General features: G+C 49.2%; 2 protein-coding genes across 13 annotated transcripts; both read right to left on the bottom strand.

The window, feature by feature from the left end:
• Positions 1 to 27,069: 27,069 nt before the first annotated feature.
• On the bottom strand, positions 27,070 to 65,261 carry LOC123351422 (uncharacterized PPE family protein PPE40-like). Of its 12 annotated transcripts, none has more exons than XM_044990752.1 (25): positions 65,211 to 65,261; positions 50,402 to 50,511; positions 50,058 to 50,178; positions 49,597 to 49,617; positions 47,938 to 47,994; positions 46,879 to 46,902; positions 46,369 to 46,425; positions 45,436 to 45,459; positions 44,519 to 44,575; positions 43,174 to 43,197; positions 42,680 to 42,736; positions 41,741 to 41,764; positions 41,232 to 41,288; positions 40,292 to 40,315; positions 37,909 to 37,965; positions 37,006 to 37,029; positions 36,349 to 36,405; positions 35,252 to 35,275; positions 34,305 to 34,361; positions 32,429 to 32,452; positions 31,485 to 31,541; positions 30,368 to 30,391; positions 29,865 to 29,921; positions 29,173 to 29,196; positions 27,070 to 27,280 (listed from the first exon to the last, which is right to left on the bottom strand). In XM_044990752.1, exons 2-24 carry the CDS (start codon positions 50,407 to 50,409, stop codon positions 29,179 to 29,181), a joined length of 954 nt encoding a protein of 317 aa, XP_044846687.1. In that variant the 5' UTR covers positions 50,410 to 50,511; positions 65,211 to 65,261; the 3' UTR covers positions 27,070 to 27,280; positions 29,173 to 29,178. The 12 variants fall into 12 exon arrangements, with proteins under 12 accessions (XP_044846687.1, XP_044846688.1, XP_044846695.1 ...); XM_044990753.1 differs by lacking the exon at positions 65,211 to 65,261 and adding an exon at positions 56,467 to 56,590; XM_044990760.1 differs by lacking the exons at positions 29,865 to 29,921; positions 30,368 to 30,391.
• Positions 65,262 to 66,852: 1,591 nt separating this feature from the next.
• Positions 66,853 to 68,723, bottom strand: LOC123352215 (hepcidin-2-like). Its single transcript, XM_044992049.1, has 3 exons — positions 68,471 to 68,723; positions 67,933 to 67,998; positions 66,853 to 67,068 (listed from the first exon to the last, which is right to left on the bottom strand). The coding sequence occupies exons 1-3, from the start codon at positions 68,552 to 68,554 to the stop codon at positions 66,994 to 66,996; spliced, it is 225 nt and encodes a 74-aa protein (XP_044847984.1). The 5' UTR covers positions 68,555 to 68,723; the 3' UTR covers positions 66,853 to 66,993.
• Positions 68,724 to 70,674: the final 1,951 nt, after the last annotated feature.

The following is a 70,674-nucleotide window of genomic DNA, read 5'->3' as shown; positions in this document are numbered from 1 at the left end:
GGTTAACTCTGACACCCCCCACAGCCCATTGCTCTGTCTTTTGCCTTAATCCTTTCACATCTGTCTGGGCTTTTCTGGCTGACCACTGGGCTCAGCACCAGGGCTTGTGAAGAGGTTCTGTGATAATATAAGACAGCCTGACAACAAAGCAACTTTGAATACTCACCCCTGGAACTCTTCCAGAGACGCTCCCAGAAGCCTGCAAGGAAATTGCTGGGAGTTACTTGATTCTGCACTTTCTCCAATACCATCAACATGTAACGGATTCCCTCACATTCTCCATAGCTCAACCAGATCATGGCTACGCTAGGAGCACCTTGTCACTATCGCTAGCCCAGTGCACTTTTATCACTGTAGTTTATACTAGTCTTCCCTGAGCAAAATTATCTATGCAAGCAAAAGCACAGTTTTGCTGTTATAACTGTGTCTTACATGAGGGGCTTTTGCCATGTCAGCCAGGGACTAAACATCTTCCTACCCCAGACCAACACCGCTATGCCAGGGGAAGTCTGTCGTGTAGACATGTCTCCAGACAGCTCTGTGATGGGGAACATTCCCACTGCCCTTCTTTCTCGGTGCTGGGATTAACTTCCTGAGTTTGGCAGTTTCCTGGCTCCTCAGGATAAGAATTCGAGCTGGTTGGAATTTTTCCAAGTGAAAAAAGCTGTTGATTGTTTTTCAAATTTTCCACCCTCCCTCCCACTGAAATATCTTGTAGTTGCCCCCACTCACATGCTTCATTGTCTGCCATGTGCAGAAACTCTTTTTCAAGTAGGCCCAATTCTATTCTGGTGTAAACTGCCACTACTCTGTTGATGTCGGGGGAGAGAGGTTGACTTCCACATGCTGGGGATCTGCTCCATTGTATAGTTAACAGTGTGTTTGTGATTGTCCATGGCAATACTATTAGCCAGCACATCCATGTCGGTCAGAGTTCAAATATCTTCAGCCCCCAGACCGACGCCACTATGTCAGCAGAAGGCTGTAGTATAGACATGTCTCCAGACAGCTCTGTGATGGGCAACGTTCTCACTGCCCTGCTGGGATTAACCTACCTAGTATGGCTGCTACGAATTTGAGCTGGTTAGAATTATTACAGAGGAATTTTTTTTCTAGATTGACGTTGTCAGAGTCTACCCTCACTTGAAACTGGGCGGTTTCAAAGTGAGGACCCGCATGTCTTCCCCCCACCCCAAAATCCTAGGGTAGGTCTCCCCTTCGGCTGCCACCACCCGGTCAATTCCGTGGGCCGGGACACCCCTGTTTCCCCCCTTGGGAACACAGATCAATTCACAGAGGAGGAACCTCCCCCCTCCTCCCTCTCTCCAGCCTGCTCTGGAGACAGAGTTGCCTGGATTCAAACGCCTTGAATCTCTACACACAGGGAAGCAGCCCACTTCCCCCTCCCCTTCCCCTGAATTTCCCCAAGGGAAGGAATTAACCAAGTCCAAAGAAAAGAAAAGAATTTATTAAGAGAACAAAAGAAAATACAGAATCTCTATGAATCCAAGCTGGGCACTCATAGGGTATAACCTTGCTAAGTTCTGGAGAGAATCCTCTCTCTTTCTCAGTACAACCAGTACAAGCAGAATTAAGAATAATCAATAACAAACACACAGAATTGCAAACATAGGATTATTAGATAAGGACACAAGGTATCTTTCTAATACTCACTATCTTGACTAGAAGAAATTAGTTCAGAAAGGTGGAACTTGTAGGGACTTGATTAACTCGTCTGGTCTCTTGAATTCCAAACGGCCAAAGACAAAGACCCCCCCAAACAGAGGGAAAAGTTCCCTCCTAGGAGTTTCAAATTCTCTTCCCTGATTGGTCCTCAGGTCAGATGCCCACCAGGTACTATGCTTTAACCCTTTACTAACTATTCATGACACGCCCCCCAAATCGTCACAGTGGGATCCACTGGCGGCGATTTCCTCCTAGAACAGTAAAACAACCAGAGAAATAAAACACATGCACTATTACATCGACTACTAAGCATGAAAACATATTAAGAACAGTTTTTAGCCACTTGATTCTGGGAAACTTTCACGAGAGAGTGCATCAGCAACTTTGTTGGAAGCTCCTGAAATGTGTTGAATGTCAAAGTCAAAGTCTTGGAGAGCTAAGCTCCAGCGGAGAAGTTTCTTGTTGTTTCCCTTGTTGGTGTGAAGCCACTTTAGCGCAGCATGGTCAGTTTGTAGCTGGAACTGCCGGCCCCAAACGTATGGGCGTAGCTTTTCCAAGGCATACACAATGGCGTAACATTCTTTTTCACTGATGGACCAGTGGCTTTCCCTCTCAGACAGTTTCTTGCTGAGAAACACGACAGGATGGAAGTTGTGATGCGGTCCTTCCTGCATTAGTACCGCTCCTACCCCACGTTTAGATGCATAGGTGGTAACTAGGAAGGGTTTGTCAAAGTCTGGGGCCCTTAATACAGGGTCCGACATGAGCATCGCCTTAAGCTGGGTAAAGGCTTTCTGACACTCATCAGTCCACTTAACTGCATTTGGCTGGGTTTTCCTGGTCAGATGAGTTAGTGGGGCAGCGATTTGGCTGTAGCGTGGTACAAATCGCCTGTAATATCCGGCCAAACCTAAGAAGGATTGGACCTGTTTCTTTGAGCCCAGCTGAAAAAAACTGCTTGTAACAATGGGTTCGAAACTCCGCTGCCACCATGTCAGAGTCTACCCTCACTTGAAACTGGGCGGTTTCAAAGTGAGGACCCGCATGTCTTCCCCCCACCCCAAAATCCTAGGGTAGGTCTCCCCTTCGGCTGCCACCACCCGGTCAATTCCGTGGGCCGGGACACCCCTGTTTCCCCCCTTGGGAACACAGATCAATTCACAGAGGAGGAACCTCCCCCGCCCCCCCTCTTCCCTCTCTCCAGTCTGCTCTGGAGACAGAGTTGCCTGGATTCAAACGCCTTGAATCTCTACACACAGGGAAGCAGCCCACTTCCCCCTCCCCTTCCCCTGAATTTCCCCAAGGGAAGGAATTAACCAAGTCCAAAGAAAAGAAAAGAATTTATTAAGAGAACAAAAGAAAATACAGAATCTCTATGAATCCAAGCTGGGCACTCATAGGGTATAACCTTGCTAAGTTCTGGAGAGAATCCTCTCTCTTTCTCAGTACAACCAGTACAAGCAGAATTAAGAATAATCAATAACAAACACACAGAATTGCAAACATAGGATTATTAGATAAGGACACAAAGTATCTTTCTAATACTCACTATCTTGACTAGAAGAAATTAGTTCAGAAAGGTGGAACTTGTAGGGACTTGATTAACTCGTCTGGTCTCTTGAATTCCAAACGGCCAAAGACAAAGACCCCCCCAAACAGAGGGAAAAGTTCCCTCCTAGGAGTTTCAAATTCTCTTCCCTGATTGGTCCTCAGGTCAGATGCCCACCAGGTACTATGCTTTAACCCTTTACTAACTATTCATGACAGACGTCCTGAATGACACAGGGCACAGAATCTCACCCAATGATTCCTGCATCTAGCCCATAACTTCTGTTCTATTTCAAGCATAACTTTTCTGAACATATCCCATCGAGATTTAAAGACTTTCAGTGATTAAGGCCATATCTACACTGCCATTTACGTCGGCAAAACTTATGTCGCTCAGGGGTGTGAAAAATATACCCCTGTGAGTGACATACGTTTCTCCAGCATACACAGCAGTGTGCAGAGCGCTAGGTTGGTGGGAGAGCTTGGACTCCCAGGGCTCCCTCGGATAACCTGACCTCTGAGCCCACCTCTGCAGGCCAATGGGCTTCCTATGTTTAACCTGATTTAAGGCTAATGTGAAAGCTCCAAAGGAGAGTAAATTCTGAATACTCACAGCCACGTGCCGTCCATATCATCCATTAACCTACAGGAAAAAAGCAGGTTACTAAAACATTAATTCCTTGTTGCTGCTCTTTCTCTGGGAGCAGTGAAATGAAAATGATGCCCTGAAAGGAACTGGACTCAAACGGCTGCCGTTGGGAAATGGGAGCCAGTGTGGTCTGGTAAAAAGGGAGCTGGGCTGGGAGACAAGAGCTCGGGGATCTGTTCTGGGCTCTGCTGCTGACTTTCCTGGTGACTTTAGGTGAGTCACTGCCCCTTTCTGGGCCGTTCTTTCCTCTCTTTGCCTTCCTTCATTTCGTCTGATCGTTCGCAGCTAAATGCACCAGAATCACTTTACAGACTCTCAGAGTCAACTGCCTCTGGAGTATCTATGGGCAGAGCAGCACCAGCAGGGCTCAACATGCCCCCAAACCGCTAGGCAGACAAAGGCAGGAGTGATTTAGAGCTGCTCTTTCTCCGATATCATAGAAATGATGCTGGTTTGTGTCAGTGGCTGAGCTGGGCAGCTTCTGGGGTGGGAAATTTCCCAGCTCCCTGGTTGATTTCCAGCCTCCCTTCTATAAAAATATTTCCTAGATCCCCACTTGCTGCACTGGTTTCTATGTGAGGAAACCCCCTTTTTTCAAATGGGCTAAATTCTATACTGGTGTAAATGGGCATTTCTCTATTGACTTCAGTGGCACGAGGCCGATTTACATCTGCTGGGGAGCTGCTCCCTGCTGCAGTTGAGACCATGGATACGATTGTCCCTGGTGATGCTATTATCCCCACTCCAGATGTGCAGAATGAGAGGGGTCCCAGTGAATAGCAGCTGCCAGTGTGTCTGACTCCACTGGGAAGTGGTTCTTATCATGGTTGTAAAGAGCAGAGCCCACAGAGGCCCAACAAACTGTCTATTGGGATAATGGGAGAACTGACACTGCAAAGAACACCTGGATTAACTCTGACACCCCCCTCTGGGATATCCCCCTCTGACACCCTGTACTGAAATATCTCGTAGATGCCCCCCTTGGATGCTTCATTGTCTGCCATGGTAGGAAACTCTTTTTCAAGTGGTCCCAGTTCTATTCTGGTGTAAACTGCCACTACCCTGTTGACATCAGGGGAGAGAGGCTGACTTCCACATGCTGGGGACCTGCTCCAGTGTATAGTTAAGAGTGTGTTTCTGATTGTCCATGGGGATACTATTATCCCACGGCCCTATGGAGCTGAATGCCATGGAGGCAGGGAATATCATGTTCCTGCCGGGGCTGGGGTCGGGTGGAGGGAGGGAGGCAGCGAGATCCTCCCGGGGCAGGGTGGGTGAGGGAGGAGAGTGAGCTTCTGTGCCCCCCACACCCAAAAAGGGTCACATTTAAATTCCTGCACACGTCCCTGCAAAGTGGCAAGTGATTCTTCAGATGGTTCTAAAGAACAGGCCCACAGAGATGGAACAAACTGGCTACTAGTATTAGAGGGGAAATGAAACTGGAAAAAACTCCTGGATTAACCCCGTTGGGATTTAGAAGCCCATTGCTCTGTTTTTTGTCCCAGTCCTTGCACATCTGCCCAGGCTATTCCAACTGATACTTCCGCAGGGTTTGGGCTTGCTAAGAGGTGCTGGGATAATCTAAAACAGCCTGACAACAAAGCAAATGTGATTACTCACCCTGGGAAGGCTTCTAGCTAGTCTCCCAGAAGCCTGCAAGGAAATTGCTGGGAGTTAATTGCTGCTGCTCTTTCTCCAATGCCATCAAAATTCCCTCTCATTGTCCATAGCTTAACCACACCACGGCTACACTAGCAGCGCCGTGTTAGTATGGCGATCCCAGCGTACTACTGCACTTTTGTCGGTGTAGCTTATTCTAGCTGCCTCCGAGCGAAATAATCTATATGGCAAATGCACGGTTATGCTGCTATGAATGTGTCTCCACTAGGGCCATTTGCCAGCACAGGCATGTCGGTCAGAGGTCAAATATCAACACACCCCAGACCAGCACACCTTTGCCAGGGGAAGTCTGTGGTGTAGAGATGTCTCCAGACAGCTCTGTGATGGGCAACGTTCCCACTGCCCTTCTTTCTCTGTGCTGGGATTAACCTCCAGAGTTTGGCAGTTTCCTTACTGCTCGGGATAAGAATTTGAGCTGGTTGAAATTTTTACCAATGATTTTTTTTCTAGACTGACTTCCTGAATGACACACAACACAGAATCTCACCCAATGATTCCTGCATCTAGCCCATAACTTCTGTCCTATTTCGAGCATAACTTTTCTGAACATATCCCATCTAGATTTAAAGACTTTCAGTGATTAAGGTCGTATCTCCGTTACCATTTTTCTTGGCAAAATTTATGTGGCCTAGGGGTGTGAAAAAACACCCCCCCTACATGATATCAGTTTTCCCAGCATAAGTGGTAGTGTGCACAGCGCTCGGTTGGTGGGACAGCTTCTCCCACTGCTCACTGTGGGTGGTTTAATTACATCGATGGGAGAGCTCTCTCCCGTTTGCATAGAGCGGCTACACGAGATGTTACAGTGGTACAGCTGCATCGATACAGCTGTGCCGCTGTAAGCTCTGGCGTAGACACAGCCAGAGACTCCACCACATTCAAGGTTAATCGTGCCAGTGATTAATGAATACTATTAAAAATTAGCAGCTTTTTTCTTGATTCATTTGGTCTAGCTTTGGTTTTAGATTACTGGATCTTGTCTTTCTTTTGTGATTAAAGAGCCATCTCCCATCAGAAGTTCCTTCCCCCTGCAGGTATGTGTATACCAGGATCGAGTCACCTCTTTTCTGTCTTTGTGGTCAATTAAATAGATTGCGCTTCTTGTCTTTGGACTCTCCCGGCTCTGTCAGCTAGCCTGACCTCTGAACCCACCTCTGGAGGCCAATGGCCTTCCTATGCTTAATCTGATTTAAAGGCTAATGTAAAAGCTCCAAAGGAGAGTAAATTCTGAATACTCACAGACAAATCACCTTCATGGCTTAAATCAGCCTGGAAGAAGAAAACAACTATTACTAAAACATTAATTACTTGCTGCTGCTCTTTCTCTGGGCGCAGGGAAATGAAAATGATGCCCTGAAAGGAACTGGACTCAAACGGCTGCTGGTTGGGAAACGGGAGCCAGTGTGGTCTGGTAAAAAGGGAGCTGGGCTGGGAGACAAGAGCTCAGGGATCTGTTCTGGGCTCTGCTGCTGAACTTCCCAGTGACTTTAGATAAGTTGCTTCCCCTCTCTGTGCCTTTCTTTCTTCTCTTTGCCTTCCTTCATTTCATCTGATCGGTCGCAGCTAAATGCACCAGAATCACTGTTCAGACACTCACAGTCAAGTGTCTTTGGAGAGCACCAGCAGCAGGGCTCAATGTGAATTTTTTTCTAGACTGACCTCCTGAATGACACAGGGCAGAGAATCTCACCCAGTGATTCCTGTGTCTAGCCCATAACTTCTGTTCTATTTCGAGCATAACTTTCCTAAAGATATCCCATCGAGATTTAAAGACTTTCGGTCATTAAGGCCATATCTACATTACCATTTACGTCGGCAAAACTTATGTCGCTCAGGGCTGTGAACAAAATACCCCCGTGAGTGGCTTACGTTTTGCCAGCATAAACAGCAGTGTGCACAGCGCTATGTTGGGGGGAGAGCTTGCACTCCCCCGGCTCTCTCAGCTAACCTGGCCTCTGAGCCCACCTCTGGAGGCCAATGGTCTTCCTATGCTTAATCTGATTTAAAGGCTAATGTAAAAGCTCCAAAGGAGAGTAAATTCTGAATACTCACAGACAAATCACCTTCATGGCTTAAATCAGCCTAGAAGAAGAAAACAACTATTACTAAAACATTAATTACTTGTTGCTGCTCTTTCTCTGGGAGCAGGGAAATGAAAATGATGCCCTCAAAGGAACTGGACTCAAACGGCTGCTGGTTGGGAAACGGGAGCCAGTGTGGTCTGGTGAAAAGGGAGCCGGGCTGGGAGACAAGAGCTCCGGGATCTGTTCTGGGCTCTGCTGCTGAACTTCCCAGTGACTTTAGATAAGTTGCTTCCCCTCTCTGTGCCTTTCTTTCTTCTCTTTGCCTTCCTTCATTTCGTCTGATCGGTCACTGTTAAATGCACCAGAATCACTTTACAGACTCTCAGAGTCAACTGCCTCTGGAGAATCTATGGACAGAGCAGTTGAAAAATAAAGAAATCCGTCATGGGCTATTTTTAAAACTAGAAGAAAAAGAAGAATCTCGAAGCTCTTTTATTTAATCTTCTCTCTCTTCCTGAGAAGAGCTGAGAGTCTTTCCTGGACTCTTACTCAGGTTAGGAGATTTCCAAAAGCTCAGTGAGCAGTTCTGCACTATCGGACACAGAGTCTTTGAGGTGACACGTCATTGGATAAGGAGGCAGGAGAGCTTGGTTCTAGTTCCAGCTATGCCACTGACAACGGCAATGAAAACTAGCAGTGTTTGGATGCTTACCCACAGGGTCCATTGTGCGCTGCTTTCCTCTGGGCAAAGGATGGAGAGGAGGAGAGCGGCAGCCATGATCTGGAGCTTCATCTTGGATTCTGTCTGGTTCTTCCAGGTCCTGCCGGCTGCCGGGTTTAGCAGCTGTATTTATACAGTGTGTCGTATCTGACCTTACAAGCTTGATTGCCCAAACTTAATGCCGGCATTATCGAGGAGACCAATCGCCTTTATCAATCAGGAAAGGTCAGAGATTTCATTTATCACTAAACTCCACCATACGGAATCAACTCCCTGCTTCCAAAGGCTGGGAGCCAACTTCAGGCTGAAGAATGAATTGTATTATTCCCCTCTATGACGGGTCTTGAGATGACTCCTCTTAGTGTCAGAGTACAGGCCACTTTGTGCTTTAGCTGCACCTTTTATTCCCACCCCTACTCCTGAAGGCTGGTAACAGGCAGGGAACATGGTTCATAATAAGCTTCATTTGTCTTATGCCCTTTACCAGATTGTAACATCGAGAAAGGCACCAGGGGCCGAGTCTCCAGTTAGTGTGAATTGGTTGAGAACCACTCCCCCAACCTCCCCCCAGACCCCAATGCCCAGTGCCCCCCACCCAGAGACTCCTCCACAGAGCGGGGTCAGGAGCGGAGCCCTGGGTGCGGGGCTGGAGAACTGGGACCCCAGATCTCACCGCATGGCAGGGCAGCTGGGTCCCCGGACCCTGCTGTGCAGGGCTGGGCGGCCTTTAGCACACAGCTGGGCCACAACTGTGTGCTAATTGGGCCGCCTGCAGGTTGAGAACCACTGAAACAGAGTTTGGGTGACCGGATGTCCTGATTTTATAGGGACAATTCTGATTTTTGGGTTTTTTTCTTATATAGGCTCCTATTACCCCCCCCCCCCCCACACACACACACACACACCCGTCCCGATTTTTCACATTAGCTGTCTGGTCACCCTAAACAAAGTCAGACAAAATCTGTGGCCACCTTGGGAATGTATTGGCCCTTTAGCTTCCAAGCGAGAGGGCTGGACTCTGGAAGAGGGTATGGCTGGAGAGTCTTGCCCGCATGCTCGGGGTTCAGCTGACTGCCATATTTGGGGTCGGGAAGGAATTTTCCTCCAGGGTAGATTGGCAATGTCCCTGGAGGTTTTTCGCCTTCCTCCGAAGCATGGGGCAGGGGTCGCTTGCTTAGGGAGTGGGTGGATCGGCTTATGTGGCCTGCATCTTGCAGGAGGTCAGACTAGATGATCATAATGGTCCCTTCTGATCTTGAATTCTATGATTCTATGATTCTATGATAAGAGTCACCAAGGCTATTAAAGGGGACAGGAGTCAGGATTCCTGAGTTCTCTCAACCCTACCATAATTATGCTACGCATGTTATAGGCTACATTCAGGTGGGTTGGTAGCACCAATCTAGTTAATACTGAGATGTGAATTGGGTTCGGTAGGGATGGCTGACATGGACTCTCTCTGACACAACACCCTCTCTGAAGAGCCAGCACCCGCTCCCTGCCCCACATAAGTTCTGGAAGGCGCCGTGTCCCTTGTGCTCTGTGTGCCCGAGTTGGCGTGAAGAGCATGTTCTGTCATTCAGGGATCTGAACAGGTGCGTATTGTTCCTCAGCTGGACGCTGACTTGTTCTGAAGCTCAAGAAGAACAATCCAAAGCCCTTATCTGCTCTTATCAGCAGGCGATGTACGGCTGCCAGAGATGAACAAGGGGAGAGGTTCTTGATGGGTGGTTTCTGGGAAGAATTCTTGCATCAGAGGAGATGGCAGGGAGATGTCGCCTCACAGAGGGATTTGGCTCCGGTGACAAGTTAAATGTCCCGTGAGGCAAAGTCAAAGAGGAGCCTCACAAGCGCTTTGTTGCTCTAAGGTTGTTTCCTGATTGTGACAAGTGAGCCGAGATGGACCCAACAGGAAGAGTCTTTGTCTTTCCAGGTAGGTGTGTGAGGTCATGCAGCGTGAGGTGCTCTGCATTTGTGACCCTATCAGGGCCAGATCCCCAGCTGGTGTGAATCAGCCACAGCTCCATTGGAGTCATTGGGGCCCGATCCCCAGCTCATCTACATGGGCTGTCACACTGGTGGAATCAATGGGGCCCGATCCCCAGTTCATGTAAATTGCCCCTTGCTCCACTGGACTCAGCGGGACAGAGCCCGCCTGGGTACATGGCCATACCTCTTGTGAAGTCAGCAGAGCTACGCTGATCTTTGCCAGCCTATGATCTAGCCCTGAGCCTGTTGTTACTATCTGAATGGCAGTAATCTAGAGGACCAGCCAAGTTCATGGAGGCAGGAGAGCTGGGTTTAATTTCTAGCTCAGGTTCTGATCCGCTGGATGATCTGGGGCCAGTCAGCTTCTGTCTTTCCCCTTCTGCCCTCTGTCTGTTTTGCCGTATCAGATGACAAGTTTTTGTGGCAGGGACAATCTCTTGCTATGTGTTTGTGTAACCCAGACACCTCCTAGGTGTGGTGCTTTGTCCCCTCTAGTGACACCGGGAACCAGTTAGAGATTAATGAGTCTGCTCTACAGCCTTAGCTAACAGCCATGCGGCGTAGAGGCTCATGCATTTATCTCCGAGGTCCCGGGTTTGGCATGTTTGGTGACAAGGTGAAGCAACACCCTGGTGTGTCTCCTGCGAGTGAGTCATGGAATTGTAACTCCCTTGCTGGACAATGGCTGGTGATGTCTGTTCACACCCAACCGGGCATTGGCTACCTCCCTTGTTGCTGTTTCTGTGTAGCTAGTATCCGGGCGCTTCCCAAACCCACAGCATATTTTGGTGAAAACCGTACAACACAATTCTTATTGTTTCATATGCATTGGTGATATACATATTTAGATAGAACAGTGGGTTGCACCACATCATAACCTGATACCTCACATGGGATGATTTCTATGCAATATCACAATTATATATAAATGAGGAACATGGGGGTTACAGGGCGCTCCCCCGAGCTATAGAGTGTCAGAGACACAATGGGGCCCTGATCTCAGCTGGGGCCTCTAGGTGCTAGGTGATCTCAGGTGTCTCTCGCTGTGTGTCTGTGCAGCACCCGGCACAATGGGGCATCAATCGCAGTTGGGGTCTCTAGGTGCTAGGTTAACATTGATTAGACTCTTCCTGTTGGTATGCATACTTCCACCTTTTCATGTTCTCTGTATGTATAAATATCGCCTGTCTGTGTGTTCCATTCTATGCATCCGAAGAAGTGAGCTGCAGCTCACGAAAGCTCATGCTAAAATAAATTTGTTAGTCTTTAAGGTGCCACAAGTACTCCTGTTCTTTTAACAAATGCTACATCACTGAAGTCAGTGAGAGAGCAGTACCTGTGAAATCCTGGCCTAAGTTGGGACAATTACAAACCGAGTCAGACAAAATCAGTGGCCAACTTGGCAAAGCGTTAGCCTGTATCTTCCGTGCCAGACGGATGGACTTTGGAACAGTCTGAACGGCTATTAAGGAGGATGGGAATCAGGACTCCGCAGTTCTGTCAACTCTGCCATAATTATGCTGGGCACTGCACAAACACTGAGTGAGAGACAACCCCTGCCGCCAAAGGGTTTACAGTGTACGTGGCCAAGGGAAGGATTATTATCCCCACTTTGCAGACTAGGGGAAACTGAGGCTCAGAGCAAAGCAGTGACTTGCCAAGGTCACACAGGGAGTCTGTGGGAGAGATGGGAATTAAACCCAAATCTCCAGTGTGGTGATCCTGCCTTATCTACAGCCTCCTAATGTCAGGGCCCAGAGAGGTTGATTCTCAGTGACACGAACCACTGACAGTGATTGCATTTTACAGTCACTTTAAATGTCCCTGTGGGGGGTGGTCACCCTGCTCAGGTCCAGAGGGATTATAAACAGCCCTGGGACGGGGGCTGTGGCTGGAGAAAGCAGCTCTAAAAGCTGGGCTGATTGGGGAAACAGCCGCAGCTGGGCCACGCCCCGATCAGGCCCCAGCTGGCCTGGATAAAAAGGCTGGGAGTCAGGAGCCCAAACAGCCTCTCTCTGCCTGTAGAGGGAGATGGGCCTGGCTGCAGGGAGCTGGACACAGGGTACCTGAGTGGAGCAGGGCTGGGGAAAGGCAGAGGAGTTGGGGAGCTCCAGCCTGGAAAGCCCCAGGCTGCGGCCTAGCATTGGGCTAACAGGTACTGGGGGTTGCAGAGGGCAGCCCAGGGTAGGCCAAGGCAGCAGGTCCAAACCCTCCTTGCCAGTGCTGAGTGGCTGATACTGCAGCCTGCCCCAGGGCGTGGGGGCTAGACAATGACTGGCAGTAGCCATATACTGAGGCAAGGTGGGGATAGAGGGTGGGGGTTCCCTGGGGAGGGGAGACCCTGAGAGAAAGGGGTTACTGCCGGGGGGGGCAGCACCCCGTATAAAAGGTGTTGGTGTCACTAGGCCTAAGTAAACCAAAGTTGTGACTACAGGCCTGAGTGAACCAGAGGTCTTCCATGCTGTGAACTTTAACCAGCCTAAGATGCTAACAGACTGCAAGCAAAATGTGTAACTGTCAGCTGTCTCAGCTTGCAGATGCAGGAGTTTGAAACAGCAAAAGCGGCGGGGAGGAGGGGGAGAGGGGGGAGGAAAATCTGTATGCGTTTGTGCTGTGAAGGCCATAGATAAGCTTGCGAATGGGAACTTTTCTAACACGCTGAGATGTAATGTTTAAAGTAACTGCTGTTGGGAAGGGAGGGGTGAGGGGGAAAACCGAACAAAAGGCTTACACAAACAAGTGGGGTATAAATGCTGGGACCCCGCCTGCGCGCGGGTGTGCAGGATCTGAGAATGCTTTTTCTCCCTGGCACCTTATTTGGGCTCAAATAAACGTGGTTTTGCTTCTCCACCCTGGTGTGATAATTAGTGCGACGCACACCGGGCAACGAACCTGCTGTTGCTCCGCCTCGGGCTCTTTGAGCCGGCAACAGTTTTGGCATCCCTGGGTGGGCTCGAGGCAAAATTGTGTCTTGCCCGGACTCCTCCAATGGCCGGTGGACGATGGTCACAGCCGACGCCCAGCGCGCACCGGTGCCTTTACCGGGGGCCTCGGCAGAGACGCGTCAGGCTGACCTTGGAGAACACAACGGTGCAACGCACTCAGATAGTGGAGAAGCTGTTGCGGGCGACGGTGAGGATCCGGTCCTGTGGACAAGGTAGGAACAGTCCAGTGGTGTGGACTTTTGCCCGAGGCTCGGGACGCCCAGCCGTTGTAATTCCCACTAGACGAGAGAGCGTCCTATAGTGGGTCAAGGGCAAGCCCATGGTATGGGGCAAGGACAGGGTAAGGTTAGTAGGGCAAGGTGTACGCCCCTAGAATGCATTCTAGCAAATTGGAAGGTATTTGGTTTGGATCCAATGACTAAGAGTAAATTGAAAAGATTTTGTACAGTAGACTGGCCTCAGTATCAGTTAGAGGACCAGGAAAGGTGGCCACCAGAAGGATCACTTAATTACAACATGATCCTTCAATTACTTCTGTTTTGTCAGCGAATGGGTAGCTTCTGAAGCTGTTTGTATAGAGAGCTCTTGTAAAAATCCCTCATCATATGCCCCAGAGCTGCACTGGGAGGAGGACTGTCCGTGGGAATGTCTGTCTCTGTTGGGCTCATGCCATCTGAACTTATTGACTGTGCAGCAAGATAAGATGCATCGTGGTAATAGGAAATAATGGCCTTGGGGTGTGTGTGTGTGTGTGTGTGTGTGTGTGTGTATACCAGTGTGAGTGTCCGTTACCGGAAGACGCCCAGATTACCCTGTGAAGCAAATGCTAATGATCAGGAGTATTCTAACGCAAGCCCGGTAACTAGTGGATCTTTAGGAGATCCGACCCACGGTGGGCTGACTCGGCCTGGCATCGTCCGGCGAGGAAGCTGCCTGGGTCTAGGAATGTGTGAACCCATCTTCCCTCCCCCCCCCTTCCTTTCCGTGTGGGCTACTGACAGTCTGATCATCTCACTGGATGCAATCAGAGTACGCGGCGCCGTGTCTCCCAGAGACTAGCCAACGCTCTTTGCTGAAGGGAGGTGTAGGAGAGTCATGGTCATCCCCGTTAGTCTCTCCTGTGTGAGTGCCCTGTAGGGAGAGATCCTTAGTTTATGAGCCGCTAGCGCGGACAGGGCACCCTCTCTGTGTATGTGAGTGGAAAATGGGTAAGGGACAGTCTAAAAATTCTACCTCACCACCTAAGGGTACCCCAGCATATTACATGTACGTACATTATGGTCCTAAAACCTGCAGGTATTTAGAGAATTGGAATCTTCACACGCGTGAAAATCCATCTAAACAGTGCCCATTAGAAGGTATCTTCAATCTAGATAAGATCATATATCTCAGAGGAGCTTTTAATCACAAAGAAAAGCCTCTGACACAGTGTGAGCAATTTGTCTAGGAACGGGTTAATTTGAAACTCGGCTAACCCCAGAGATAAAGAGAGAGCTGCTCTGCGTACAAGGTCAAGAATCAGCACAGACTATGTTAAGTACAAAAAAAAACTGCTTTCAGCCCCAGCTGGTTGTGGAAAAATAGAGACAGAGGCAAACCAAAGGCAATACAAGTTACAGAACTGAGATTGCATTTGTAAAGCTTAACGGTTCAGTGAGATCCAACAGTTTTTGCAACCCCGAAGCCGGACAGGCAGCTGACCTGAACTGGAATCTCTGAAAGAGACACCGCAGGAGACTCCAGGGTGTAAAAGAACAGCCATCCCAAGAGCGGAAGCATGTTGAAAATTCTGGACAAGCTGTATACAGGATAATCTCCCGTCCACCTATTTCCCTTCTCTGAATATTATACACAAACATGGCCAGTTTGGATATGTGTAAGTATTAAAGTGGCTTACGGCTTGGGGCATTCATATTTTTCCTGAGTGATGTGGGAGTGTTCCCAACACTCTCCATTGTTTTATTATTTTTAATGAAGCTTTAAAATTTGGTTATATGGTGTGCTTTCTCTATCCACCCCCCCACCGTCCTGCAGTGTCAGTTTGATCACCTGACATGAGGAATAAATTGGTAACAGAAATTTGTCACAGTTTGGTGAGCAATTAAGAATGGGGGAGCCCTGCAGAATTTACACCATCTATCTGTTTTATCTTTACTTTATGTTTGCTTTGTTTGGTATTGTTGGTGTTATATGATAAGGATTGCATGATTAAAGATGAGCCCTAATAGAATAAGGAAACACTATCTGGTTTTGGTTCTGTTCTGTTTAACCGGTTACTGTTGTTTTTCTGCTCTGTTCATTTGGGCGTTAGGTGTGTGGGCGGAACTGAACTTCTCGTTAGTAATTCCTCAGGGTGGAAGCCATGTGTGCGATGAAGCTCTGAGGTTGTATTGAGATCCTACTGTCCCTTCCCCTGTAACGGACAATGTAATAGAAGTGGAAAAATCTGGCTTAGACTGTAATTTTCTCTGCTCTCTGTGTAATTTTCTTTTCTGTTTAAGTGTCAGCAGACAAATGGGTGGGTCTCTGGGTAGACCCCCAAAGGGGTTTGGATTATGATTATGTGTTAAGTAAATGGCCTTTACCCAATGGCCATGTATTTTTGCCTAGGTGGCAAGCCTTACTAGGGAGGACTCGGGTAGTCTTGTAAGTAAAAATGTTTTAGGGAAAAGACCAGAAGGGTGGGGGCTAGTTGTGAAGCCCACCCTCCTAGCTAAACTGGTAGTGGAACAAGTTTGTGTCCAGGATAGGGACGATTCAGCGAGAAAAGCAGGATCGGGCCCAGGCGGGCAGGCAACAGACAGAGAGATGGGAAAACAGGTTGGAAACTTTTGAGGGTGTAGTGGAAAGAAGGAGTAAGTGAGTATAAGCATGGAAATTTCAAATACTCAGAAGGATATTTGGAATGGTGATTTGAATTGGTAAGTGGCTGTTGAAAGGCAAGCAAGTGATTTAAGGGAAAGTGAAAAGTTAACTCTGTAGTTGCTGGAGGGAACAGCAGTTGAACTTTGTAAAATGCTAAAGAGAAAAGTTTTTGGTGTCTTTGAAATGTTTGTAAATAAATTCAGGCAAAGAAAATATGGGGTAATTCTCCTGTTTTGCCTAAAATCAACAAGAGTATTTGTATATTTTAAGTAATGATTGACTGCCCAGAAGGGGTAGATCTGTTTTTTGTCTTTCAGATAATCAAAGAAAACTAATGCCAGCTGAACAGCATTCAACATATCATGCATTTACTGACAGAGTAACAATTATGTTTTGTGTTCTATGTTCTGTCTTGTGGTGTTTGTCTCGTGGCCAGAATTGTTGAGTTTAATATTTTTATGGGATGGTCTGATTTAAAATCAAGTGGCAGTGTTAAATTGAAATGCAGATACTTGTTTTGTTCCACTTAGAATACACAGTGTTTGGATATATCAGAAAAATGTGATATACTAAAGTCTAATACATTTTCTTAAGTAAGAGAAAGAAATTTCATTGGCCAAATCTTTTAATTGAAAATTGTTATTAAAATTTGCATACTAACAGTCTTTAAAAGCAAGGACATGGAAAGTTAACCCACTCCCCATATTGTACATGGGATCCTTCTGGCTACCTCAGACTTCTAGCCAGAGGGCTGGGGATGGTGGAAAGCTATTGGACTAGAGGTTATATTGAATGAACTCATCAAAGTGGGTGTGCTTGTCCTGGCTTGTTTTAAAGCTCTGTAATAAGGTTATTTTAGTGAAAAGGTATATGTGACATATATTAGATAAGACTAATGTACTATATAACAGCAATGTGTATATGTTCATTGTTAACAAAAGGTGTATAAGTAAAAGTTTCCTTTATAGGTTAAAGAAGCCAAAAATGGGAAAAGAAAAAAAAACAAGTTAACTGAGAAAAAGAATAGCTAACATGCTAAAAATAAACTGACCAAGATTTGTGCTGAGACAAACTTAAAGTGGCCAGATGCCCTTCCTTTGGCACTGATAAGTATAAGAGCCATTACTTGGCTAAAAACCAGAAAAAGGGGGGGGACTTAAATTTGCCCATGCAGCTATAAAATTTGTAAAATCTGCAAAGACACTAATGCAATGTGTTAGGTTTCTTTTCTCACAGGTAAAGAAGAAACAACCCAAAGATCCTAGCAGCCCTGCCACTCCTTGGAACCAGGAGACTGGGTCTACATAAAGATCCATCAACAAAAGACTGCCTTGGCTCCATGCTGAAAAGGCCCTTTCCAAGTCCTGCTGTCTACCAACACTGCTGTGAAGTGCCAAAGACTGACTGCTTGGACCCAGGATTCTCACTGCAAAAAGACCCCTCCACATCGGAAGAATTCTCCTACTAATGATTAGCCTATTTCTTCTTCTAGCTCTACTGTGCTTCTGGACAGCAGGGAAAAAGGACAAGGTGACGTGCTTGTAACCTCTCTCTTGTCCACTGACAGACCAACTGTGCCTTTAGACTTTTCTAGAAAAAGCAAAGCCATTACAGGGTGATATGTGCTGGCAACCTCTCCCCTGTAGGATGCTAAACCACAATTGTTTTGGGAAAGAAGAAGAAACACTCACTCCACTGACATTGCCAAAGTCCAGGAATTCCTGACTAGAAAGGACATTGAGAACTGACCCTGGTGAAGAAACAAAGAATTGTACACTGGCAGGAAGAAATTTATGGGACCCATGCTTGGGAATGTGGTATTAATTGGATTTTGGGGTTTATTCTACAGTCATAACACATTTATCCCTGTGTTTTGGATAAATCCTTCAGTATGTATTGCCCTCCCTAATTGGATTTTAAATGACATTGCCCTTATCCAGTTTTCAAATCACTTCTACATACCCAGATTGCTCACAAGGGGCTGCCATTAGATTAGCACGACAGAGAGCCTGGGTTATTTCCTCTGGAAAGGAAGAGAATTGAGCAGATCCCTGTGGGCTAGGGCCAATATCTTAAAAGCCAAGAATGTGATAAGAAATTGGGCCAACTAGAAAAGGCTACTAGCCTTATTCTTGAAACTCAGCTATCTTAAGTACAGGCTGGAGTTGGTGAGTTACATGTAATTTCCACCCTTAGTTCTATGACCCAGAAGTTACTAACAGAGATGGTATTGCATATCACTGAGGTTGGGAAGGCATTGCAGTGGGATCTAGTATGTTTAGAAATTCAGGATTTCGAGTGATCCCTGACTTGGCCCACTGCCCTTACAGACGCATCAGGAGTACCATCTGATCTGTGGTCATGGAGACATACTTGGACACTTTCTGGATGGAAGTGTGGACATTCACAGTGCTCCTTCCAAGCATATGGACCGGTTAGGATGGGTGTGGGCTCCCACATACCGAATCCTGCTGGGTCCATGGGGAGCATGCATATGGGACTAAATTATTCACCGAGACATCTGGGAAATTAAACCACTTGGTATACCTACCTGATTTATAGTCAGTGCCCCAATCCCTTAGTTGTTAAATGAACATTCCACTCTTTTGTCCATGCATTCATTCCTGGGTTGGGGGTGACTAAGCTCAAAAGAGCAGTTGTACATATATCTGCAAAGCTTCATTGCTTTTTGTCTTTAAAGTTTGAGAAAACTCGCCAAAAGTTTGTTGAGTATTCTCAAAGGGGGGAATTGTTGGTGTCACTAGGCTTAAGTAAACCAAAGTTGTGACTACAGGCCTGAGTGAACCAGAGGTCTTCCATGCTGTGAACTTTAACCAGCCTAAGATGCTAACAGACAGCAAGCAAAATGTGTAACTGTCAGCTGTCTCAGCTTGCAGATGCAGGAGTTTGAAACAGCAAAAGCGGCGGGGAGGAGGGGGAGAGGGGGGAGGAAAATCTGTATGCGTTTGTGCTGTGAAAGCCATAGATAAGCTTGCGAATGGGAACTTTTCTAACATGCTGAGATGTAATGTTTAAAGTAACTGCTGTTGGGAAGGGAGGGGTGAGGGGGAAAACCAAACAAAAGGCTTACACAAACAAGTGGGGTATAAATGCTGGGACCCCGCCTGCGCGCGGGTGTGCAGGATCTGAGAATGCTTTTTCTCCCTGGCACCTTATTTGGGCTCAAATAAACGTGGTTTTGCTTCTCCACCCTGGTGTGATAATTAGTGCGACGCATACCGGGCAACGAACCTGTTGTTGCTCCGCCTCGGGCTCTTTGAGCCGGCAACAAAGGGGCACCGAGTCCAGGGACGGACACGGGTGGCCAACAGCAAGCGGTAAGGTGGATCACTGGCCGTGCTCCGGGCTGGAAAATGAGCCAATTCCCTGAGAGACCAGCAGGAGGCGCCCCAGGGATGAGTCCACACATCTATGGTTCCCCTTTACACTGGCAGAGAGGTAAGTGGGCCTTAGTACATCTGAGGCTCCGCTACGTAACAGTGGGTTGGTAGCACCACTCTAGTTAAGACTGAGCTGTGAATTGGGTTCGGTAGGGATGGCTGACATGGACGCTCTCTGACACAACCCCGTCTCTGAAAAAACAAGGAGTCCGGTGGCACCTTAACAGATTTATTTGGGCATAAGCTTTTGAGGGTAAAAAAACCCCTCACCTCTTCTAAAGAGCCAGCACCCACCCTCCGCCCCACACAAACTCTGGAAGGCGACACGTCCCTTGTCCTCTGTGTGCCCGAGTTGGCCTGAGGAGCATGTTCTGTCATCCAGGGATCTGAACAGGTGCGTATTGTTCCTCAGCTGGGCTGCTGACTTGTCCTTATCTGCCCTTAATCAGCACGAGGCGGATGGCTGCCAGAGATGAACAAGAGGAGGTGTTCTCGCTGGCTAGTTTCTAGGAAGAGTTCTTGCATCGGGTGATGGAAAAGAGATGTCCCATCACAGTGGGATTTGCCTCTGGTGACAAGTTAAATGTGCCGTGAGGCAAAGTCAAAGAGGAACCTCACAAGCGCTTTGTTTTTCTGTGGTTGTGACATGTGGGTAGTGACAGACACACTAGGTAGTTGTGCGAGGTTATTCAGGGTGAAATGCTAAGCTGCTCTGTCAGGGCCAGACCCCCAGCTGGTGTGAATGGGCCATAGCTGCATTGGAGTCAATGGGGCCAGACCCTCAGCTCATTCACACCAGTGTAGCTCCATTGAGTCTGAGGGCGCTGTTGCAGGGGAGTCTGCAGTCTGTGTTAATCTCCCTTACTAGAATCTGTACTTGGGGCAGAGCTGCTCCCTGGGAACTGGGCACTTGTGTTTGAGCTGAGATTACTGATAGAGGGGTTTGTCCGTGTGCTGTTTGTGGCCATCTCTGTTCCAGTGCTGGTGTATAGTGTGTAATATACAAATGGCACTAGGAAGATACCCAGACTCTGGACCACTGATTTCTTCCCCAATGAGAAGCTGACCTGTGAGGCCCCAACATCTGCTTTTTCTTGGCCGAATTCCCGATGACTTTGGGCAGCTCATTTCTCCTCTTTGTCCATCTGGGTGTGTCCACACTGCAGTCGGGAGGTGTGATTGGAGCACAGGGAAGCATACCTTTGCTAGCTTCAATCTATAATAGCACAGATGTGGTAGCGTGGGCTAGCAACCCAAGTGAGTACCCAGGCTTGCTGGTGACCTTCAAGCTGCCAGAGTCCTCCAAGAAGAAGATGGAGGGTGGGTATTTATGATGGAATTCTGGGAGGCAGGAGGGACAGTTTCGTAGCTGGCCCTGTCAGCAAAGGAGTGGGCAGTTAGTGCAGCGATGCACGAAACCATTGAGGCAGTGCTTGGTAGTGGAAAGATAACTGCTGATACTCACCGATCCTGCCCCGTTTGGGTATTTCTGCAACAGCGGAAAGAAAAGACGGGTGCTAATAACATTCGTTTTCAGCAGTCCACGAAGGTATCAGAACTTCTGTCACTTATAGAATTGTAGGAAAGGGACCCCCAGAGGTCATCCAGTCCCCTGCACTCGTGGCAGGACTAAGTATTATCTGGACTATTCCTGACAGTGTTTGTCTAAACTGCTCTTAAAAATCTCCAATGATGGCGATTCCACCACCTCCCTAGCCAATTTATTCCAGAGCTTAACTATCCTGACAGGAAATTTTTCCTAATGTCCAACCTAAACTGTCCTTGCTGCAATTTAAGCCCATTGCTTCTTGTCCTAAGGAACTTAGGAACATAAGAATTGCCTCACCGGATCAGACCTACGGGCCAATCTGCCCTGGTATCCCTACCGCCTCTCACATCACACAGCAATGGGGGCATATTCTGGTATCCTGCCTCCTGCAGTGGCCAGCAGCAGCAGTTCTAGGAGAAGGGGCACAAAGCTCCCCCTAGTGGAAAATGTTGGAACATCATGGGGGGAGGTTTTCTCCTAACTCCCTTTAGTTAAGTATCAGAGGGGTAGCCGTGTTAGTCTGGTTCTGTAGAAGCAGCAAAGAATCCTGTGGCACCTTATAGACTAACAGACGTTTTGCAGCATGAGCTTTCGTGGGTGAATACCCACTTCTTCGGGTCACCTACTTCTTGCATCCGAAGAAGTGGGTATTCACCCACGAAAGCTCATGCTGCAAAACGTCTGTTAGTCTATAAGGTGCCACAGGATTCTTTGCTGCTTCCCTTTAGTTAGAGGTTGACCTTACCCCTGAGCAGAAGGGTTTAGATCCCTTCCCAAACTCTTAGTTATTTTTCAGATGTCTTCATTATCCTAAGGCTGGATGTTCTCATTATCCATATCAATGACTAGGGCACCTCTCTGCAGCCTGCGGCAGTGAGTCTCCCAGCTAGGGTTGCCAGCCCTCCAGGAATTAAAGATTCATCCCTAATTAACGATGATGTGATGAAACCTCCAGGATTACGTCCCACCAAAACTGGCTGCTCTGCTCCCGGCCCGGGTCGACAGATGTGGGCTTGCGGCCTCGCACTGCTCTTCTAGGAATAGCTGTGTGCGGATCAGGCGGGAGCTCGGGGTCTGCACCCACCCATCTCGCCGGCCCTCGGAGCTCAGTCTCCAGCTGGCGCTGCAGTTTCAGAGCTTCGTTTACACGGCTGTTTTCAGAGTGCCGGCCCTGCAACCCCAAGTCTGCTGACCCTGGCTGGGAGCCTCGCTTCCACGGGCTGTGCAGAGGAGTGACTTAGGGCCCAGATCCTCAAAGGTAGCTAGGTCTGGGTGGAGCCAAAGGGCATTAGGCTCCTAAAGGGGCAGAAGGGCCAGCTACCCCATGACAGAAGGTGGCTGTATATGAGCTTCCTAAAATGCAGGTACCCAAAAATCACTCATCTCTCTGGAAATTTCTGACCTGTTTCTTAGTTGTACAAAGGCCACTGGAAACACCCTGGCCATGTAAATAGACCTTGATGTGGGTGTAAATCACAGGTATGTGGAGCGTCACTGACCATCAGTGCCGCAGGCTGCGCTCTTCATTGCCGTCCCACAAAATCTCATGTAAACAGTTTAAATTGTAACACTGCCACCCAACGCTGTCTGTCACGTGCGCTCAGCACATGCCTTCAAAGGAATGTAAGGCTGAATTTGTCCCACAGCATCCAATGCTACATCGTTAGTGCCAGGCCCGCCGATAGCAATTCCAGGCCCCGGGGCAGAACAGTCAATGGGCGTCTTCCGGCTCGGCCAGGGCTTCCACATGCCGTCCCAGCTGTCTTCGCTGCCACCAGTACCACCTCGCGTGCGCCTAGGAGCCCTGTGGCCCACCCGGGCGATTTAAAAGGCCTGGGGCTCCCGGCCAGTGCCGTGGCAGCGACAGTGGCTGGGAGACCCCAGGCCCTTTTAAATCCCCTGGGCACTTGCCCCTCTTGTCCGCCCCCTTTGTCTGGGCCTGGTTAGAGCAGAAAACTGAATCAACAACCCTGAGCCTTGCGGATGAATATTGCCTCCTAACGGGCGCTGTCTCTGTAGATAGGCACAACCACAAGGAAGATTTCTGCTAGGAAGCGTTCACTAGACTGCCTCTAAATCCAGTGGCTCTGACCCTTTCCAGAACACTGTACCCCTTCCAGGAGTCGGATTTGTCCTGTGTACCCCCAAGTTTCACCTCCCTCAGAAACGACTTGCAGACAAATCAGACGTAAAAATACAAAAGTGTCACAGCCACTAGTACTGAAAAATTGCTACTTTCTCATGTTTACCATATAATTATAAACTAAATCATTTGGAATATAACTATTGTACTTACACTTCAGTGTACAGTATATAGAGCAATATAAACAAGTCATTGCCTGTAAGACATTTTAGTTTGTACTGACTTTGCTAGTGCTTTTTGTGTAGCCTGTTGGAAAACCAGGCAAATATCCAGATGGGTTGATGTACCCCCTGGAAGATCTCTACGTACCCTGGTTGAGAATCACTGCTCCATCACCATTCACACAGCATGGCTCTCTGACTCCCGCTGGTGGCTGGACCACATAGCGGTTTATGAGTCTGCTTTGAGCTAAGGGTATGTCTATACTACCTGCCGGATCGGCGGGTAGTGCTCTAGCTATTGGGGATCGATTTATCACGTGTAGTGTAGACGCGATAAATTGATCCCCGATCGCTCTCTCATAGACTGCTGAACTGCAGCTCGGAGGAAGCAAAGTTGACGGGGGAGTGGCAGCCGTAAATCCCACGCCGCGAGGATGTGAACTAACTTATTTTAAGTCGATCTCAGATATGTCAACTTCAGCTACGCTCTTCTCATACCTGAAATTGCATATCTTAGATCGATTTCCCCAGGCCAAAGAGAGTTGCTGGGTTCTTTACCCCAAGCAGTAGAGACTCATGCTTTTATATGCTCGGGTACCTTGTAATGGACATCCTTGGACGGGTCATTACCAGTGGGGATTAGATTTTAACAAAATACATTGTATCAGTCTGAAATGGAAACACATTTAAATGGAATTCAAGTTGAATTCATCAGGCAGCTAATGACAATCCCCTGAAGACCGTTGGTGGCTGTAAGGTATATACTGCCTTAGCGAAAAGAGTCATAGCGGTTAAATAAAAGTCAGTAACCAACTAATAAATGTGTATGTTGCCCCGCCTCTTGAAGGCACAAATTCACACCTCATAAGTGTGACTAGGGTGACCAGACAGGAAGTGTGAAAAATCAGGTCATAGTGTGGGAGGTAATAGGCACCTATATCAGAAAAAGCCCTGAATATTGGGACTGTCCCTAAAAAATTGGGATATCTGGTCACCCTAAGTGTCAATCACATCTGCATTTTCTTTAGATTTTATGGTGGACCCCAGCTTTTCTGGCAAAATGTTGTTGTGGCTACCTAAAAAGTAGTATGGGAGCACTGCTTCTGCAGTCACTGTCATCTGGCATCCTAAGTTTCAGGAAAGGGGTTCGGGAAGCAGCTACCACATGTATTTCTGATAGGGTTTGATATTGCTCCTGCTAAAAGAATCCAAAAGAGCCCTGCACTCATCTGGTTTGCAAAACACATCGTTCTATTGCAGTGATTTTTCAAAGGGGCCTGTGAAGTTACGTGTCCAGATCCACTAACTCCTTTTAGAGATTGCAGCCTTAATGTCTTTTGGGGAAAAGATTTGGTGTCTCATAGGAAGGATAGATGGTGATAGTCAGAGGTAGGCCAGAGGGTGGATGAGGGGGTAAACTAGTGGAACGGGCTGGAGCCCAATCTAGCTTAGAATAAATTAAGCCCTCTCATAAATGTGTCCCTTAACCTGTGTCCTTTGGAGAAGTCAGACTGAGGTGCCGTTTATGGGTGGTTCGGATGGGAGCAAATGCCTGTGTGATGTTCAGGTCAAAAGCATGTCAGTATTCTGGAAAGGATTCATTTTATAGAGACACCTGCAGATTTCTAGGGATTATGTGCTGGAACTTCCTTTAAATTATTGTTTTTTGTAAAGCACTTTGAGATCCTCTGAGAGAAAGCGCTAGAGAACGACCGAGTAACAAGCAAAAAATTTCCTTTTGGGGAAGGATTGGATCTAAACAGGGTTAATGAAAACCTCCCCAGACCCTGTCACGTTTGCACTGCTACCTAGGGGCCGTAGCCTTGTGGGTAGGTGGATCATAACAGCAGAGACAAGCACTGTCATTGCCAATGGCTTCAGGGTGCACTGATTAGGGATCATTTCTCAGTCAGTGCTGGAATTGAGCAATGAGGCAAACCCCTCGCCCTGTGAGATACCAATGTGAAAGAGCCTTAGAGGCAAGAGAACATCTGATATTTACCACAGCTCTTTTGTCTTTAAACCATGATTGAGGTCTTCAAACCACGATTTGAGGAGTTCAATAACTCAGACATAGGTTAGGGGTTTGTTCCAGGAGTGGGTGGGTGAGATTCTGTGGCCTGCGTTGTGCAGGAGGTCAGACTAGATGTCAGAAGGGACCATTATGATCCTTAAAGTCTATGAGTCCAGCACTTTATTCACTACCCCTTTTGCAGGTTTCTGCAAAATCCAACCCGGAGTTCTTTGTTTCTGCTCTATCACCCATATCATAGCAATAAAGTTGAATTAATTGGCAGAAGCATAGTGGGAGGCCCTGGGTAATAGCGGGAAGTATTTATTCCTCCTGGAAACTTCCACGTTTGGCACAAACATCTCAACCAGAGAGTGCTGCCTTTGGGCAACACTGATGGTGCCAGGGATATCTTCTGTGGCCAGTGTCGTGGTGTTAGGTGTATTAGGAAGCGCCATGGAAGGGGCTCCAGGCACAGCTATAAAGACCAGAGAAAACCAGGCCACAACGATATGGACTATACACTAGGAACCAAAGCTGCAACCTGCTCAAGGTTACACCAACTTTTTCCACAACCCGTTTGTTAATATTTTCTATCAAAATGCTATCTCTGCAGGGAGGACTGTTCTGATCACTAGCTACTCTGTCCAAGGAACGTTATTGCGAGGAATTGGCATAGCAATCAAGTCAGAAAAAAGAAGGGGAATAGAAAAGGCATTTGAGGAAGGTGGGACTAATTCAATACTCCTGGTTGAGAGAAGGATTAAATGTTCTATTTCTCCAAATTAATCTCAACCATCACCGCTTCCTACCTGAATCATTCCTGTGAAGGTCAGACACAGGAACTAAAACTACAGGGTGCATAGGGACAAAGTGTTATTTTCTGAGATTTACTTCATCTCTTAAGAGGTACCTGGGTTTCTCCTTCATCTGCTGATTGTCCTTCAGTAGCCGGGGATGATTCCATTGATTTACTGTCGGGGGAGATCACAGTGCGTGGAAGCACCTGGGGAGGTCCAGTAATTACAGTTGTGGGGACCCGACTTCACTGAGACTCAGTGACCCCCCCCAGGTTATAAAGCAAGAGTTTACGGGAGTTTCCACTCACAACAGACTCGCCATGGAGTAGATACTGATATCTCCCCAGTTGGGGCTTTTCTGGGAACAACTCTCCCCGACTGGTGTCATTGCCTTGGGAAGGAGAATTGTTGATGGGTCTGGCGCAAGGACACCTAGGGGGCATGGAGATGGCACAGTGTACAATTAAAAGTCAAATAAGAGACAGAAGATTCTGAAAGTCCAGAAGGGACGATTGTCATCATCTCGTCTGACTACCTGCATAACACGGGCCAGAGAACCTCACTGAGTCATTTCTGCCAGACAGCCTGCACAAGGCTCAGCTCTCACTTGGGGCAGGGATTGTTCCTCACCGTGTGTCTGTGCAGCACTCGGCACAGCCTCCCATGGACTAGGGGGCCGTCTCTCTCTCTCCATGACGGTGCTGGGCCAGGTGCAGCGGGGCCCTGATCTTGGTTGGGGCTACTACCATGAATAATCGTTTATTCTGAGTGAGTGTGAGGCTGTGGTCACAGAGTGGGGCAATTTTCCTTGTGCTGCCGTGGTGGTGGTGGGGGGGTCCCTTTTCAAAAGCTTGGGAAACCGCTGCTCAAAAGCAGTTAGGACACTAGATGAGGATCTGAGTGGAAACGGGTTTATTTGCATTAGTGCAGAGGCATTTGAGGGGCAACGGAAGGGTAAGAACTGCACCCTACAGTCAAATCATCGAACAGGGCAAAAGCAAATTCCACCGGAGCGTGCTGTGTTTTTCATGTTCAGGCTGAGATGGGTGAGAGCACGGGACAGAAAGCGTCAGGGCAGTTGTCGTGGTGGGTTTCTGGGAGCCTAGTACTGGGAGATAAGAAAAAAAGAAACATCCATCAGGACCAAAATACAGTGGGACCCCAATAAATTATCATAGATTTGAAGACTAAAAGAGACCAATATGAACATCTACTCCGAGCTCCTGCATTACACAAGCGAGAGAACCTCACCCAATAATTTCTGCATTAAGCCCGTAACTTCTGTTTGAGCTAGAGCATATATTTTAGAAAGATATCCAGTCTTGACTTAAAGACGTCAATCCACCACTTACCTAAGGAACTTGTTCAAATCGCTAATTCCCCTCCCTGTTAAAAAATGCACCTTATTTCTAGTCTGAATTTATCTTGCTTTAGCTTCCATCCATTAGGACTTTTTATGCCTCTGCTAGATTAGACTACTACCAGAAGTCTCTTCCCCGATATAGGTAATTATATGCCAGGATCAAGTAATCTTTTAACCTTCTCTTGGATAAGCTAAATAGATGAAACACCCTGAGATGCTTTTTTCCAGGCTTTGAATCCATCCCAGGGCTCTTCTCCAAAACCCTCTCCAATTATCTCAACATCCTTTCTAAAGTATGAACAGCAGAATTAGACATAGTGGGGCCAATTCTCTGCTGATGTAACTTCATTTAAAGTTAATGGAAAGTTTGGTCCCATATTCCATTGCTGGCCTCATCAACTTCAGCTCCCTGCCACTATAACATTGCAGTTGCTAGGCTCTGGTGAGAGAACCTCAGAGCAAAGGTAGTTTCTGATTCATAGATATCTAGGGCTCCTTTGTTATTGTGGAAGGAAAAAACAATGTGTTATTCCCATTCAGATGACCTGATGCACATTTAATGTAATAGCAAAGGACTCAGCCAAAGCATCCTTCATAGGAAACAATTTACCCTGTGTGCATTCTGAGTGATTTTAGAGGACCCTCTGAAAGAGATTTCATGGGTACCCAAAATAAATTATGGGACACTTTCATGCCTCTCTAGTGGACTTGTGAGAGAAGAGGTCATCCTCCGATAAGGCCGTGGGAAATTGTCATGAGGTCCCTGCTGCCAGCTCATTGTATATTCTAGAATTTCTGGAACATCTCCCAGCTGCAATAAATTCCAGGTGATTTCAGAGGAACTTCTTGCGAAATGTTCCATGAGTACTGAAGGGAACTGCAGAGATGTCAACATCCCATCACCCCAGCAATCTCCCATAACCTCCCTGGAGCTACTGTGGGCTCACTAGGAGACTGTTTGAGGTAACGCCCAGCAGCAATGACTTCTGGGTGCTGCAGAAAGCTTTTTGTGTTCTGCGTCGTGGATACTGGGGGGTGGGGTGGGAGAGGAGGTCAACCTCCCGTAAGCCCTCTGGAGCAGTTGGTGTTTCCAAAGCGCCTTTGCAACATTGGAAAACACAGTCAATGCTCCTTACCTGGCAAATGTTACCAGACAGCAAACCAGTGAAAACATGGTTGATTCACTGGATCTGTGTGAAGACAAATGACATGGAGAGGTAATCGCTGCCACTTCCACTGTTGCCTTTAAAGCTGTTGTCACTTATGGTATTGCTGTTGAAACTACCGAAGCCCAGCAAGCTGCGGAATATTTATGATGTGTATTTATAATTATGTATCATTGAGTCATTTGGTTATCAGATGACTCAGGGAAGCTATGGACTATTTAAACCAGCTGGGGATCTGGCCCCAACATTATTCTCATCTACTGCAGGAAAGGAATATAATCCTTGCAAAAGTTCATACTTCCAAAGGCTGCATAAATTATTTCAACACACCGAATTGATGAGATACAGGGCAACAGAAGTTGCCTAGAGCATTTTGCAAGCAAATGGTTAGGCTGATAGTGAGCAGCGATGCAGGATACTCTTGAGGCAAAATATGATAGTCAGAAAGCAAAGATACCTGTTGATACTCACCGCTGACTAGAATTGGTTGTTTTGCTACAACAGAGAGAAAAATTAGGAATGCACACTGTTCAACTCCCCACCAGGGTAGCAGAGGTTGTAGCATCTAGTAACTTAAGAATAGGCCAAAGGAACTGAGGGACACTTCATGCCTGTCCAGTGGACTTGCAGGAGAAGAGGTCATCCTCCCAGGAGGCCATGGGAAATTCTCATGAGGCCCCCAGTGGGGATGGGGATGTATCCCAAAACTCTTGGGATATCTGCCAGGTGCAATGCATTGTGGGTGTTTGTCAAAGACCCTCTTGCAAGATATTTCATGGGTGGCCAAAGGAATTGTGGAGAGGATAATGTCCCATCAACCCTGGGAATCTCATATAAGCCGACCAATTATGTGCTCACCTGGGGACCCCCTGATTAACTCCCAGTAGAAGTGCTTTCTGAGTGATGCCAAAAGGCCTCCTCTGGCCTGTCTCATTCCTACCCCGGGGACTGTGGAAGAGGAGGTCAACCTGCTATAAGCCTCTGGCGATTTTTATAAGCCCTGTGGAGTGGGAGGACTTTCCATGCTGCCTTTGCAACATGGGCAAACGCAGACAATGCTCCTGGCAGGCAAATGTAACCAGACATCCAACTGGCTGAAACGGGGTCCATTCGCTGATGTGTGTGGAGCTACAAGGCATGGGGAGGTAATGTCTGCTACTTACGCTGTTGTCATCAAAGCTGCCATCGCCTACGTTGCCAGTGTCTACGCTACCGCAGCCCTGCAAAATGGGGAATATTTATTATGTGTAATGTGGTAACACCTGTAGGAATCCAACGGCTATTCCATCAGTGGGGCGATGGACAATTTATAGGATGTGGGGATGTGGCATACTGATTCCAGTGCTTCTCTGGACAATTTACACCAGTGGGAACCTGACATTGTTGATTTTTCTGAAGCTACAGTAAATTTTTTCAACTGGGGATCTGCCCCAACATCATTCTCATCCACTGGTGGAAACCAAGAGATAATCCTTGGTAAAGCTCCAACATCCCAAACCTGTAAATATGTTATACCAAGTCCACCTGATGAGATAAAAGGGGTCAGGACGGCAGTAGCTTAGAGGGTTTTGCTAACAAAGGGTTGGGCTGTTAGTGAGCAGCGATGCAGAATACTATTGAGGCAAAGCATAACATTCCGATAGGAAAGATAACTGCTGATACTCACCGCTGACCCAAATTGGTTGTTTTGCTACAAGAGAAAGAAGAGTTAGGAATGCACACTGTTCAACTCCCCACCAGGGTAGCAGAGGTTGTACCATGTAGTACTTTCAGAATAGCCACATCAGATCAGACCAATCAGCCAATCTACCCATATTTCCCTCCCAGGGGAGGAGCAGAGGAATGGGTGCCCCTAGTCGTCTCTCCCAAAAAGGCCCAGTATTCCAGTGCTGGCCTCATCAATGCCATAGACATAGGAAATATCTCCTTGTTGCTACTCTAACATTTTAGCTCTTATGCTATGCTGAGATCCCCTCACAGCTAAGTAGGTTTCTTATTCACAGATATCTGGGTCCCCTTTATTATTCTGCAAGAAACAAGCCACATGTTACTCCCACTCAGATGACATGATGCAAATTTAATCTAATAGCAAAGCAGTTGGCCAACGTACCCTGGATAGGACACAATTTACCCTCAGTTCCTAGGACGGTTCCCAAAAGCAGTGCATTTCGGAAGGATCTCTTGTGAAATATTTAGTGGGTGCCCAAAGGAATTGTGGGACACTTTGTGCCTCTCCAGTGGACTTGTAGGAGAAGAGATCATCCTCCCATGAGGCCATGGGAAATTCTCATGTGGCCCCCCAGTTGGGATGGGGATGTATCCCAAAACTCTTCGGATATCTCCCACATGCAATGCCTTGTGGGTGATGTCAAAGACCCTTTTGCAACATAATTCATGGGTGCCCAAAGGAATTGTGGAGAGAACAACCTCCCATCAACCCTGGCAATCTCATTTAAGCCTCCCAAATATGTGTTCACCTGGAGAACCTCTGAGGTAGCTCCCAGTAGAAGTGCCTTCTGAGTGATATCAAAAAGCTTCTTCTGGCCTGTCTTATTGCTACCCTGTGGACTGTAGGATAGGAGGTCAAACTGCTATAAATCTCTGGAGATTTTCAAAGGCCCTGTGGAGTGGGAGGACTTTCCATGCTGCCTTCGCAATATGGGCAAATGCAGCCAATGCTTGTCGCAGGCAAACACTACCAAACATCAAGCTAGCTGAAACAGGGTCCATTCCCTGATGTGTGTGAAGCTACATGGCATGGAGAGGGAATCTCTGCTACTTACGCTGTTGTCATCAAAGCTGCCGTCGCCCACGTTGCCGGTGTTTACGCTACCGGATTCCTGCAAGATGGGGAATGTTTATTATGTGTATTGTGGTAACACCTGTAGGGCTCCAACAGATATTCCATCTACCTGGTGGGGCCACGGAGAATTTAATGCATTTGTAGATGTGGCATATTGATTCCAGTGCTTCTTTAGACAATTTACACCAGTGGGACTCTGGCCCCATTGGCCGGGCCGTCCTTAGGAATTCTGCGGCCCTAGGCAGTCCCCCCATGGGGGGGCGGGATGTTGGGACCCCAATCCTCCGTGGGGGGGAGTGGGTCCCAGGCCTTTAATGGGGGGGCTGGCTTGGGGGGCAGAGGGGAACCCCACTCCAGCACTCACCAGTGGTGCAGCTGGGACCGGATCGCTGCATTCCTGCTGCTGGTGAGTGCAGGCCCAGCCCGGCTTCAAAACTCAGGGGAGTGGGGGCAGGGCTGGTCAGGAGAGAGAAGAGGAGGGGCTGGGGCAGAGCAGGGGCAGGGACCCTGGGGAAGAGCCAGAGCAGGGGCTGGAGCAGCGTGCAGCTGCATAGAGAACCAGGAAATTTGTTGCCCCACATTTCCTGGTGCCCTACGCAGCTGCGTACTTTGCGTATGGGTAAGGACGGCGCTGCCCGTTGATTCCAGTGCAGCTATGGGAAATTTACATCAACTGGGGATCTGGCCACAAAAATCATTCTCATCCGCTGGTGGAAACCAAGAGATAATCCTTGGTAAAGTACCGACATCCGAAGCCTGCAAATTTGTAATACCAAGCCTGACCTCTGGGATAAAAGGGGTCAGGATGGCTGTAGCCTAGAGAGTTTTGCTAACAAAGGGTTGGGCTGTTAATGAGCAGTGATACAGAATACTATTGAGGCAAAGCATGATAGTCCGATAGGAGAGATTACTGCTAATACTCACCACTGACCAGAATTGGTTGTTTAGCTACAACAGAAAGAGAGGTTAGGAATGCACACTGTTCAACTCCCCACAAGGGTAGCAGAGGTTGTACCATGTAGTACTTTCAGAATAGGCACACCAGATCTGACCAATGTTACCCAGGGTTCTTGCAACCCAAAGCTCTTGATAACTTTTACTCTGTGCGAAGTGGTGTCAGGAAATAAATCAGGGGAGACACAGCCGTCCGACCGATAGATGGCTGGCACAAACAGAACCACACGAGAGTGCTTTCACTTAAAGCTAAACTTTACTTAGTCTCAAGTACTTACACACATCCGCAAGGGGTTAGTAACACACCCCCAACCCTCGATAATTACCAACACTGAGTGTCTCTTGAGTGGCACAGTGGCAGCCCGTTTGCCCGTGAGGAACACAAGCGGCATCCAGAGGGAGGGACCAGTCCTGAAGAGTTCCCCCCCCCTCCATCTCAAGCTTTTCCCCCTTCTTAATACATTAGTAATAGAATGACAGGTTAAAGAAACTTTGTTAATAAGCAGTTTCAATGATCAAGCAAGAGGTTCCTTCTGATTATTGATTAACCAGGTGTGGGTTTTTCCAGAGTTTGCAGCCTTGAGATGCCAATAGACATTCCGGGAGCATATCCTACTCTTTTGAAATGCATGTATCAGGAATTTTAACACAATTCTGATCAGGAAGGACGCGGGGTCAAGTTGCCCTTGCTGTAGCACCCAAAACTCTCCCCCCCGCACCGCCTTGGTCAAGCTGAGACTGCTGAATGGCCAATTTACAGCTTGCTGACTAGGTCGCCTTTAACAATAAGCCAGAGTGGTTTCAGGCACTTTACTGATTTGCCAAAGTCTCCCCATACATCCAATAGGCCAATCTACCCTGATGATCCTCTCAAGGGTGGAGCGACACTAGTCCTCTCTCCTAAAAGGCCCAGTATTCCAGTGCTGGCGCATTAATGACATAGACATGGGTACTATCTCCTGGTTGCTATTCTGAAAGTACTACATTGTACTCATGGTAACATTTTAACACTTATCCTATGCTGAGATGCCCTCCCATCTAAGGAGGTTTCTTATTCACAGATATCTGGGTCTCCGCTATTATTCCGCACGAAACAAGCCACATATTATTACCTCTCAGATGTCATGAGGCAAATTTAATAGCAAAGGAGACAGCCAAGATACAGTTGATAGAACACAATTCACCCTCCCTTCCTAGGACTGTTGCCAAGAGCAGTACATTCCGTGTGATTTCGGAAGGATCTCTTGTGAGAGATTTAGTGGGTGCTCAAAGGAGCTGTGGGATACTTCATGCCTGTCCAATGGACTTGTAGGAGAAGAAATCATCCTCCCGTGAGGCCATGGGAAATTCTCATGAGGCCGCCAGTTGGGATGGGGATGTATCCAAAAACTCTTAGGATATCTCCAAGGTGCAATGCCTTGTGGGTGATGTCAAAGACCCTCTTGCAAGATAATTCATGGGGGCCCAAAGAAATTGTGGAGATGACAACCTCCCATCAACCTAGGGAATCTCATTTAAGCCTCCCAAATATGTGTTCACCTGGAGACCCTCTGAGGCAGCTGCCAGTAGAAATGCCTTCTGAGTGATATCATAAAACCTCTTCTGGCCTGTCTCATTGCTACCCCGGGGACTGTGGGAGAGGGAGGTCAACCTGCTATAAGCCTCTGGAGATGTTCATAAGCGCTGTGGAGTGGGAGGACTTTCCATGCTGCCTTCGCAACATGGGCAAACGCAGCCAGTGCTCCTCGCAGGCAAATGTTACCAGACATCAAACTAGCTGAAACGAGGTCCATTCGCAGATGTGTGTGAAGCTACATAGCATGGAGAGGTAATCTCTGCTACTTACGCTGTTGTCGTCAAAGCTGCCATCGCCCACGTTGCCGGTGTTTACGCTACCGGAGTCCTGCAAGATGGGGAATATTTATTATGTGTATTGTGGTTGCACCTATAGGGCTCGAACACATATTCTATAGACCAGTGGGGCTATGGATAATTTATAACATCTTGGGATGTGGTGTATTGATTCCAGTGCTTCTCTAAACAACTTACACCATTGGGAACCAGGCCCCGTTGGCAGGGCCCGTCCCTAGCAATTCTGCAGCACTACGCAGCCCCCCCATGGGGGAGGGGGGCGTTGTGGAACTCTAGTCCTCCAGGGGAGGGAGCGGGACCCAGGCCTCCAAGGGGAGGGGGAGTTGCTTAGAGGGCAGGGAAGAACCACACCCCAGCACTCACCAGCATCACGGCTGGGACCGGATTCCTGCATTCCCACCGTTGTTGAGTGCAGACCCAGCCTGGCTGCAAAACTCAGGGGAGTGGGGGCAGGGCTGGTCATGGGAGAGAAGAGGGGATGGCTGGGGTGTGGGGGGCAGGGACCCTGGGGAAGAGCCAGAGCAGGGCCTGGAGCAGCGTGCAGCTGCGTAGAGCACCAGGAAATTTGTTGCCCTACATTTCCTGGTGCCCTACGCAGCTGTGTACTTTGCGTATGGGTAAGGACGGCCCTGCCCATTGATTCCAGTGAAGCTACGGGAAATTTACGTCAACTGGGGATCTGGCCACAAAATCATTCTCATCCACTGGTGGAAACCTAGAGATAATCCTTGGTAAAGCACTGCCATCCAAAGGCTGCACGTTTGTAATACCAAGCCTGACCTCTGGGATAAAAGGGGTCAGGACGGCAGTAGCCTAAAGGGTTTTGCAAACAAAGGGTTGGGCTGTTAGTGAGCAGTGATACACAACACTCTTGAGGCAAAGCATGATAGTCTGATAGCAAAGGTAACTGCTGATACTCACCACTGACCAGAATTGGTTGTTTAGCTACAACAGAAAGAGGAGTTAGGAATGCACACTGTTCCACTCCCCACTAGGGTAGCAGAGGTCGTAGCGTCTAGTAACTTCAGAATAGCCACACCAGATCTGACCAATAGGCCAATCTACCCTGATGTCCCTCCCAGGGGAGGAGCAGAGGGGTGAGCGACACTAGTCCTCTCTCCTAAAAGGCCCAGTATTACAGTGCTGGCCTCATTATTGCCATAGATATAGGGGTAAAAGCTCTCTATTGTGTTTCTGAAAGTCCTACTAAGGGCTCATGGTAACATTTTAGCTCTTATGCTATGCTGAGATCCCCTCACATGTCAGTTGGTTTCTTATTCACAGATCTCTGGGTGTCTTTTATTATTCCACAAGAAACAAGTCACATGTAATTCCCACTCACATAACACAATTGACCCTCCCTTCCTAGGACTGTTGCCAAGAGCAGTGCATTCAGTGTGATTTCGGAAGGATCTCTTGTGAGAGATTTAGTGGGCAACCAAAGGCACTGTGGGATACTTCATGCCTGTCCAGTGGACTTGCAGGAGAAGAGATCATCCTCCCATGAGGCCATGGGAAATTCTCATGTGGCCCCCCAGTTGGGATGGGGATGTATCTCAAAACTCTTGGGATATCTGCCACGTGCAATGCCTTGTGGGTGATGTCAAAGACCTTCTTGCAACATAATTCATGGGTGCCCAAAGGAATTGAGAAGAGGACAACCTCCCATCAACCCTGGGAATCTCATTTAAGCCTCCCAAATATGTGTTCACCTGGAGACCCTCTGAGGTAGCTCCCAGCAGAAGTGCCTTCTGAGTGATATCATAAAACCTCTTCTGGCCTGTCTCATTGCTACCCCGGGGGCTGTGGGAGAGGAGGTCAACCTGCTGTAAGCCTCTGGAGATGTTCATAAGCCCTGTGAAGTGGGAGGACTTTCCATGCTGCCTTTGCAACATGGGCAAACTCAGCCAATGCTCCTCGCAGGCAAACGTTACCAGACATCAAACTAGCTGAAACGGGGTCCATTCGCTGATGTGTGTGAAGCTACATAGCATGGAGAGGTAATCTCTGCTACTTACGCTGTTGTCGTCAAAGCTGCCGTCGCCCACGTTGCCGGTGTTTACGCTACCGGAGTCCTGCAAGATGGGGATTGTTTATTATGTGTATTGTGGAAACACCTGTGGGGCTCCAGCAGATATTCCATCTACCCGGTGTGGCCACGGAGAAATTAATGCATTTGGGGATATGGTGTATTGATTCCAGTGCTTCTCTAGACAATTTACACCAGTGGGAACCTGGCCCATTGGCAGGGCCGTCCCTAGCAATTCTGCGGCCCTACGCAACCCCCCCACGGGGGAGTGGGGTTGTGGGGCCCCAGGCCTCCATGAGGGGGAGCGAGTCCCAGGCCTCCGTGAGCGGGGCCGGTTTGGAGAGCAGAGGGGAACCACACCCCTGCATTCACCAGTGGGGCGGCTGGGACCAGATCATTGCACTCCTGCTACTCGTAAATTCAGACCCAACCGGCTGCAAAACTCAGGGGAGTGGGGAGGTGGGGCTGGGGCAGAGCAGGGGCGGGGACTCTGGGGAAGAGCCAGAGCAGGGCCTGGAGCAGCGTGCAGCTGCATAGCCCCAAATTTCCTAGTGCCCTACACAGCTGTGTACTTTGCGTATGGATAAGGATGGCCCTGCCCGTTGATTCCAGTGAAGTTATGGGAAATTTGACTGCTGATACTCACCACTGACCAGAACTGGTTGTTTTGCTACAACAGAAAGAGAGATTAGGAATGCACACTGTTCAACTCCCCACCAGGGTAGCAGAGGTTGTACCATGTAGTACTTTCAGAATAACCACAGCCGATCTGACCAATAGGCCGATCTACCCTGATGATCCTCCCAGGGATGGAGCAGAGGGATGAATGACACTAGTCCTCTCTCCTAAAAGGCCCAGTATTCCAGCGCTAGCCTCATCAATGCCGTAGACATAGGTCATAGCTTCCTTGTTGCTATTCTGAAAGTACTACATGGTGCGCATGGTAACATTTTAACTCTTCTACTTTGCTGAAATCCCCACACAGTTGAGTAGGTTTCTTATTCACAAATATATGGGTGTCCTTTATTATTGTGCAAGAAACAACCCACATGTTGCTCTCATTCGGTTGTCAAGGTGCATATTTAATCTAATAGCTAAGGAGTTGGCCAAAGTACTGTGGATAGGACACAATTTACCCTCAGTTCTTAGGACTATTGCCAAAAGCAGTGCATTTTGGAAGGATCTCTTGTTAGGGATTTACAGAGTGCCCAAGGGAATTGTGGGACACTTCATGCCTGTCCAAGGGACTTGTAGAAGAAGAGATCATCCTCCCATAAGGCCATGGAAAATTCTCATAAGGCCCTGAGTTCGGATGGAGATTTATCACAAAACTCTTGGGATATCTCCCAGGTGCAATGCCCTGTGGATGATGTGAAAGACCTTTTGCAAGATAATTCATAGGTGCCCAAAGGAATTGTGCAGAGGACAACCTCCCATCAACCCTGGCAATCTCATATAACCTCCCAAATATGGGTTCACCTGGACACGGGGTCCATTCACTGATGTGTGTGAAACTACATAGCATGGAGAGGTAATCTCTGCTACTTACGCTGTTGTCGTCAAAGCTGCCGTCTCCCACGTTGCCGGTGTTTACGCTACCGGATTCCTGCAAGATGGCGAATGTTTATTATGTGTATTGTGGTAACACCTGTAAGGAATGTCTACACTACAGGATTATTCCAATTTTACAGAAACCGGTTTTTGGAAACAGATTGTATAAAGTCGAGTGCACGCAGCCACACTAAGCACATTAATTTGGTAGTGTGCGTCCACATACCAAGGCTAATGTCGATTTCCGGAGCATTGCACTGTGGGAAGCTATCCCATAGCTATCCAATAGTTCCTGCAGTCTCCCCCATGCATTGGAATTCTGGGTTGAGATCACAATGCATGATGGGGCAAAAATAGTGTTGCAGGTGATTCTGGATAAATGTTGTCAGTCAATCCTCCTGCCGTGAAAGCAAAGGCAGACAATCATTTTGCACCCTTTTCCCTGGATTGCCCTGGCAGACGCCATAGCACGGCAACCATGGAGGCCGTTTTGCCTTTTTTCACTGTCACCGTATGTCTACTGGATGCTGCTGACAGACGCGGTACTGCAGTGCTACACAGCAGCATCCCCTGGCCGTTGCAAGTTAGCAGAGATGATTACCAGTCATACTGTACCGTCTGCTGCTGTCATGGGTGCTCCTGGCAGGTCTCGGTGAGGTTGGCTGGGGGCGCATGGACAAAAATGGGAATGACTCCCCAGGTCATTCCCTTCTTTAAGTTTTGTCTAATGGAGAGTCAGTCCTGCCTAGAATATCAGGCAAGCCTACTAAAGAGCCCCAGAGATCCCGCAGAAATGATGAGCTGCATGCCATTCTAGGGGGTGCCCCTGCAACAACCCCACACGTTGCTTCCCTCCTGGGCTACCGTGGCAGTGTCCCCCCATTTGTGTGATGAAGTAATAAAGAATGCATGAAGAAACAGCACTGACTTTATTGCCTCTGCAAGCAGAGATAAAAGGAGGGAGGGGAGGCAGCCTCCAGCTGCTATGATATTCCAGGCAGGACTGAATCTCCAGGAGACAAAGCTTAAAGAAGGGAATGACTGGGAGTCACTCCCATTTTTGCCCAGGTGCCCCTGGCCGACCTCACCGAGGCCTGCCAGGAGCATCCATGACAGCAGCAGACGGTACAATATGACTGGTAACCGTCTCTGCTAACTTGCAACGGCCAGGGGATGCTGCTCTGTAGCACTGCAGTACCGCGTCTGCCAGCAGCAGCCAGTAGCCATACGGTGACATTGAAAAAAAATGAGAAACTATTTTTTTCCCTTTTCTTTCACGGGGGTCGGGGGGAGGGGGCTGACGACATATATCCTAAACTGCCCGCGACAATGTTTTTGACCCTTCAGGCTTTGGGAGCTCAGCCAAGAATGCAAATGGTTTTCGGAGAGTGCAGGAACTGTGGCATAGCTACAGTTGTCAGTCACTCCTCCCTCCGTGAGGGTCCATTTGATTCTTTGGCTTTCCATTATGCTTGTCTCAGCTCCTTAAGTTTCACGCAGCACTGTGTTGAGTCCCTATTGTGGCCTCTGTCTATCATAGCCATAGATATTTTTTCAAATGCTTTGGCATTTCGTCTTTTGGAATGGAGTTCTGATAGAACAGATTCATCTCCCCATACAGAGCTCAGCTTCAGTATCTCCCGTACGGTCCCTGCTGGAGCTCTTTGTGCATTCTGGGACTGCAAGGACCTCCTTGCTGATCAGCGCTCCATGCTGGGCCAACAGGAAATGAAATTCAAAAGTTCGCAGGGCTTTTCCTGTCTACCTGGCCAGTGCATCCAAGTTCAGATTGCTGTCCAGAGCAGTCACAATGGTGCACAGAGGGGAACCCCACCCCAGCACTCATCAGCATCACAGCTGGGACTGGATCCTTGCACTCCTCCTGCTGGTGAATACAGGCCCAGCTGGCGGCAAAACTCAGGGGAGTGGGGGCAGGGCTGGTCAGGGGAGAGAAGAGGTGGGGCTGGGGCAGAGAAGGGGCAGGGGCCCTGGGGAAGAGCCAGAGCAGGGCCTGGAGCAGCATGCAGCTGCATAGCCTCAAATTTCCTGGTGCCCTACACAGCTGCGTACTTTGCGTATGGGTAAGGACGGCCCTGCCCATTGATTCCAGTGCAGCTACGGGAAATTTACATCAACTGGGGATCCGGCCACAAAATCATTCTCATCCACTGGTGGAAACCAAGAGATAATCCTTGGTAAAGCACCGACAGCTGAAGGCTGCAAATTCGTAATACCAAGCCTGACCTCTGGGATAAAACGGGTCAGGACGGCTGTAGCCGAGAGAGTTTTGCTAAGGGTTGGGCTGTTAGTGAGCAGCGATGCAGAATACTATTGAGTCAAAGCATGATAGTCTGATAGCAAAGATAACTGCTGATACTCACCACTGACCAGAATTGGTTGTTTTGCTACAACAGAAAGAGAAGTTAGGAATGCACACTGTTCAACTCCCCACCAGGGTAGCAGAGGTCGTAGCGTCTAGTAACTTCAGAATAGCCACACCAGATCTGACCAATAGGCCAATCTACCCTGATGTCCCGCCCAGGGGAGGAGCAGAGGAATGAGTGACACTAGTCCTCTCTCCTAAAAGGCCCAGTATTCCAGTGCTGGCCTCATCAATGCCCTAGACATAGTAATAGCTCCTTGTTGCTACTCTAACATTTTAGCTCTTATGCTATGTGAGATCTTCTCACAGCTAAGTAGGTTCCTTATTCACAGATATCTGGGTCGCCTTTATTATTCTGTAAGAAAAAACCCACATGTTGCACCACTTGGATGACATGACGCAAATTTAATATAAAGCAAAGGAGTTTGCCAAGGTACCCTGGATAGGAAACAATTTACCGTCAGTTCCTAGGACTGTTGCCAAAAGCAGTGCATTTTGGAAGGATCACTTGTTAGGGATTTAGTGGGTGCCCAAAGGAGTTGTGGGATACTTCATGCCAGTCCAGGGAACTTGTAGGAGAAGAGATCCTCCTCCAATGGAGCCATGGAAAATTCTCAGTTGGGATGGGGCTGTATCCTAAAACCCTTGGGTCATCATCCCATAAGGCCATGGGAAATTCTCAGGAGGCTCCCAGTTGGGATGAGGATGTAACCTAAAACCCTTGGGATATCTCCCAGGTGCAATGCCCTGTGGATGATGTGAAAGACCTTCTTGCAAGATAATGCATAGGTTCCCAAAGGAAATGTGGAGAGGACAACCTCCCATCAACCCTGGCAATCTCATAAAAGCCTCTGAAATATGGGCTCACCTGGAAACGGGATCCATTCTCTGATATGTGTGAAGCTACATAGCATGGAGAGGTAATCTCTGCTACTTACGCTGTTGTCGTCAAAGCTGCCATCTCCCACGTTGCCGGTGTTTACACTACCGGAATTCTGCAAGATGGGGAATGTTTATTATGTCTATTATGGTAACACCTGTAACTCTCCAACGGATATTCCATCAAGCCTGTGGGGCCTTAGATAATTTATAGCATCTGGGGATGTGGTATATTGATTCTAGTGCTTCTCTAGACAAATTACACCAGTGGGAATCTGGCCCCATTGATTCCACTGAAGCTACGTCAAATTTACATGAACTGGGGATCTGGCCACAATATCACTGTCATCGACTCGTGGAAACCAAGGAATAATCCTTGTAAAGCGCCTACATTCCAAGGCTGCAAATTTTTAATACCAAGCTTAAACTCTGGGATAAAAGGGTTCAGGACAGCTGTAGCCTAGATGGTTTTGCTAACAAAGGGTTGGGCTGTTAGCGAGCAGCGATGCAGAATACTATTGAATCAAAGCATGATAGTCTGATAGCAAAGATAACTGCTGATACTCACCACTGACCAGAATTGGTTGTTTTGCTACAACAGAAAGAGAAGTTAGGAATGCACACTGTTCAACTCCCCACCAGGGTAGCAGAGGTCGTAGCGTCTAGTAACTTCAGAATAGCCACACCAGATCTGATCAATAGGCCAATCTACCCTGATGTCCCGCCCAGGGGAGGAGCAGAGGAATGAGTGACACTAGTCCTCTCTCCTAAAAGGCCCAGTATTCCAGTGCTGGCTTCATCAATGCCCTAGACATAGTAATATCTCCTTGTTGCTACTCTAACATTTTAGCTCTTATGCTATGTGAGATCTTCTCACAGCTAAGTAGGTTCCTTATTCACAGATATCTGGGTTGCCTTTATTATTCTGTAAGAAAAAACCCACATGTTGCACCACTTGGATGACATGATGCAAATTTAATATAAAGCAAAGGAGTTTGCCAAGGTACCCTGGATGGGTCACAATTTACCGTCAGTTCCTAGGACTGTTGCCAAAAGCAGTGCATTTTGGAAGGATCACTTGTTAGGGATTTAGTGGGTGCCCAAAGGAATTGTGGGACACTTCATGCCAGTCCAGGGAACTTGTAGGAGAAGAGATCCTCCTCCCATGGAGCCATGGAAAATTCTCAGTTGGGATGGGGCTGTCTCCTAAAACCCTTGGGTCATCATCCCATAAGGCCATGGGAAATTCTCATGAGGCTCCCAGTTGGGATGGGGCTGTATCCTAAAACCCTTGGGATATCTCCCAGGTGCAATGCCCTGTGGATGATGTGAAAGACCTTTTGCAAGATAATTCATAGGTGTCCAAAGGAATTGTGCAGAGGACAACCTCCCATCGACCCTGGCAATCTCATATAACCCTCCCAGATATGGGTTCAGCTGGGCATGGGGTCCATTCGCTGATGTGTGTGAAGCTACATAGCATGGAGAGGTAATCTCTGCAACTTACGCTGTTGTCGTCAAAGCTGCCGTCTCCCACGTTGCCGGTGTTTACACTACCAGAGTCCTGTAAGATGGGGAATGTTTATTATGTGAATTATGGTAACACCTGTAAATCTCCAATGGATATTCCATCGACCCTGTGAGGCCTTAGATAATTTATAGCATCTGGGGATGTGGCTACTGATTCCAGTCCTTCTCTAGAAAATTTACACCTGTGAGAACCCCATTGATTCCACTGAAGCTATGGCAAATCTATGTCAACTGGGGATCTGGCCACAACATCATTCTCATCCACTCGTGGAACCCAAGGAATAATCCTTGGTAAAGCGCCGACATGCCAAGGCTGCAAATTTGTTGTATCTCTGGGATAAAAGGGTTCAAAACAGCTGTAGCCTAGAGAGTTTTGCCAGCAAAGGGTTGGGCTGTTAGCGAGCAGCGATACAGAATACTCTTGAGGCAAAGCATAACATTCCGATAGGAAAGATAACTGCTGATACTCACCACTGACCAGAATTGGTTGTTTTGCTACAACAAAAAGAGAAGTTAGGTGTTGTGTATTTAGTTGTCATGGTTTTTGTTCCTATGGCAACTGAGTTAGATTATTAGGGGATAGCCCGGCCGGCTTCAGCCAGTTGGGTGAGCTCTATGTCTGTAAATAAAATGGTAGTTTTGTTAGCTGTCTGCTCTCTGGCCTCACGTGATTTCTTCCTAAACCGGCTGCCCCCAAGGATATAACATTAGGAATGCACACTGTTCAACTCCCCACCAGGGTAGCACAGGTTCTACCATGTAGTACTTTCAGAATAGCCACACCAGATCTGACCAATAGGCCAATCTATCCTGATGATCCTCCCAGGGGTGGAGCAGAGGGATGAGTGACACTAGTCCTCTCTCCAAAAAGGCCCAGTATTCCAGTGCTGGCCTCGTTAATGACGTAGACATGGGTACTACCTCCTTGTTGCTATTCTGAAAGTACTATATGGTACTCATGGTAACATTTTAGCTCTTATGCTATGCTGACATCCCCTCACATCTAAGTAGGTTTCTTATTCACAGATATCTGAGTCTCCTCTATTATTCTGCAAGAAAGAAGCCACATATTATTCCCACTCAGATGACATGAGGCAAATTTAATCTAATAGCAAAGGAGGCAGCCAAGATACCCTTGACAGGACACAATTGACCATCAGTTCCTAGGACTGTTGCCAAGAGCAGTGCATTCCGTGTGATTTTGGAAGGGTCTTTTGTGAGAGATTTAGTGGGTGCCCAAAGGAACTGTGGGATATTTCATGCCTGTCCAGTGGACTTGTAGGAGAAGAGATCATCCTCCCATGAGGCCATGAGAAATTCTCATGAGGCCCCCAGTGGGGATGGGGATGTATCCCAAAACTGTTGGATTAGCTCCCATGTTCAATGCCTTGTGGGTGATGTCAAAGATGCTCTTGCAAGATAATTCATGGGTGTCCAGAGGAATTGTGGAGAGGACGACCTCCCATCAACCCTGGCAATCTCATATAAGCTTCCCAAATATGTGTTCAGCTGAGGACCCTCTGAGGTAGCTCCCGGTAGAAGTGCCTTCTGAGTGATACCAAAAGGCCTCTTCTGGCCTGTCTCATTGCTACCCCGGGGACTGTGGGAGAGGGAGGTCAACCTGCTATAAGCCTCTGGAGATTTTCATAGGCCCTATGGAGTGGGAGGACTTTCCATGCTGCCTTCGCAACATATGAAAATGCAACTAATGCTTCTTGCAAGGAAATGTTACCAGACATCAAACTATCTGAGACAGGGTCCATTCGCTGATGTGTGTGAAGCTACATGGCATGGGGAGGGAATCTCTGCTACTTACGCTGCTGTCATCAAAGCTGCCATCGCCCACATTGCCGGTCTTTACGCTACCGGAGTCCTGCAAAATGAAGAATGTTTATTGTGTGTATTGTGGTAACACCTGTAGGTCTCCAGCAGATATTCCATCTACCCAGTTTGGCCACGGACAATTTAATGCATTTGGAGATGTGGCATATTGATTCCAAACCTCTCTAGACACTTTACACCCTTGGAACCCTGGCCCATTGGCAGGGCCGTCCCTAGCAATTCTGCGGCCCTACACGGCCCCCTCATGGAGGGGAAGGGTTGTGGGGCCCCATCCTCTGTGGGGGGTAGCAGGGTCCAGGCCTCCATCGGGGGTGGGGGCTGGCTTAGAGGGCAGAGGGGAACCACACCCCAGCACTCACCAGTGGCGTGGTTGGGACCGGATTGTTGCACTCCTGCTGCTGGTGAACGCAGGCCCAGCCCGGCTGCAAAACTCAGGGGAGTGGGGGCAGGGCTGGGCAGGGGAGAGAAGAGGTGGGTCTGGGGCACAGCAGGGGCGGGAACTCTAGGGAAGAGCCAGAGCAGAGCCTGGAGCAGCATGTTGCCCCACATTTCCTGGTGCCCTACGCAGCTGTTTACTTTGCGTATGGATAAGGACGGCCCTGCCCATTGAATCCAGTGAAGCTACGGGAAACTTACATAAACTGAGGATCTGGCCGCAAAATCATTCTCATCCACTGGTGGAAACCAAAAGATAATCCGTGGTAAAGCGCCGACATGCCAAGGCTGCTAATTTTTAATACCAAGCCTGACCTCTGGGATAAAAGGATTCAGAACGGCTATAGCCTAGAGAGTTTTGCTAACAAAGGGTTGGGCTTTTAGTGAGCAGTGATACAGAATACTCTTGAGGCAAAGCATGATAGTCCGATAGCAAAGATAACTACCGATACTCACCACTGACCAGAATTGGTTGTTTTGCTACAACAGAAAGAGAAGTTAGGAATGCACACTGTTCCACTCCCCACCGGGATAGCAGAGGTCGTACCATGTAGTACTTTCAGAATAGCCACACCAGCTCAGACCAATAGGCCAGTCTACCCTGATGTCCCTCCCGGGGCTGCAGGAGAGGAATGGGTGCCTCTAGTCCTCTCTCCCAAAAAGGCCCAGTATTCCAGTGCTGGCCTCATCAATGCCCTAGCCATAGGTCATAGCTTCCTCGTTGCTACTCTAACATTTTAGCTCTTATGCTATGCTGAGATCCCCTCACAGCTAAGTAGGTTCCTTATTCACAGATACCTGGGTCGCCTTTATTATTCTGCAAGAAAAAACCCACATGTTGCTCCCACTCTGTTGACATGATGCAAATGTAATCTAATAGCAAAGGAGGTGGCCAAGATACCTTGTATAGGACACAATTTACCGTCAGTTCCTAGGACTGTTGCCAAAAGCAGTGCATTTTGGAAGGGTCTCTTGTTAGGGATTTAGTGGGTGCCGATAGAAACTGTGGCTGTCTAGGGGACTTGTAGGAGAAGAGATCATCCTCCCATGAGGCCATGGAAAATTCTCAGTTGGGATGAGGCTGTATCCTAAAACCCTTGGGTCATCATCACATGAGGCCATGGGAAATTCTCATGAGGCTCCCAGTTGGGATGAGGATGTAACCTAAAAATTTGGGATATCTCCCAGGTGCAATGCATTGTGGATGATGTGAAAGACCTTCTTGCAGAATAATTCATAGGTTCCCAAAGGACATGTGGAGAGGACAACCTCCCATCAACCCTAGCAATCTCATAAAAGCCTCCCAAATATGGGTTCACCTGGAAACGGGATCCATTCTCTGATGTGTGTGAAGCTACATAGCATGGAGAGGTAATCTCTGCTACTTACGCTGTTGTCGTCAAAGCTGCCATCTCCCACGTTGCCGGTGTTTACACTACCGGAGTCCTGCAAGATGGGGAATGTTTATTATGTGTATTGTGGTAACACCTGTAGGTCTCCAACAGATATTGCATCAATCCTGTGGGGTCTTAGATAATTTATAGCATCTGGGGATGTGGCGTATTTATTCTAGTGCTTCTCTGGACAATTTACACCAGTGGGAACCTGGCCCCATTGATTCCACTGAAGCTACGTCAAATTTACATGAACTGGGGATCTGGCTGCAACATCACTGTCATCCACTCATGGAACCCAAGGAATAATCCTTGGTAAAGCGCTGACATGCCAAGGCTGCAAATTCGTTATACCAAGCCTGACTGATGAAATAAAAGGGGTCTGGATGGCAGTAGCCTAGAGGATTTTTCTAACAAAGGGTTGGACTGTTAGTGAGCAGCGGTACAGAATACTATTGAGGCAAAGAATGAAGGTCCAATAGCAAAGAGAATAACTGATACTCACCACTGACCAGAATTGGTTGTTTTCCTGCAACAGAAAGAGAAGTTAGGAATTCACACTGTTCAACTCCCCACCCGGGTAGCAGAGGTTGTACCAAGTAGTAGTTTCAGAACAGCTACACCAGATCTGACCAATAGGCCAATCTACCCTGATTGAAGCAGAGGAATGGGCGCCCCTACTCCTCTCTCCCAAAAAGGCCCAGGATTCCGGTGCTGGAATCACTAATGACGTAGACATAGGTAACAGGTCTCTGTTGCTATTCTGAAAGTACTACATGATGCTCATGGCAACATTTTAGCTCTTATTCTATGCCGAGATCCCCTCACAGCTAAGTCGGTTTCTTATTCACAGATCTCTAGGTGTCCTTTATTATTCCTCAAGAAACAAGCCACATGTAATTCCCACTCAGAAGACACAATTTACCCTCAGTTCCTAGGACTGTTGCCAAGAGCAGTGTATTCCGTGTGATTTCGGAAGGATCTCTTGTGAGAGATTTAGTGGGTGCCCAAAGGAACTGTGGGATACTTCATGCCTATCCAATGGAGTTGTAGGCGAAGAGATCATCCTCCCATGAGGCCATGGGAAATTCTCATGAGGCCCCCCAGTTGGGATGGGGATGTATCCCAAAATTCTTGCGATATCTCCTAGGTGCAATGCCTTGTGGGTGATGTCAAAGACCCTCTTGCAACATAATTCATGGGTGCCCAAAGGAATTGTGGAGAGGACAACCTCCCGTCAACCCTGGGAATCTCATATAAGCCTCCCAAATATCTGTTCACCAGGAGACCCTCTGAGGCAGCTCCCAGCAGAAGCTTCTTCTGGCCTGTCTCATTGCTACCCCGGAGACCATGGGAGAGGGAGGTCAACCTGCTGTAAGCCTCTGGAGATGTTCATAAGCGCTGTGGAGTGGGAGGACTTTCCATGCTGCCTTCGCAACATGGGCAAACGCAGCCAGTGCTCCTCGCAGGCAAATGTTACCAGACATCAAACTAGCTGAAACGGGGTCCGTTCACTGATGTGTGTGAAGCTACATAGCATGGAGAGGTAATCTCTGCTACTTACGCTGTTGTCGTCAAAGCTGCCGTCTCCCACATTGCCGGTGTTTACGCTACCTGAGTCCTGCAAGATGGGGAATATTTATTATGTGTATTGTGGTAACACCTATAGGGCTCCAATGGATTTTCCATCATCCTGTGGGGCCTTGGATAATTTATAGCATCTGGGGATGTGGCATAGTGATTCCAGTGTTTCTCTGAACAATTTACACCTATCCCAGTTGATTACCCTGAAGCTACGGCAAATTTACATCAACTGGGGATCTGGCCACAACATCATTCTCATCCACTGGTGGAAACTAAGGAATAATCCTTAGTAAAGCTCCGACATGCTGTTGATTCCAATGATGCTATGAGAAATTTACATCAACTGGGGATATGGCTCCAACATGGTGGAAACCAAGAGATAATCCTTGGTAAAGCTGTGACATCCCAATACTGTAAAGAAGTCCCTTGCATAGATAATTTTTCCAGAAAAGGATTCAGCTCTTAGTGAGCAGTGGTGCAGAGAACCATTGAGGCAAAGTATGATAGCCCGATAGCAAGGATGACTGAGTCACCACTGACCAGAACTGGTTGTTCTCCTCCAAGAGAAGGGAAAGTTAGCAAAGCGTACTGTTCAACTCCCCACCAGGGTATCAGGGGTTGTATCACTGAGTAATTAAAGAATTTCCACACCTGATCAGAACAATGGGCCAGTCTATCTTTACATCCCTGCCTAAGCCGGGGCAGAGAAATGAGTCCATCTAGCCTGGTTTCTAGGTGCAGTGCAGTGTGTGTGATTACAGAAATCCCCCCTCTTGAGATATTTGATGGGTTCCCAAGGGAACTGGGGGTTGTCAACCTCCCATCAGTCCCTAGCAATCTCCCATAAGCCTCCTGTAATCTACTCTGTGTTCACATGGGATGGGGACCTGCTCCAAGCAGCAGTGTCTTCTGGGTGATATTGCAAATCCGTTTGTGGCGTATTTACAGCAGAGCAGGGGAATTGTGGCAGAGGTGGTCAACCTGCCATAGGCCTGCGGAGATTTTCATAAGCCCCCTGCAGCAGGTGGCATTTCTAAATTGCCTCTGTACCATGGAAAAACTGCAGGAAATGCTCCTTGCTTGGTAACCTTTATCAGACAAGAAACCAGCTGGAGCAGGGTTGATTGACCTGATATGTATAAAGCTACATGACGGGAGGAGGGAATCACTGATATTTATGCTGTTGTCATTAACGCTGCTATCACCAACTTTGTCATTACTGAGGCTACCAGAGCCCTGTAAGATGAGGGGTATTTATTATGTGTATTACAGTAACTTCTAGAGGCCCCCACCTGATTATCCATTGACCAAATGGAGCTACAGACAATTTACATCATCTGGGGGAGCTGGCCTCCTTGACTCCAGTAGATCTACGGGGCATTTACAACAGCTTGGCCCTGCTCCTAACATCATTCTACCCCATCCTGGAAACCTATAGATAATCCTCAGAATAAACCCAGACATCCCAAGGCTGCATGATTTGTTTCACCAAGCCAGATTAATGGATAAAGCAGGGCAGGAGGGCAGTTGCCAGAAGGTTTTCCCGGAATACGGCTGTGCTGTTAGTGAGCAGCGATGTAGGATACTGCTGAGGCAAAGCATGAAAGTCTGATAGCAAAGAGGACCAGCTGGTACTCACCACAGACCACAACTGCTTTTTCTGCAACAAGAGAAAGATTAGTTAGGAGTGCATGCTGTTCAGCCCCCCACCAGGCTACCAGAGGTCACGTCATGCAGTAACTTAAGAACTGCTGCTCCCGATGAGACCGATGGGCCAGCGTAGCCTGATATCCTGCCGGGGCTGAAACAGAGGAATGGGCCCCTCTAGTCTGGTATCCTTCCTCCTACATGGGCCCGTTTTGCAGTGCTGCCCTCATGGTGTGTCTGTGCAGTACCTGGCATAAGGGCCCTGATTCCAGTTGGGTCCACGTCTGTCCCTCGCTCTCTGTCTGTTGAACACCTGGCACAATAAATCCTCACCAGAGTGTGGGCAGGGACTGTCTCTCCTGTGTCAGGGCAGCGCCCAGCAAAAAGGGGTCCCGATTTCAAATGGACCCTCTAAGTGCTACTGTAATATAAATAATAGGTACATCATCTCACCAGTGGAGCTGCTGTGGGGCTCTCCAGGGAGAGGAGCCCGATGAGGAAAGCGGCCACATACGACACCTTCATCTTTGCGTCTTTCCTCTCTCTGGAGCGGAGTTGTTTCTGGCCTGGCACGCTGAGTGGGAGATGGCAAGGCTGAGCACTGTATTTATACTGTATGCTGGGCGGGGCACTGCCACCACCTTGTTCCAACCCCTGATAACGTGATTGCAGCGAGAGCCAATTGCTTCCTTCTCCTCCCCTAGTCCCTCCCATTCCTCCTTCCCCCTGTCACACCCTCCTTCCCTCTTAATCTTTCCTCCACCACATCCTGCTGTAGCCCAGACTTTCATACTCACTTTCTCATTCTGCAGCAGCCCCAGGTTTTTGAGACTCAGAAGAGGCTGAGCGAGGTCAGGCCGCAGGAAACAGGTCACAACCCCGGTGGTCGTTGGCCTGGAGCACACATCTGAAAATGGGAAGTAGGTTCCTAAGTCACCCAGGCACTTTGTGTTGATATAATTAAAGTGGTACAACTCCCCTAATGCTATTGCTTATTACCATACGGGATTATTATGTAAGCTATGTCTACATTACTGCCTACATCGGCAAAACGTATGTCACTCAAGGGTGTGAATATTCCACCCCCGAGTGACGTACATTACACTGACATAAGCGCTAGTGTGCACAGCGCTATGTCAGTGGGAGAGTTTTTCCTCCCGACACAGCTTATGCTGCTCGTGGGAGTGGTTTTTTATGCTGATGTATCAGAAGGAAAATGCTGACATTTGGGGTTGAAATGAAACATTTTGATGGGTTGAATGGAATTTTTCATTTCGAGTCCACATTTCGAAAGAAAATGACATTTTGATTCAAAAATGAAAATGTCGATTTGAAACTATACTTTTGTTTTGAAATCAGCCTTTGGCCATGGGAAAAGAATTGAAGTAGATGAAATCAGGTTTTTCAACAGGAAACTTCTTTGGTGCAAAATTTCTAAGTAGCCCCACCTGGGATGGCCTGACATCTGCATTCCCACTGTCTCCCAGTCTGAGGGTTGGACGGGAGCTCCCCTTACTCCTATGATAGGCACAGGCCAGAGCGATGGAGCCCGACTGTCCTAGCGGTTTCACAAACAAGTTGGGTGTGTCCATTAATCCACAAATCCGAGGGAAGCCTCTGGCACTGACTCAGCGAGCAGAAGGGAAGGTGCAATGTTCAATATTTACACTAAATGTTTATCTTTGATAGGCTGAAATTATTGTTTGTGGACAGATACCAGATCAGGTCCCCAGCAACTTGCACTGAAGTCAGAGAGCCAGGTCGCCAGGCAGTGGAAATCAGCGTAGCTATGTTTTAGGCAGTAGGGACAGATCCCAGATGGTATAAATCAGTGTCACTCCATTAGCGTCAGTAGGCAAGATTTCAACTGGTGTAAGTTGACTGTAGCACCTTTAAAGTGAACAGGTCAGAGCCCAGCTGGTGAGAATCAGCCACAGTCCCCTGGGGTCAGTGGGGTGATGTCCCTGTCTGGGGTGAATCAGCCACATTCCCCTGGGGTCAGTGGGGTGATGTCCCAGCTGGGGTGAGTCAGCCACAGTCCCCTGGGGTCAGTGGGGTGTTATCCCCATCTGGGGTGAATCAGCCCCAGCTCTATTGACATCAACACCTATTTGCACCCCCTGAGGATCTGGCCCAGTAGGTTTTATGGGTGCTCATCTGCAGGCAGGATTTGGCCTGTCATATAGATAAAGACCTTATCAACTACTGGGTGGCGAGAGACCTGGAGCAGTGAACAGGGGAAGGACGGCTCTGCTGGACAGTTCTCCCAAGAAGTCAGCAAAACAGCTAGTAAAGGATAGCTGGGGCTGGACGGCGCCTGCACTTTGATAAAGCTTCTCACAAGAGGCGTCTAACAAACCATAAGCACTTGCCCATTGAGTGGTAGGGCCCAGCTTCTCAGCGGCTGCTGTAAATCAGGGTCGCCCCACTGAACTCAATGCCAATCGGCCCCAGGTGAGGGTCTGTCCCCTACGTTTCTGGGGTAGGTTGGAACCAGGGCATCAAACCCATTCTGGGAGGAAAGCTGAAGTCAGGCAAGATGCCCAAGAGACGCACCTTGGCAGGGGTCCATGAAATTCAGAGGCCCAGCTTCCCGGCTGGTATCAGCACGCGCCTTTCACAACGAGCAAGAGCTTACAGGCTCAAACACCAGGGCAGGCAAAGGGCTGGAAACAGAGGGGGAAATAACGTCTTGCTGATCCACATGGAGGCTCGGTGCATAGCAAGCTGGGGTGCAATCTGCAGAGCACTGTCTTGCCTGTGTGGACCCTGCTGCTCTGGGCTCTCTGACATTGGAAACACCAGGACGTCAAAGTGCCCTGCAGAAGTGTTAGAGCACAGTAGCAGGGTCCGCACGGCCACTTTGTGCCCAGCAAGCTAGTGTGCTCTAGATGCTTACGCCGGTTTGCCATGCACTCAGCTCTGTGTGGACAAGCCCTTCTCAAAGTCATGTCGCAGAGCTGTGCTAGAGCCAGCAGGAGAACGTAGCTCTCCAGCCTGTGAAGCCAGTGGCTGTTGCCTAGATCATACTGTTACTTCGGCAAATAAATGTTCAGGCCCAGATTCCCAGCTGGTGTAAATCAGCTATCGCTCCACTGGAGTCAGTGAGCCAGCTCTCCAGGGAGTGTGTACCCTTCAGCAGAGTCAAGGAGGGCAGAGCAGAGCTGGCATAATTCCAGGGCTCGTAACACTCTTTCAGCCATAGAGTATCTGGCCCAGGGAGTTAATTTGGGAATTCACACAAGGCGAGAGTAATGCCAGTGTTTAGGGTTGGCACAAAGACCTTTGCACCATCTAATAAATCCCATGCAGAGTAATTGTCACACCCTCATTGCACATTGTAAAAGGCAGCCATGTCTGGTGATTAGACCAGATCTTTAATGGGTGTAAACCAACGCCTCTCCATTTACTCCACTAGAGCAATGCCAATTTACAACAGCTGCAGATCTGGCCCGTTGATGCCAGTGAAGTGACATCAGTTTATATCACACACAAAGGGGCCCTGATCTCAGCTGGGACAGGGACTGTCACTGTGTCTGGGCAGTGCCTGGCACAAAGGGGCCCTGATTTCAGCTGGGGCAGGGCCTGTTTCTCGCTGTGTCTGGGCAGTGCCTGGCACAACAGGGCTCTTGTCTCAGCTGGGGCAGGGACTTTCTCTCGCTGTGTGTCTGGGCAGCGCCTGGCACAAGGGGGCCCTGATCTCAGCTGGGGCAGGGTCTGTCTCTCGCTGTGTCTGGGCAGCACCTGGCAGAACAAGATTTGAACGGCAGAAGGGACCCTTATGATCATGCAGTCTGACCTCCGGCATGACAGAGGCCAGAGAACCTCACCCAACAATTCCTGTATCAAGCCAGTAAGTTCTGTTTGCACTAGAGCAGATCGTTTGCAAAGGGACCCAGTCTTGATTTAAAGACTTCCACATGCTGGAGAATCCACCAGGTCTCTCGAGAGATGGAAAGTCCACCACTTCTTGACCAATCACATACCTTCGTTAGCTCCTTCTGAAGTTCCTCACAATCTTCTCTACACCCAACAAACCAATGTGTGTTGTTGGTAAATAGTGTCATCTCATTGTCCACGCCTCCCTCTTCCAGACCGGTCTGACAAATGATACTTAGCTTTTAAAAGGGGCATTTCCTCCCTGTCACTTTACAAAAGCAGGTCACTTTGGGGAGCCTATTTTACAGGTGTGCCGAGAGAGAGGGCCAAGGACATACAGTCAATCAGTGGCAGAGCTGGGAATGAAACCCAGGAGTCCTGACTCCCAGGCCTGCTGCTGTAGCCACTGGCCCCACTTCCCTTCCCGGAGCTGGGAATAAAACCCAACAGTCCTGGTTGTTACTCCTTGTGCTCTAACCCACTAGCCCCCGCTGCCCACCCAGAGCTGTGGCTAGAACCCAGGGGTCCTGCCTGATTCCCATTTGCCTGGTCTAACAATCAGACGTCACTCCCTTCCCATAGGAGAACCTTGGAGTCCCTACTCCTGCCCTCACCACTAGTTCATACTGCCTTAGTGGGAGTGGGTGTGAGCTGGACCCCCCACTGCTGAACTCCTTCTGTGTTAAAAACTGACCATCTACCCGTATGCTGATTCCTGTTCCTACAGATCCATGGGTACCTCTCACCCAAAGACCAGGCTCCTCAGTCGCCCGTAGGTTGGGGCTTTATCGCAGGAGTTGTGAGAGCCCAAACAAATCATATCTTCTGGACTCCTCCCTTTCACATTTGTCAACTCCCTTGAAAAATTCTAACAGGGCGGGGTGGCTCAGCACTTGGCATCTGCCAGCAGCCAAGCCTATAGGGGCACAATAGCGTAATGGGGCTCCTTATCTTTTATGCTTCCCTTAATAAATATGGACAGTCAGTGCAAGTCTATAACTTTCAATATTAATTCCTTAACAGCCCCAAGCCCCACCCTGTTATTAGTATGAGCACTGTTTTCATGTCAGCAGTGCTTCCAGGCTCCACCTGAAATCAGGTCCCCGTCGTGCCAGTGTGACGAATTGGGAATATTCTTCATGTTTTCTCTGAATACTGTGTGGGTGCCTTAGTTTTCCCTATGCATTTCTTAAGTATCTAGGTAGTGGGATAAGGGGGTGTGATTGTTGCAGAGCCCTTGGCAGGTGTGATGCTGTCTGCACACAGAATGGCCGACACCCTGTCTCCTGGCAACCGATGGCCTGAGCCCCTCCCTTGCAAGGTGCCAGCTGAAGGTGTTGGGGAACAAAGAGATCAGGTGGCCTCCTGGCCTGGGAAAGAGACAAAGGCCAGAAGAGGGGCTGGAGGGGGTGTCAGTTTGGAGCTGGCTGGGGAGACAGGGGGAGGCCCAGAACCTGGATCTGGGCTCCCCACTCCCCAAGATGGACCTGACTGAGGGGTCCTGTTCTCTGTACCTACAAGCTCTGTTTTAGACTGTGTTCCTGTTGTCTAATAAACCTGTTTTATTGGCTGGCTGGCTGAGAGTCACAGTGAATTGCAGGAAGTGGTGGGTGTGGGGCCCTGACTCCCCCACACTCCTTGACAGCTGGTGGCAGCGGTGGGATGTATTGCACCCCGTGGATGGCGCTTTCTACAGTAAGTGGCTGGGGAGCAGTAAAATGAAGGAGGATTAATGAGAACCAGGCATGCTAAAGCCTCAGAGAGGAGCGGTTTCAGGAGGCAAAGGAGCTATGCTTTACCCCTGGGAGTGTGTGACCAGCGAGAAGGGCTGTTGCAGTAATGGGGTCCCCCTGGGGACTGCAGTGAGCAGTTCCAGGGGTGAAGGAGTCTGTGGCTTGACCCTGGGAGAGAGAAGGACTGTTGCAGTAACAGGGTCCCCCTGGAGATTGTGTCAAGTGGTCGAAGGGATGGAGGACAGGAGCCTGCGGCTTGACCCTGGGAGAGAGGTGGTGACCTGGAGAAGGGCTGGCACAGTAAGATTTCTTCCTGGAAACCGTGGGGAGCTGAGAGCAAACAAGCCAGACAGTCCACAACAACCTGGGAACAGCGAAGTGATGGCCTATCACCATCTCCTTAAGAAGGCAATCGTAAACCTGTGCAAAAAGAGAGAGTTACGCACTGGAAACTTCACCAAAGCACAGTTAATCGTGCAGCTGGAGGCTGATGACTGCTCTAAGGATCAGATTCCTGACCCAAATGGGGCTACAAGAGGATCCTGGAGCAGCTGGAGTGGTAGCCAGGCATCCCCAAGACTCCTCTCCCCAGCCAGATGGGGGTCTTCACAATCGGGTTCCCCATCAGGGGACCGGAGACAGATGGGATTGGAGCTGAGTCCAAGAGAGCTGGAGGACAGTGAGAAGGAGCGAGAGGACTGTGAGAGACAGCGAGAGCCTGAGGAAAAGCTGCAGGAGAAGCAGCAGCAACATGAACTGGCGATGGTGGAGCGGAGAGGCATAGGGGACTTCCCAGGGGTGAGTGGCGATAGACCCCAGGCTGCCGGTTCCGCAGGGAACCTTGATACTAAATTGCTGCCCCTGGTTAAGGGGCAGGGTGTGTGGATGCCCACCTCACTGCCTTCGAGCAGGCTGGCGATTTGAACCAGGGGGACCCTGCGGAAAAGCCCCGGTATCTAGCTCTCTTGCTGGGCCCCAAGGCCATAGACGCTGTCAGCCAGACGGGTGGGGTGGTGGACAGGCTCCCACTCCTGGCCCTGCCTATATGTCTGCATGGAGTCTCCTGGGCTCAGGCCCCTTGGACCCCCAGTGGGAGCCGAAGGTGGGGGTCAATCGGGAGACATTTCTGGGGTGGCGAGATCCTGGGACAGGGAGAAGTGTTGTCAGGCCCCGGGTGGTGCAGCCCCACCAGATGCTGAGGGGCTGTGGGATCTGGGTGAAGGTCCCAGGAATGAAGCCGTTCGCCCTACTTGTGGTCCAGATCCCTGTGCAGACATAGGAGGGGTCGGGCTGGCTGGTAGTTGGGATTCTCCAAGATATGGGCTGTGAGGTCCTGTTAGGGGATGACTGTCTCTCTTTGGGACAGGATCCAGGCCCTGCTCTGGTAACGGCCAAGGATCTGAATTTGAATCCAGGGAACCAATTGGGTGAGACTGAAATTGTCAGTTAAAATGCAAATGCCGTGGCTGGCAGGAGGGAGGAGCTTCTAAGCTTGGGATACCTGCCTACCTGTAACCACACTGCTGGGGCTGAGTGGGAGGGAGAGATGCTCCCCGCCCCCCTGCACACCGGAGAGGGGCTTACGCTGGCTCTGATGCTGTGACCAGAGCAAAGAGCTCGCTGCCTGCCCCACTGGGACAGCAAGGGCAGCCCTGAGCACGATGGGAGCTGAGACCCCAGCAGAGTGCCGGGGGGCACAGGCAGGGCAGGTCGGCTGCCAACCAGGTTTGCCTGGTCCAGACGTGCTGCTGGGAAGTGATTCCACGACAGGGATGGAGCTACCAGGGAACAGGGCTCAGGGGGGCTGTGACCCCAGGCCCAGCCAGCGAGAGGGAGCAGGTCCCGCTCCCTGCCCCAGCAGCTGAATTCCAGTCCGAGCTGCAGAAGGACCCCTCCTTGGAGAAGCGGAGGGAACTTGCTGGCCACAGCGCTGCAAACCCCCTTGGGGAAGGCTGCAGGGACAGAGTCCTGCGGGAGAAGGGATTCCTGTACCGGGAATGGGCTCCCCAAGGGGAAGTAGAACTGGGGGGAATCAGGAGGCAGCTGGTGGTGCCCCAGAAGTATCGCCGCAGGCTATTGTACCTGGTCCATGATGTCCCTCTCTCGGGACACCAGGGGATTCAGTGCCCCAGGCAGCAACTGCTGCAGAACTTTTACTGGCCCAGAGTCTGTGACGCCTCCAGCAGTACTGCAGGTCCTGCGACCCCTGCCAGAGGGTGGGGAAGGCCCAGGACAACGCTCCCTTGAGACCCCTTCACATCGTAGAGGAACGTTTCCAGAAAGTGGCTATGGACATAGTGGGGCCCCTCAGCAAAGCGACCTGGTCGGGGAAGAAATACATCCTTGTGGTGATGGATTTCGCCACCCGCTACCCAGAGGTGGTGACTCTGTCCTCCACTGAGGCAGACACCATGGCAGCCGCGCTGCTGATCATCTTCAGCAGAGTGGGGTCCTCAGCGACGTCCTTACAGACCAGGGGTCCAATTTCATGTCAGCCCTGCTCTGGGGCTTGTGGGAGAAATGTGGGGTCTGGCCCACCTGGGCCTCTGCATATCACCCTCAGTCCAACAGGCTGGTGGAGAGATTTTATGGGACCCTGAGGATGATGCTGAGGACTTTTATGAATCAGCATCCGGAGGACTGGGACAAGTACCTGCCCCACCTGCGGTACGGGGAAGTGCCTCAGGAATCCACAGGGTTCTTCCCTTTCGAGCTGCCGTATGGGAGGAGAGTGAGGGGACCCCTGGGCCTAGTAAAGGATGATTGGGAGGAGAAGGGGGAAGACCCCCAGTGGATCTCTTCAGGGCCGAATTAACTTTTTGTGGGGTCCTCTGGGGAATGAAGGGGCCAGAGGCAAGAGCACAGCAGGCAGGGTGGATTTGATTTAAATCACTAATCAGGAAGACTTGATTTAATCATGGTTTTCTACATAAAAGCAGATTCTTGTTGGTTGTTATAGCCTTAATACATATTCTTCACAACTCAGAGATAGATGTAGGTTTCATTTTTAGAAGGTTCACACTATATATTTTTAAACAGTGATTTATTTTGAAAACTTTTCAGATGACTTTTACAGCTGTATCAGAAAATGAATGATTGTTTGGTTATTTCATTTACGAAAGATAATTGAAGCAGATATTTATGAAGTCACTGGGAGGTGAACTATCTCCAGTTCAACGGGTTAATCATTAATATTTGGCATCTGGCATATCTTTACATGCTTCCAAGGTCTCTCATCTGTCACAAGGACACACCCCACTGTGATGGGCACTGCGTAAACACATTATGTCAGGAGCCACCAGGTGGCGTTGTCATGCCTAGTCTTCCAAGTCATTTTCCTTAGCCCAGGGGTCAGCAACCTTTACTATCAAAAGAGCCATTTTGCCCCCTCTTCCACTAAAGAAAAATAGTCTGGAGCCGCAAAACATAACACTGCTTATCAACTTTTAAAAGTTTTAATCTTTTTTTAATTTTACCTGTTACAACAACAGAATACAACAAACAGAAGTGCAGTGTGCATGTGTAGGCCTACTTTGAAATAAATTAAACACTGAACTATGCAGGCCTTTTTGAGTCCTTCCTGTATTTGTGTAAAATTAAAATAAAACGTAGCCCACTTTAATATAAAAAAATATAGTTGCAGCTTAGCAGTTTTAAAAAAGTAAACATAAAATTAGGAACGTTTTTTGACAAGTCCATTTCAGTGTGCTCTCATCCTCTTCAGGTTTCTTTCTCGGCCAGCAATCAACCGAAGCACCTGAACATACAATAAAAAACTACATCAGCTCCGGGTCTGAAATAAATGTTTTTTTCTGAATAATAATAGCCTATTAAATGCTAGTGTTCTCACCTGTTTAATGTGACTTCTGTTTCTGAAGCTCAATGCTGATCTTCCCTATGTCGGGGCTGTAAGATGTGACTTTGATCTTCACACAGGACTGTAGGCTCTCATTTGTGAGGCGGGAGCGATATTTGGACTTTATGAAGTTCATGCTCGAGAAAACTTGCTCGCATAAGTATGTTGAGCCAAAGATGGACAGGACTCCAAATGCATACTTTTTCATGTTCATATACGTGTCGGGAATGGCTCTCCATGTTTCAAAAACAAGTTTGTCGGGTTTGGGGAGGTTTTCAATATCATTCCATTTGTGCTCTTTAGCGAGAGTGGCCTTCTGACGGGCGACTTCTTCGAGATCCGCTGTCAGGCTTTTGAACTTGGACACCCATAAGTCTTTATCCGCTATGCCGGCCAGTTCAATTTCAAGATCAGGCTGACTTATCCCTGTGAATGCGGATATGTTCAGCAGGGATGGGTCGATGTCCAGCGGTGTGACAGGGAAGGACAGAGTGTTTGTTTTTTTCCTTTCTGAACTCGCTGAATCTTTCTCCAAATGCAGCTTGCATTGCCATAATTGCACGGTGTAAATAATCACAATTTATGTGTTTGTTCTCTTCTTTGAACTCTCTCAGGGAGGGGAAGTGAGAGAGCGTACCTCTCTGTACATCTCTGGCAAACACTGTCATCTTGCGCTCAAACGCCAGAACATCCTCCAGCAACTGCAGGGCCGTGCTTCCCTTTCCCTGGAGATTTTTATTCAGCGTGTTTAAGTGACTTGTCATATCCACCATGAAATAAAACTTTTCCAGCCAATCGAGGTCTCCCAGTTCGGGATAGCTGAGGCCTTTGCTTTCCAAGAAGGTTTTCACATGTTCCAGACAAGCAGCGAAGCGTTTCAGCTCGTCTCCCCTTGACAGCCACCGAACTCTGTTGTGCAGCAGGAGATCCAAATATGCGCTCTTGACTTCATCTAACCATGAACAAAACTGTCGGTGGTTTAACCCGTTTGCAATTATTTTGTTCACTATCTTAATAACGAGGTTCATCACTACCACACATTCAGGGGGGAATGTTTGAGCGCATAGTGCTTCTTGGTGCAAGATGCAGTGAAACGTCATCAGCTCTCGATCCAGCGACTTTTGAAGTAAATTCACAAAGCCCTTCTGTGCTCCTCTCATACTGGGTGCACCATCAGTAGACACTGGCACCAGGTGAGTGGTGTTTATTCCTTTGGCTTTTAGACAACTCAAAACAGCCTCACAAATGTCCTGTCCCCGTGTTTGGCCCTTTAGCGGTATGAGTTCAATCAGTTCTTCCTGCGGCCCATCAGAGTTCACATATCTGCATAACAGTGCTGTCTGCTCAATATCGTTTACATCACTTGACTCATCACAGGCAATTGAATATGCTTGAGCTGAATTGATGTCATCAATTTGCTTACTGGTGATGTTTGTTGCCATTTTAATGGTCCTGTCTTTGACGGTCTTTGCAGAGAGAGGCATTTCTTTAATTTTCTGAATAATTTCCTGTTTGTTTTTTAATTTGGAGAATAGATGCTCTGATATTTTTATGAACAATTCTTTCATGTATTCTCTGTCTGTGAACGGCTTCCCCCTCCTTACGATCTCATGAGCTGCCACAAAACTAGCAGCTGTAGTTGAGTTTGGAGAGTTGATCCACTTCTTGAAAGTATGTTTGCTCTGCTCAACTTTCCGTAGTAGTTCCGAAATCGCTCTCTTTCGCCCATCTTCAGTTGGGTACTTTTCAGAAAATGCTGAGTGCTTGTTTTGAAAATGTCTTTCAACGTTACATTTTTTGTTGTTTGCTAATTTCTCACCACATATCAAGCGCACAGGTAAGCCAGCGTTGTTGGCAGTGAAGGCAAAGGAATCTGTCCATGCAGAATTAAACTCTCTATTTTCTTCTGAGATTTTTATTTTTTGGGATGTATTCATGGTTAGCTTACCGTGGGGGTCGCACACTCAAGAAGCCGCCTGCAGGTAAAGGCGAAGGCTATAGACGTGGATGTGACGCATATTTTAATTGACAAATTATAAAAACTTTTTAGAAGCAGCAAAGAGTCCTGTGGCACCTTATAGACTAACAGATGTTTTGCAGCATGAGCTTTCGTGGGTGAATACCCACTTCTTCAGATGCAAGGCTTGCATCTGAAGAAGTGGGTATTCACCCACGAAAGCTCATGCTGCAAAACATCTGTTAGTCTATAAGGTGCCACAGGACTCTTTGCTGCTTCTACAGAACCAGACTAACACGGCTACCCCTCTGATACTAAAAACTTTTTAAAAATTCGATGTTAAAGTATCACCTCGAACTCCAAGATAACTGTGCAACAAAATAAACAAAAATAAAATAATATATAAATAAAAATTAAATTAATAAATAACCATTATTCTTTTTTTTTCTTTTTTCTTTTCTTTTGTCAAGGCCGAAGGGAGCCACAACAAGGAGGCTGAAGAGCCGCATGCGGCTCCGGAGCCGCAGGTTGCAGACCCCTGCCTTAGCCATTCTGCATCGTTGTTCGTTTTGTGATGGGGTTTACTTCAGGAGGGAGCTGTAGCAAGCAGTAAAGAGTTTGCTCCCTGCCTTAATCTCTCTAACCAGAGTCAGTTCTTGAGGCAGGGTTGCTCCTTGGAAACCAAGCATGAGTGTATGGGCTGGGATTACTGAGCAGAGCTGCCTGCATGCTGTTTGTGTCTCCTCTGTTCCAGGGCTAGTGTATATATGTAACAAAGGCCCTTCGTTTTCAGTTTTTAGTTTATTTAAAATGTCCCGAGACTATATCAGTGGTTATTATAAAAATCAACAAACAGGTGAAAATCAATGCAAAAAAATCATCTTTGCAGTTATGTGGGTAAATACCAGGGTTAGGATTGGGAGATGGGAGAACAGAGAACAGCAACAAATAGAGAAAAGGTTTCCAAGAAAGTCAAGCCGTTTAATGCCGTGGTTTACTTAATGAACTGGACATTAATAGTCTGGACACATAGGCACACGCGTACACACGTGTATTGCCCGCTACGTCGCCTTACTTTAATAGACACTCCCGCAGGTACACGTAGCCTAACTTATTATTAACATCAACACATTGACCTGACATCGTGTACTGGCTTTGCTGAACATCATCAGTATTTTCATGTACTGGAGCCGTCCAAAATTCAGGTGGAAATCGGCAAACACCAGGTCACAGCTTTTGTAAAACCCAGGAATTTTCTCTCAGAATCAGTACAAACTGAAAACAAAGAGCCTTAAGTGCAAATAAACAACTGCAACCGGACTGATTTCTCATCTAACAGGGAACTGACATGCATGACAGAGGAGAGATGATATAATAAATCGCAGCACTTGCCCCAATGCACTTACAGATATAAAACATCCATCTGTGACGGGTGGGCGGGACGAAGATCCAGCCCCGGGGAGGAATGGAAGAGACAAGGTGACAAATAACCTGGATAGGTTGTGCACAATTCTTAGCATGGCTCTGCCATCTGCTCAGCTGTCATCGGGTTGCAGCTTCCTAGATGGGTTCCGGGAAAGGTGGCTTTGAGGAGGGAATTGAAATCAGTGTGGATTTTTCGACCAGCCCTGACACTATGTCACGGCGGAGTGAGAGCCTGGAGCTGCAGACTTGGGGGGCTAGTGCTATAGGGCTAATAGCCATGTAGACAGTCTAGCGTGGGCTGGAGCTTGGGCTCTGAAACCTAGGCAGGGCCTTGAACTGTGCGTTAACTCCTCGTGCCAAACAATCTGTTCCACCTTATTTAGCTGTGACACTCTGAGTACTTTTCCCGGCCCTGAAGAAGAGCTCTGTGTAGCTTGAAAGCTTATCTAATGACAAGTCCCCCACAGGGGAGTCAATGGAGCCAGACCCCCAGCTGGTGTCAATCGGCCGTAGCTCCACTGGAGTCAATGGGGCCAGACCCCCAGCTGGTATCAGTCGGCCATAGCTCCACTGGAGTTTATTATTATTATTTGTGTTACCATAGGCCCTCGGAGCCCTAGTCATGTGTAAATCACAGTGTAAATCAGTATTGACCTCGTGTCATTATTGCAATTTCCACCAGCCCTAAACCTTATATGTTGAAATTGTGTTGACTAAAGGTGTAGGAAGTTTGGGAGAGATAAAATTCTTCTTACGGAGCTATAGCACCTGTTAGAGCATTCTAGGGAATTGACAATAGATTAAGGCCAAATGTTGGATTAACCCAGCGTGAATAACTCTTTCCAGGTACTGCATATGGTTTTTTCATGTTGCACAAGAGGGAAACCGAGGCACAAAGCAGGGACGTCTCCTTGCCCCAGATCACAAAGCAGGTCAGTGACAGAGCTGGGGCAAGAACCCAGGAGTCCTGGCTCCCAGCCCCCCAACTCCTCTAACCCTCTAGACCCCACTCCGTTCCCAGAGCTGGGGATTGAACCCAGGAGTCCTGCCTGGACTCCATTGCTCTAACCACTAGACCACAATTGACCACAATTGCTCTGTGACTTTAGGCGCATACCTGCCCCCCTCTGTGGGTCAGCAGTGCATTCACTCTTCACTAGGAGTGAGGCTCGTGGACAGACTCCTGATATGGTACCAGGGTCCATACGAGCGAGCTGAGAATTCCCCCTCCCACTCGTGCAGGGTAGCAAAGCCCAGTGGTCACAGAAATGCAACCGAGTGGAACTGAAACGTGCTTGGGAACGGAACAAGACTCCACTCAGCTGTCCTGCTACCGAGAGCTCCTGTTCTTACATGGTGACATTCTGCCTTGTTCCCAGAGACAGTGCCCGTCCTATGACCCTTAAATCGAAGAGTTAGAAAGTGGTGCCCAAAAGGGGCCGGGGTCCCATTCCTCACCTCCACCCCCCAGCCAGGCAGTCCCACACCCTGGGGCCGGATGGGAGCTGCCATTGCCTAGAAGGCAAAGGCCCCATGTCCCAGCCTCTGTTCCCCTGAGCCAGCCGATCCCCACAGCCTGTGGTTGGATCAGAGCTGGCGCCCCCTAGAGAGAAAAGGCCCCATGCCCCATTCCCCACCTCCCTGAGCCAGCCAGTCCCCCACCTTGGGACCAGATGGGAGCCAGTGCCCCCGTAGAGGGGAAAGGCCTCATGTCCCAGTCCCCACCCCCTGAGCCAGCCAGTCCCCCACCTTGGGACCAGATGGGAGCCGGTGCCCCCCTAGAGGGGAAAGGCCCCATGCCCCATTCCCCACCTCCCTGAGCCAGCCAGTCCCCCACTCTGGGACCAGATGGGAGCCAGTGCCCCCGTAGACAGAAAGGCCTCATGTCCCAGTCCCCACCCCCTGAGCCAGCCAGTCCCTTGCACCTAAGACAAAGTCTTTTAACCACTATACATTTACTGGAGTTGGTTACAGACAGACGTCCCCACCTTCAGCCACCCACCCAGCTCCCCCAGACACGTCCTGTTTCCCACATCACAGCAGGCAGCAGCCATCCGTCAGAGCATCTCCAGACCCCGGCTCCCATTCAGCTGCACTTGCAAAGGTATCCGCCCACCCAGGAGGGTGGGGATGCAGGGACAATCCCAGAGGGTCCCCGGGGGCCCTTTCGAGGCTTGCAGCAGCCCCCGCAGCCCCACTGGTGGATCTTGCAGCAGAAGCGACAGAACTTACTCCACTCCCCAACCTGCCGGGGCGAAGAAACCCGAGCTGAGCATTAGGGCTCAGGTAGCCAGTGTGTGTAATGGCTGCACTTGTCCACCAGGTGGCAGTACTGCGTGATACTGACGTCAGGAATTCATTCAAGATGCCATGGGGTCCCCTCCCAGAGCTGGGGATAGAACCCAGGAGTCCTGGCTCCCAGAACCCCCCTCCTCTAACCCACCAGACCCCACTCCCCTCCCAGAGCTGGGATAGGACCCCGGAGTCCAGGCTCCCAGCCCTGCCCCCCTGCTCAAACACACACACCAGAGCAGATCTGATTCTATCCAGAAGGGGGCACTATTGCGCCTCACACAGAATTGCTGCAGCAGCAGCAGCAGCTCTGGGCTCCTGGACCAGAAGGGCCCCAGCCCAATTCGGCTGGAACCAGCGCTGCCCTGTTCAGATCTGCTCCCTGTCAGCACCAAACCAGGCAACATGACTCTAGCCCTGGCAGCCACGCTCACCCCTGCAAAGGAGATGACCCTGGCACTCACCGGGAGATTTTGCAGCCTGCTGCTGGCATCAAGACGCGGTTCCTCAGAGACCTGGAAGACAAAGGCGTCTGGCTAGAACCAACTCCAGCCCCTGCCCGATCATCCTAGTCGCCCTTTTCTGCACCTGCTCCAGTTTGGATTAATCTTCCTTAACCCTGCGAGCCCAGCACGGCACACAGTGCTCCAGAGGGGTCGCGCCAGTGCCTTGTCTCCTCCTAACACTTCCCTGTCGCTACTCGAAATACCTCGCCGGACGCATCCTAGGTCTGCGTGAGCCTTTTTCATGGCCACACCCCATGGGCAGCTCAGAGACATCCTGGGATCAACCAATACAGCCGGCGAGTTTAGGCTTGACATTAGGCAAAGGTTTCTGACCATCAGAGCAGTGAAGTTCTGGAGCAGCCTCTCAAGGGGAGCAGTGGGGGCAAAATATCGACTAATCCCAAGACTGAGTTTGATGAGTTTATGGAGGGGATGGTCCGATGGGGCTGCCTACGGAGAATTGTTCCCCAGGTGTCTGGCTGGTGGATCTTGCCCACCCGCTCAGGGTCTCACTGGGAGCCGCACTTGGAGCTGGGAAGGAATTTTCCCCTGGATCAGATTGGCAGAGACCCTGGGGGGGGGGCGGGTCGCCTTCCCCTGCAGCATGGGGCCCAGGTCGCTCGCACGTTTACATTAGTGGATTCTCTGTAACCCGTCATTGGCGGGAAATGCTGCTCCAAAGGCCCAGCCGTCCCATCTGGGTCCCTGCTCTCCAGTCACCCGCGGTGGAGCAGGAGAAGAGACTCCCCCTGTGCAGTAACTGAGGCTCTTCGAGTTGTGCGTCCCCGGGGGCGCTCCACCGCCCACCTCCTCCACTCTGCTTCGGAGCTGACACAAGCTCTGTGGCGGGGGAGGTGTTGGACCTCACAGCGCTATACACACGTTCCGCTGATGGCGCGAGTACGCAAGACCAACCAGCCTCCTGCAAGGGCTGGAGCAGTCTGGAAGGCTGAGAGCCCCTGTTCTCTCCCGTTCCTTATTCCCCTTGGACAAAGCATCATCTCTGTTAAACTGAAACATTTGAGATCTTCAAATGTTAAACTCAGAGTAGCCAGGAAATCTGGCTGCCGGTGAAAGTGACGGGGCTGCACTAACGCTCCTGACCACCAGGGGGTGCTGTGGCACTGCAGGTGGCTGGGCAGTCCAGGGCTGTTCCTGGGGGTGGTGTGCACTGGTCACACTGGGAGGTGATAGTGATGCCGGTTATTGATCTTTGCAGGGAGTCAGAGCGGCTAGGGCAGGAAGCAGGGGTGTAGTGGGTTAGAACAGGCTCGGGGGGAGCTGGGAGCCAGGATTCCTGGCTTCGTTCCCCGGCTCTGGGAGGGGAGTGGGGTGTAGGGCGTAGAACAAGGGCGACTGGGACTCTTCCATTGTGTTACCAGAATTACCATTGAGAGGCGTTATCTCAAGCAAATCTCTTAAGCTCTCTGCACTTGCAGTCAGTGGCCCTGTGAGAGGGGCCCTCACTTTGCAGTCAGGGCTGGCTCCAATGCTCCAGTGCGGTGCTAGGGGGCGCTATGCTGCAAGGAGCGGGGGCGGGCACAGCCCCACAGGGAATGGGTGACAGGCACGTGAGAGTAAAGACACAAACTCCACATCCAGGCAGACACTTTATTGGGGTTGAGCAGGAGGGTTAGCGTCCCCCTGAACCCAGGCAAATTCAGCCCCAGGCTGCCTTCGATCTGCTCCCAGGATGGGCTGGGGAGCCTCCAGGCACCGACTGGGTGACGGGGAAAGGGGGTCAGAAGTCGCAGCAGATTCCACAGCCGCTCATCCTAGGACAGCAGTTACAGCAGAAGCGACATCTAGCGAAACTCTGAGCCGTCAGGAAGAGATGGAGAGACTAGAGTGAGGCCTGCCCTGAACTGACCCCCCGACTACCTTCTCCCAAGCTGCTTTCCCCTCCCAGAGCCGGGGGGACAACCCAGGAGTCCTGACTCCCAGCCCCCCCTTTCGCTAATCACCAGGCCCCACTCCCCTCCCCTCCCAGAACTGGGGACACAACCCAGGAATACTAGTTCTCAGCCCTCCCATGCACTAACCACTAGACCCAACTCCGCTCCCAGAACTGGAGACACAAGCCAGGAGTGCTGGCTCCCAGTCCCCTCCCAGCTTTTCCCCAACCTGTTATTCCCATGTGGTGTTAGAAACACTTTTTGATCTGTATAGAAGGATTTAAATTTTTAAAGGCTTATGGGAAGGGAGTAGGGTCTGGTGCTTAGATCAGGGGCTGGTGGAAGGACAAGGCTGGGAATCAGGACTCCTGGGTTCTATTCCTGACTCCCAGGAATGAGTGAGTGCTAAAGGGTTATGTTCTCTGCAGGATGTCAGAGTTCATGGATTGACCACTGCTGCCCTTTGCTGGGCAGGAGAAATGATTCTTGGTAGGAGATATTATTGGGGTTAACGCATGCAATAGTATAGGTGTTAAAGTGTGGAACTCTGCCACAGGATATGTTGGAGTTGGGACTCCCTACCACAGGGTTTCCTGGGGTTAGCCTGTGGGACTCCCTACCACTGGATATTAATTCAGTCAACATAGGGGACATTTTAGACATAAATCTGTTGAACTTCCAGCCACAGGATTTTACTGGGGTTGGCCCACAGCATCCAGCATAGCGCTCCCCTCCCCCCATCAGTCCCAGCAGTGACACAAGCGAAGCCACCTCCCGCTACTCACCTCTTCTCTCTTCACCATCACCTTGGACTCGCCTCGGCCTTCCTCCGAGTGATGGGACTCCGAGTCCTGTCAGAGTGGGACAGCAGGGACTCACTTGTGCCCGTGTTTGTTTGACCAGCAGTCACGGCTCTGGAGGGATCATGGGGAATCTAGCGCCCGTCTCTAAAGCAAGTCCTGAGAGGACTGCTGGGCTCTGCCCCAGCTCTGGCAGGGGAGTGGGGTCTAGTGGTCAGAGCAGAGGCTCTGGAAGTCAGGACGCCTGGAGTGTGTCCCTGGCTCTGGGAGGGGAGGGAAATCCACCTCATTAGAGCAGCAGACAGAGAAGTGGGCAGGGGTGTCTGAAAGGCAGGACTGCTGAATTCCCAGCTCTGCTGCTGCCTTACTGTGTGACCAGGAGAAACTCGCTTCCCCAGGCAGTGCCTCAGTTTCCCCTCTTACCCATTACTGCATTGGAATCTCTTTGGGGCAGGGGCAGCCTCTCGCTGTGTGTCTGGGCAGCGCCTGGCACAGCAGGAATGGAACAGGGTCCCCCACTCACCCCAGCCAGGGACGCTCCGCGGATTCCCTCGGCACAAAGGAGGGACACGAACAGGAGCAGGACAGCCAGCATCTGGACTCTCATCTTCTCTCGGGGTTGGGTCTTCTCCGCGAGCAGCTGAGTGGAGCTGGGAGCTACAGGGGCCTGTATTTATTCACTAGCTCAGAGCCCTCCTGGCCAGCGGAGTCAGCGATTGGGAGGGGAGGAGAGATTCCAGTAAGGACGGGGCTGGATGAACAGCTGTTTACCTACGATCCACGTCCTTATGGGAAAAGACTCTTGTGGTTACAAAATATGGGACATTTTTACCGAAATGCTTCCATCTCTAGCCAGGTGACAACACCCTCTGCCAGTCAGTCCTGATTCTCAGCCCCCTGCACTGACCTCCCCCAGAGTGGGGTAGAATGAGGGTTGCCAGTTTTGGTTGGACGTATTCCTGGAGGTTTCATCACATGTCATAATCTTTCATTAAAGTTTAACCTTCAATTCCAGGAGACATCGTGGAGGGTTGGCAACCCTAGAGAACCCAGGTGTCCTGGCTCCCAGCTCCCCTGCTCTGAGCCATTACACCCCACTTCCCTCCCAGACCTGGTGCTGGAATCCAGGTGTCCTGACTCCAATTCCCTTTAACACCCTTTCACACCACTCCACAGTCTGGCCGTCCTGTTTGGAGGACACAGGCCAACATTTTCAGACTTTGGTCAGAGATAATGGCTGACTCCATGTTCAGCTGGATCAGCTTGGAAAAGATTCCCGGAGGTGCTGCTCCCCCAGACTCCAGGGCTGTGGGGACTTGTCATTAGTTATATTACAGAGGTGCATCAATAGACCCCAAGAGATCAGGGTCCCATTGGTCTGGGTGCTGCCCTGACACAGCGAGAGACAGTCCCTGCCCCAGCTGAGGAAACATTTTGAAAAAAACAAATTCACTTCTGTGACGAAGTGGTGGGGGTTTCTTGGTTTTTCTGTGTTTTCCAGTGGGTTGCATGCAGAGGGAGGGGGACTCAGTGTCCCCGGGTGTTGCTAGTTTAATGAGGTGAGGGGAGAGAGAGTTTGTTGGTACAGAGGACCGGAGAGGGAACTCGGGACCCCGGCCGATGGCCTGGAGGATGGAGACCCCAGCGACTGGTGACCTGGTGACCCGGAGACCCAGCTCAGGAGTCACAGCTGGTTCTGGCCAGTGGAAGTACAATGGGCTGCGGGGAGAGGACCCCGGTGACCCGACCAGCCGGTTCCAGACAGAGGGGCCAGAGGGGGGCTGAGAGGAGAGGAGGCCCAGGCCACCCTGTTTACAACCCTGTTTCCCTGGAGAGAAGCCAATGGACAGAGGGGGCTTGGGGCTTGGGATATCGGAGGCCCAGCTGGGAAGCAGGGGGGCTCTGGGCTGGAGAGGGGGATCCACGTCCTTATGGGAAAAGACTCTTGTGGTTACAAAATATGAGATGTTTTTACCGAAATGCTTCCATCTCTAGCCAGGTGACAACACCCTCTGCTAGTCAGACCTGATTCTCAGCACCCTGCTCTGACCTGCTCGATCCCCACCAAAGTCAGGTAAAACGAGGGTTTCCAATTTTGGTTGGACGTATTCCTGGAGGTTTTATCACATGACAGAATCTTTCATTAAAGCTTAATCTTCAATTCCAGGAGACATCATGGAGGGTTGGCAACCCTGGAGAACCCAGGAGTCCTGGCTCCCAATCCCTCTGTTCTGACCCATTACACCTCCCTTCCCTCCCAGACCTGGTGCTGGGACCCAGGTGTTCTGACTCAATGCCCTTTAACACCCTTTCACACCACTCCACAGTCTGGCCGTATTGTTTGGAGGACACGGGCCAATATTTTCAGACTTTGGCCAGAGATTTTGACTGACTCCATGTTCAGCTGGATCAGCTTGGAAAAGATTCCCGGAGGTGCTGCTTCCCCAGACTCCAGGGCTGTGGGGACTTGTCATCAGTTATATTACAGAAGTGCCCGGATAGACCCCAACAGATCAGGGTCCATTGTGCCAGACCCTGCCCAGACACAGTGAGAGACAGTCCCTGCCCCAGCTGAGGAAACATTTTGAAACAAACAATTTCACTTCATTTCAGGTCATTCCAAAATTTCTTTTTGAAATGTCCGTTGGACTTGGGTTTTCCCTTTTGTGTGTATTTTTCCCTTTAGTTTTATTTCAGCTCTGTCGGCTATTTCAGAACATGTCAGTA

Source organism: Mauremys mutica, chromosome 17 (genome assembly GCF_020497125.1).
Source record: "Mauremys mutica isolate MM-2020 ecotype Southern chromosome 17, ASM2049712v1, whole genome shotgun sequence".
Lineage (NCBI taxonomy): Eukaryota > Metazoa > Chordata > Testudines > Geoemydidae > Mauremys > Mauremys mutica.
This window is presented reverse-complemented; position numbering and strand designations above follow the sequence as displayed.

Coding starts and splice junctions, on each gene's coding strand:
- LOC123351422 (XM_044990752.1), bottom strand. Junction 41,289..41,740: donor ACAACCAATTCTGGTCAGTG/GTGAGTATCAGC, acceptor CCCATCTTGCAG/AATTCCGGTAGTGTAAACAC. Junction 40,316..41,231: donor GCAGCTTTGACGACAACAGC/GTAAGTAGCAGA, acceptor TTTCTGTTGTAG/CAAAACAACCAATTCTGGTC.
- LOC123352215 (XM_044992049.1), bottom strand. CDS start 68,554: ATGAGAGTCCAGATGCTGGCTGTCCTGCTCCTGTTCGTGTCCCTCCTT. Junction 67,999..68,470: donor GCGGAGCGTCCCTGGCTGGG/GTGAGTGGGGGA, acceptor CCACTCTGACAG/GACTCGGAGTCCCATCACTC. Junction 67,069..67,932: donor TGATGGTGAAGAGAGAAGAG/GTGAGTAGCGGG, acceptor CTGACGGCTCAG/AGTTTCGCTAGATGTCGCTT.